This window comes from Triticum aestivum, chromosome 7A, assembly GCF_018294505.1.
Source record: "Triticum aestivum cultivar Chinese Spring chromosome 7A, IWGSC CS RefSeq v2.1, whole genome shotgun sequence".
Classification (NCBI taxonomy): domain Eukaryota; kingdom Viridiplantae; phylum Streptophyta; class Magnoliopsida; order Poales; family Poaceae; genus Triticum; species Triticum aestivum.
Window position 1 is genome coordinate 544,716,240 of NC_057812.1, and position 71,746 is coordinate 544,787,985.

Here is a 71,746-nt window from a genome sequence, read left to right on the forward strand (position 1 = left end):
TTAGCTATGTGAGGACTCTCTCTCTCATTTAAGTGTTTCAGATCTTAATATTTCATTCAAACAACAAGCAAATCCTAATAAAATAAAAAGACGCTCCAAGCAAAACACATATCATGTGGTGAATAAAAATATAGCCTCAAGTAAATTTACCGATGAACGAAGACGAAAGAGGGGATGCCATCCGGGGCATCCCCAAGCTTAGGCTCTTGGCTGTCCTTGAATATTACCTTGGGGTGCCTTGGGCATCCCCAAGCTTAGGCTCTTCCACTCCTTATTCCATAGTCCATCGAATCTTTACCCAAAACTTGAAAACTTCACAACACAAAACTTAACAAAAAACTCGTAAGCTCCGTTAGTATAATAAAGCAAATCACCACTTAGGTACTGTCAAGACAAGATTCATAATTTTTCTCACATGATTCCTACTATACCCTATCATTTCTACAATTTATATTAAGCAATATAAGCCATGGAAACTAGAAAACAAGCAAACTATGCATCGAAAAGAGAATCTATCAAAAACAGAACAGTCTGTCGTAATCTGTAACTCCCGAATACTTCCGTAACTCCAAAAATTCTTAAAAATTAGGAAAACCCGAGCGATTTGTATATTAATCTTCTGCAAAAAAATCAGTATTTTATCGTGCTTCTGATAGAAATGATAATTATTTTCCTGAGCACAAAAGTTTCTATTTTTCAGCAAGATCAAATCAACTATCACCATAGATCATCCCAAAGGTCTTACTTGGCACTTTATTGAAACAAAAGCTATAATACATGATTACTGCTACCTCTTGAGCATGCGTTGGTTTTCCCTTCAAGAGGAAAGGGTGATGCAGCAAAGCAGCGTAAGTATTTCCCTCAGTTTTTGAGAACCAAGGTATCAATCCAGTAGGAGACCACGTGTGAGTCACCTCGTACCTACACAAACAAATAAGAATCTCGCAACCAACACGATAAAGGGGTTGTCAATCCCTTCATGGCCACTTGCAAGAGTGAGATATGATAGAGATAATAATAATAAGATAAATATTTTTGCAATTTTTATGATATAAATTGAAAGTAAAGATTGCAAAATAAAATATATTGGAAACTTGTATGATGGAAAATAGACCCGGGGGCCATAGGTTTCACTAGTGGCTTCTCTCAAGATAGCATAAGTATTACGGTGGGTGAACAAATTACTGTCGAGCAATTGATAGAACTGAGCATAGTTATGAGAATATCTAGGTATGATCATGTTTATAGGCACCACGTCCGTGACAAGTAGACCGACTCCTGCCTACATCTACTACTATTACTCCACACATCGACCGCTATCCAGCATGCATCTAGAGTATTAAGTTCATAATAACGGAGTAACACTTTAAGCAAGATGACATGACGTAGAGGGATAAACTCATGCAATATGATATAAACCCCATATTTTTATCCTCGATGCCAACAATACAATACGTGTCGTTTCCCCTACTGTCACTGGGATCGAGCACCGCAAGATTGAACCCAAAGCTAAGCACTTCTCCCATTGCAAGAAAGATCAATCTAGTAGGCCAAACCAAACTGATAATTCGAAGAGACTTGCAAAGATAACCAATCATACATAAAAGAATTCAGAGAAGATTCAAATATTTTTCATAGATAATCTTGATCATAAACCCACAATTCATCGGGTCTCGACAAACACACCGCAAAAAGAGTTACATCGAATAAATCTCCAAGAAGATCGAGGAGAACTTTGTATTGAGATCCAAAGAAAGAGAAGAAGCCATCTAGCTAATAACTATGGACCCGAAGGTCTGAGATAAACTACTCACACATCATCGGAGAGACTATGGTGTTGATGTAGAAGCCCTCCGTGATCAATGCCCCTTTTGGCGGAGCACCGGAAAAGGCCCCAAGATGGGATCTCACGGGTACAGAAGGTTGCGGCGGTGGAATTAGGTTTTCGTGGTGCTCTCTGATGTTTTCAGGGTACGTAGGTATATATAGGAGGAAGAAGTAGGTCGGTGGAGCCATGAGGGGCCCACGAGGGTGGAGGGCGCGTCCAGGGGGTAGGCGCGCCCCCCCTGCCTCGTGGCTTCCTCGTTGGTTGCTTGACGTCCACTCCAAGTCCTCTGGATCACATTTATTCCAAAAATCACGCTCCCGAAGGTTTCATTCCGTTTGGACTCCGTTTGATATTCTTTTTGTGCGAAACACCGAAATAGGCAAAAAAACTACAATTTGGGCTGGGCCTCCGGTTAATAGGTTAGTTCCAAAAATAATATAAAAGTGTATAAATAAGCCCATTAAACATCCAAAACAGAATATATAATAGCATGGAACAATCAAAAATTATATATACGTTGGAGACGTATCAAGCATCCCCAAGCTTAATTCCTGCTCGTCCTCGAGTAGGTAAATGATAAAAACAGAATTTTTGATGTGGAATGCTTCCTAACATATTTCTCAATGTAATTTTTCTTTATTGTGGCATGAATGTTCAGATCCGAAAGATTCAAGATAAAAGTTTAATATTGACATAAAAATAATAATACGTCAAGCATACTAACTAAGCAATCATGTCGTCTCAAAATAACATGGCCAAAGAAAGTTATCCCTACAAAATCATCTAGTCTGGCTATGCTCTATCTTCATCACACAAAATATTAAATCATGCACAACCCCGATGACAAGCCAAGCAATTGTTTCATACTTTTGATGTTCTCAAACTTTTTCAACTTTCACACAATACATGAGCGTGAGCCATGGACATAGCACTATAGGTGGAATAGAATGGTGGTTGTGGAGAAGACAAAAAAGAGAAGATAGTCTCACATCAACTAGGCATATCAACGGGCTATGGATATGCCCATCAATAGATATCAATGTGAGTGAGTAGGGATTGCCATGCAACGGATGCACTAGAGCTATAAGTGTATGAAAGCTCAACAAAAGAAACTAAGTGGGTGTGCATCCAACTTGCTTGCTCACGAAGACCTAGGGCAATTTGAGGAAGCCCATCATTGGAATATACAAGCCAAGTTCTATAATGTAAAATTCCCACTAGTTTATGAAAGTGACAACATAGGAGACTCTCTATCATGAAGATCTTGGTGCTACTTTGAAGCACAAGTGTGGAAAAAGGATAGTAACATTGTCCCTTCTCTCTTTTTCTCTCATTTTTTATTTGGGCCTTCTTTGTTTTTTTTCTTTTGGCCTCTTTTCTTTTTTTTCGTCCGGAGTCTCATCCCGACTTGTGGGCGAATCATACTCTCCATCATCCTTTCCTCACTGGGACAATGCTCTAATAATGATGATCATCACACGTCTTTTTACTTACAACTCAAGAATTACAACTCAATACTTAGAACAAAATATGGCTCTATGTGAATGCCTCCGGCGGTGTACCGGGACATGCAATGAATCAAGAGTGACATGTATGAAAAAGTTATGAACGGTGGCTTTGCCACAAATACGATGTCAACTACATGATCATGCATGGCAATATGACAATGATGAAGCGTGTCATAACAAACGGAACAGTGGAAAGTTGCACGGCAATATATCTCAGAATGGCTATAGAAATGCCATAATAGGTAGGTATGGTGGCTGTTTTGAGGAAGGTATATGGTGGGTGTATGATACCGGCGAAAAGTGTGCGGTAATAGAGAGGCTAGCAAATGTGGAAGTGTGAGAGTGCGCATAATCCATGGACTCAACATTAGTCATAAAGAACTCACATACTTATTGCAAAAATCTATTAGTTATCGAAACAAAGTTCTACACGCATGCTCCTAGGGGGATAGATTGGTAGGAAAAGACCATCGCTCGTCCCCGACCGCCACTCATAAGGAAGACAATCAATAAATAAATCATGCTCCGACTTCATCACATAACGGTTCACCATACGTGCATGCTACGGGAATCACAAACTTCAACACAAGTATTTCTCAAATTCACAACTACTCAACTAGCATGACTCTAATATCACCATCTCCATATCTCAAAACAATTATCAAGTATCAAACTTCTCATAGTATTCAATGCACTTATATGAAAGTTTTTATTATGCCTAAAAGAAAATTACCATGCTGTTATAAAGGACTCTGAAAATAATATAAGTGAAGCATGAGAGGTCAATAATTTCTATAAAATAAAACCACCACCGTGCTCTAAAAGATATAAGTGAAGCACTAGAGCAAAAACTATATAGCTCAAAAGATATAAGTGAAGCACATAGAGTATTCTAATAAATTCCGATTCATGTGTGTCTCTCTCAAAAGGTGTTTACAGCAAGGATGACTATGGTAAACTAAAAAGCAAATACTCAAATCATACAAGACGCTCCGAGCAAAACACATATCATGTGGTGAATAAAAATATAGCTCCAAGTAAAGTTACCGATGAACGAAGACAAAAGAGGGGATGCCTTCCGGGGCATCCCCAAGCTTAGGCTTTTTGGTGTCCTTGGATTTTAACTTGGGGTTCCTTGTGCATCCCCAAGCTTAGGCTCTTGCCACTCCTTGTTCCATAATCCATCAAATCTTTACCCAAAACTTGAAAACTTCACAACACAAAACTTAACAGAAAATCTCGTGAGCTCCCTTAGCGAAAGAAAACAAAACACCATTTCAAGATACTGTAATGAACTAATTATTTATTTATATTGGTGTTAAACCTACTGTATTCCAACTTTTCTATGGTTTATAAACTCCATTACTAGCCATAGATTCATCAAAATAAGCAAACGACACACGAAAAACAGAATCTGTCAAAAACAGAACAGTCTGTAGTAATCTGTATCAAACCCATACTTATGGAACCCCAAAAATTCTAAAATAAAATTCTAGACGTGAGGAATTTATATAATAATCATCTTCAAAAAGAATTAACTAAATATCACTCTCCAATAAAAAATGGTAGTAATTCTCGCGAGCGCTAAAGTTTCTGTTTTTTACAGCAAGATTGCAAAGACTTTCCCCAAGTCTTCCCAAAGGTTCTACTTGGCACAAACACTAATTAAACACAAAAAACACAACCAAAACAGAGGATACATAAATTATTTATTACTAAACAGGAATAAAAAGCAAGGAATAAAAATAAAATTGGGTTGCCTCCCAACAAGCGCTATTGTTTAACGCCCCTAGCTAGGCATAAAAACGAGGATAGATCTAGGTATTGCCATCTTTGGTAGGCAATTCTTCAATAAGACACCTATAACTCCTAGGAGTTTCTTTATTTTTATTAATTATCAAACTCCTAGGCACGAAATCAAGAAAATCATTTGTAGCAAAAGGTTCCTTAAGGATAGTGAGAAAGTTGGGGTGAACACTTATGGATTTGAGGTCTGCATTTCCCTTACTAGAAGTTTCTCCCTTATTTTTAGGAACATACATCAATTTGGCAATCTTAGCATTAGAAGGAGTGTTTTTCACGGAAGAAAAGGCAGACCCTATGTTGGTAATAATATCCTCAATTTTGTCAATTCTAGTGGAATCTTGATCTATCTTTTCATTAACCATAGGTCCCTTTTCTTTAAAAAAATTAAGAACAACTCCTACCTTAGATCCGTATTGGGTAATTTGGTTATGGATCTTTCTATCCAAATTTTCTATTAACTCTACGATCGCAACTTTATTTTCAATAATTTCAAGCTATTGCATCACATGTCCAAAGTTAAAATAGTTCCATTAACCAAAAGAGGTGATGGGCCAAACAAATCTATCATAGCATTATAAGAATCAAAAGTATGGCTACCCAAGAAATTTCCTCCGGTAATGGTATCAAGAATATATCTATTCCAAGGAGTGATGCCTACATAAAAATTATGAAGAAGAACGGAAGTAGATTTCTTCCTAGTAGATCTATTTTGCGCATTGCAAATTCTGTACCAAGCATCTTTTAGATTTTCTCCCCCCCCCTTTGTTTAAAATTAAGAACTTCATTCTCGAGAGACAAAGGAGCGGATAAAGGACTAGCCATAACGACGAAGCAAGCGAAAAATAGGGCGAATAAAATGGCAAGGGTGAAGTGGGGGAGAGGAAAACGAGAGGCAAATGGTAAATAATGTAATGCGAAGGGTAAGAGTTGTGATGGGTACTTGGTATGTCTTGACTTGGCGTAGATCTCCTCGGCAACGGCGCCAGAAATGGCTTGTTGATGGGAGATCAAATCTTGACTTGACTTGGTGCAACCTCCCCGGCAACGGCGCCAGAAGTCCTTCTTGCTACCTCTTGAGCATGCGTTGGTTTTCCCTTGAAGAGGAAAGGGTGATGCAGCAAAGCAGCGTAAGTATTTCCCTCAGTTTTTGAGAACCAATGTATCGATCCAGTAGGAGACCACACACGAGTCATCTCGTACCTACACAAACAAATAAGAACCTCGCAACCAACGCGATAAAGGGGTTGTCAATCCCTTCACAGCCACTTGCAAGAGTGAGATCTGATAGAGATAATAATAATAATAATAATAATAATAATAATAATAATAATAATAATAATAATAATAATAATAATAATAATAAGATAAATATTTTTGGTATTTTTATGATATAAATTGAAAGTAAAGATTGCAAAATAAAATAGATTGGAAACTTGTATGATGGAAAATAGACCCGGGGCCCAAGATAGCATAAGTATTACGGTGGGTGAACAAATTACTATCGAGCAATTGATAGAATTGAGCATCGTTATGAGAATATCTAGGTATGATCATGTATATAGGCATCACATCCGTGACAAGTAGACCGACTCCTACCTGCATCTACTACTATTACTCCACACATCGACCGCTATCCAGCATGCATCTAGAGTATGAAGTTCATAAGAACGGAGTAACGCTTTAAGCAAGATGACATGATGTGGAGGGATAAACTCATGCAATATGATATAAACCCCATCTTTTTATCCTCGATGCCAACAATACAATACGTGTCATTTCCCCTACTGTCACTGGGATCGAGCACCGCAAGATTGAACCCAAAGCTAAGCACTTCTCCCATTGTAAGAAAGATCAATCTAGTAGGCCAAACCAAACTGATAATTCGAAGAGACTTGCAAAGATAACCAATCATACATAAAAGAATTCAAAGAAGATTCAAATATTGTTCATAGATAATCTTGATCATAAACCCACAATTCATCAGATCTCGACAAACACACCGCAAAAAGAGTTACATCGAATAGATCTCCAAGAAGATAGAGGAGAACTTTGTATTGAGATCCAAAGAGAGAGAATAAGCCATCTAGATAATAACTATGGACCCGAAGGTCTGAGGTAAACTACTCACACATCATCGGAGAGGCTATGGTGTTGATGTAGAAGCCCTCCGTGGTCAATGCCCCCTCCGACGGAGCGCCAGAAAAGGCCCCAAGATGGGATCTCACGGGTACAGAAGGTTGCAGCGGTGGAATTAGGTTTTCGTGGTGCTCTCTGATGTTTTCAGGGTACGTAGGTATATATAGGAGGAAGAAGTAGGTCAGTGCAGCCATGAGGGGCCCACGAGGGTGGAGGGCGCGCCCAGGGGGTAGGCGCGCCCCCCTGCCTCGTGGCTTCCTCGTTGGTTGCTTGACGTCCACTCCAAGTCATCGGGATCACGTTTGTTCCAGAAATCACGCTCCCAAAGGTTTCATTCCGTTTGGACTCCGTTTGATATTCTTTTTGTGCGAAACACTGAAATAGGAAAAAAAACAATTTGGGCTGGGCCTCCAGTTAATAGGTTAGTCCCAAAAATAATATAAAAATGTATAAATAAGCCCATTAAACATCCAAAACAGAATATATAATAGCATGGAACAATCAAAAATTATAGATACGTTGGAGACGTATCAATTACTACAGTAGCATAATCATGTGAACACACAAAAATAGTAGGGGTAAATATTGGGTTGTCTCCCAACAAGCGCTTTTCTTTAATACCTTTTTAGCTAGGCATGATAATTTCAATGATGCTCACATAAAAGATAAGAATTGCATCATGAAGAATATGACTAGCACATTTGAGTCTAACCCTCTTCCTATGCATAGGGATTTTGTGAGCAAACAACTTATGGGAGCAAGAATCAACTAGCATAGGAAGGTAAAACAAGCATAACTTCAATATTTTCAACACATAAAGAGGAAACTTGATATTATTGCAACTCTTACAAGCATATATTTCTCCCTCATAATAATTTTTAGTAGCATCATGAATGAATTCAACAATATAACCATCACACAAAGCATTATTTTCATGATCCACATGCATAGAAAATTTACTACTCTCCACATAAGCAAAATTCTTCTTATTGATAATAGTGGGAGCAAATTCAACAAAATAACTATCATGTGAGGCATAATCCAATTGAAAATTAAAATCATGATGAGAAGCTTCATGGTTATCATTATTCTTTATAGCATACATGTCATCACAATAATCATCATAGATAGCTACTTTGGTCTCATAATCAATTGGAACCTCTTCTGAAATAGTGGATTCATCACTAAATAAAGTCATGACCTCTCCAAATCCACTTCCATAAATATTATAAGATTCAGCACCCTCCAAAATAGTGGGAGCATTACCTAGAGTTGACACTCTTACAAACCCACTTTCATCAATATAATCATCATAAATAGGATTCATGCTATCATCATAATAAATTTTCTCATCAAAACTTGGGGGACTAACAATATCATATTCATCGAGCATAGCATCCCCAAGCTTGTGGCTTCGCATATCATTAGCATCATGGATATTAAAGGAATTCATACTAACAACATTGCAATCATGATCATCATACAAAGATTTAGTGCCAAACATTTTTAATGCATTCTTCTTCTAACACTTTAGCACAATTATCGGAATCCTTATTTTCACGAAAGACAATAAAAAGATGAAGCATATGTGGCAACCTCAATTCCATTTTTTTGTAGTTTTATTTTATAGACTGAACTAGTGATAAAACAAGAAACTAAAAGATTCAATTGCAAGATCTAAAGATATACCTTCAAGCACTAGCCTCCCTGGCAACGGAGCTAGAAAAGAGCTTGATGTCTACTACACAACCTTCTTCTTGTAGACTCGTGTTGGGCCTCCAAGCACAGAGTTTTGTAGGACAGTAGCATATTTCCCTCAAGTGGATGACCTAAGGTTTATCAATCCGTGGGAGGCATAGGATGAAGATGGTCTCTCTTAAGCAACCCTGCAACCAAGTAACAAAGAGTCTCTTGTGTCCCCAACACACCCAATACAATGGTAAATTGTATAGGTGCACTAGTCCGGCGAAGAGATGGTGATACAAGCGTAATATGGATGGTAGATATAGGTTTTTGTAATCTGAAAATATAAAAACAGCAAGGCAAATAGTAACAAAAGCGAGCGAAAACAGTATTGCAATGCTTGGAAACAAGGCCTAGGGTTCATACTTTCACTAGTGCAAGTTCTCTCAACAATGATAACATAATTAGATCATATAATGATCCCTTAATGTGCAACAAAGAGTCACTCCAAAGTCACTAATAGCAGAGAATAAACGAAGAGATTATTGTAGGGTACGAAACCACCTCAAAGTTATTCTTTCTGATCGATCTATTGGGATATTCACAAACAGCCCTAGAGTTCATACTGAAATAACACCTTAAGGCAGACATCAACCAAAACCCTAATGTCACCTAGATACTCCATTGTCACCACAAGTATCCGCGGGTTTGATTATACGATATGCATCACACAATCTCAGATTCATCTATTCGAACCAACACAAAGAACTTCAAAGAGTGCCCCAAAGTTTCTACTGGAGAGTCAAGACGAAAATGTGTGTCAACCCCTATGCATAAGTTCACAAGGTTACAGAACCCGCAAGTTCATCACCAAAACATACATCAAGTAGATCACGTCAATATCCCATTGTCACCACAGATAAGCACATGCAAGACATACATCAACTGTTCTCAAATCCTTAAAGACTCAATCCGATAAGATAACTTTACAGGGAAAACTCAATCCATTACAAGAAGGTAGAGGGGAGAAACATCATAAGATCCAACTATAATAGCAAAGCTCGCGGTACATCAAGGTCGGCCCAAATCAAGAACACGAGAGAGAGAGAGAGAGAGAGAGAGAGAGAGAGAGAGAGAGATCAAACACATAGCTATTGGTACATACCCTCAGCCTTGAGGGTGAACTACTCCCTCCTCGTCGGGGAGAGTGTCGGGATGATGAAGATGACCACTGGTGATGGATTCCCCCTCTGGCAGGGTGCCGGAACAGGCTCCCGATTGGTTTTTCGTGGCTACAGAGGCTTGCGGAGGCGGAACTCCCGATCTAGGTTTATTTCTGGGGGGGTCTATATTTATAGGAATTTTGGCATCGAGAACAAGTCAAGGGGGTCCACGAGGCGACGACAAGGACGAAGGGCATGCCCTAGGGGGGTGGGTGCGCCCTCCACCCTTGTGGAGGCCTCATGGCTCTTCTGACCCAACTCTTTTGCTTTGGGGGCTTCTTCTGTTCCATAAAAAATCATCGTAAATTTTCAGCTCATTTGGACTCTGTTTGTTATTCCTTTTTAGAGAAACTCAAAAATAAGGAAAAACATAAACTGGTATTGGTATTGGGCTCTAGGTTAATAGGTTAGTCCCAAAAATCATATAAAATAGCATATAAATGCATATAAAACATCCAAAACAGATAATATAATAGCATGGAACAATCAAAAATTATAGATATGTTGGAGACGTATCAAGTCCTGGTTCGCAAGCATCAAACGATTCATAATCAAGTGATTTCCAAAAGTCCATCCGCATGGAGTTTCTTCATGCGCTTTACACCAGTATGACCTAAACGGCAGTGCCACAAATATGTTGCACTATCATTATCAACTTTGCATCTTTTGGCATCAATATTATGAATATGTGTATTACTACGATCGAGATTCAATGAACCATTCACCTTGGGTGTATGACCACAGAAGGGTTTATTCATGTAAACAAAACAACAATTATTTTCTGACTTAAATGAATAACCATATTGCAATAAACATGATCTAATCATATTCATGCTCAACGCAAACACCAAATAACATTTATTTTAGGTTCAACACTAATCCCGAAGGTAGCGGGAGTGTGCGATAGTGATCGTATCAACCTTGGAATCAATTCCAACACACATCGTCACTTCGCTCTTAACTAGTCTTTGTTCATTCTGCAACTCCTGTTTCGAGTTACTAAATCAGCAACTGAACCGGTATCAAATACCCAAGGGTTGCTACGAACACTAGTAAAGTACACATCAATAACATGTATATCATATATACCTTTGTTCACTTTGCCATCCTTCTTATCCGCCAAGTATTTCGGGCAGTTCTGCTTCCAGTGACCATTTCCTTTGCAGTAGAAGCACTCAGTTTCAGGCTTGGATCCATCTTTGGGCTTCTTCCCGGGAGAGGCAACTTGCTTGCCATTCTTCTTGAAGTTCCCTTTCTTCCCCTTGCCATTTTTCTTGAAACTAGTGGTCTTGTTAACCATCAACACTTGATGCTCCTTCTTGATTTCTACCTTCGCAGTTTTGAGCATTGCGAAGAGCTCAGGAAATGTCTTATCCATCCCTTGCATATTATAGTTCATCACGAAGCCTTTGTAGCTTGGTGGCAGTGGTTGAAGAACTATGTCAATAACACTATCATCTGGAGGATTAACTCCCAGCTGAGTCAAGTGATTATGATACCCAGACATTTTGAGTATGTGTTCAATGACAGAACAGTTCTTCTCCATCTTGCAGCTACAGAATTTGTTGGAGACTTCATATCTCTCAACTCGGGCATTTGCTTGAAATATTAACTTCAACTCCTGGAACATCTCATATGGTCCATGATGTTCAAAACGTATTTGAAGTCCCGATTCTAAGCTGTAAAGCATGGCACACTGAACTATCGAGTAGTCATCAGATCGAGCTTGCCAGATGTTCATAACATCACCATCTGCTCCTGCAGCAGGCCTTTCACCTAGCGGTGCATCAAGGACATAATTCTTCAGTGCATCAATGAGGATAATCCTCAAGTTACGTACCCAGTCCGTGTAGTTGCTACCATCATATTTCAACTTAGCTTTATCTAGGAACGCATTAAAATTCAAGGGAACGATAGCACGGGCCATTGATCTACAACATAGATATGCAAATACTATCAGGACTAAGTTCATGATAAATTAAGTTCAATTGATCAAATTACTTAAGAACTCCCACTTAGATAGATATCCCTCAAGTCATCTAAATGATACATGATCCAAATCAACTAAACCATGTCCAATCATCACGTGAGATGGAGTAGTCATCAATGGTGAACATCTCTATGTTGATCATATCTACTATATGATTCATGTTTGACCTTTTCGGTCTCCAGTGTTCCGAGGCCATGTATGTACATGCTAGGCTCGTCAAGTTTAACCCGAGTATTAGGCATGTGCAAAACTGTCTTGCACCCGTTGTATGTGAACGTAGAGTCTATCACACCCGATCATCACTTGGTGTCTCAACACGACGAACTATCGCAACGGTGCATACTCGGGGAGAACACTTATACCTTGAAATTTTAGTTCAAGGATCATCTTATAATGCTACCACCGTACTAAGAAAAATAAGATGCATAAAAGATAAACATCACATGCAATCAAAATATGTGACATGATATGGCCATCATCATCCTGTGCTTTTGATCTCCATCTCAAAGCATCGTCATGATCTCCATCGTCACCGGCTCGATACCTTGATCTCCATCATAGTGTCGTGGTCGTCTTGCCAACTATTGCTTCTACAACTATCTCTAACGCATAGTGATAAAGTAAAGCAATTACATGGTGTTCGCATTTCATACAATAAAGAGACAACCCATAAGGCTCCTGCCGGTTGTCGTATATCTTACAAAACATGATCATCTCATACAATAACATTTATCACATCATGTCTAGTCTTGACCATATCACATCACAGCATGCCCTGCAAAAACAAGTTAGACGTCCTCTACTTTGTTGTTGCAAGTTTTGCATGGCTGCTACGGGCTTCCAGCAAGAACCGTTCTTACCTACGCATCAAAACCACAACGGTGTTTCGTCAAGTTTGTTGTTTTAACCTTCTTCAAGGACCGGCCGCAGTCAAATTCGATTCAACTAAAGTAGGAGAAACAGACACCCGCCAACCACCTTTATGCAAAACTAGTTGCATGTCTGTCGGTGAAACCGATCTCATGTGCGTGGACATGTAAGGTTGGTCCGGGCCGCTTCATCCCACAATACCACCGAATCAAAATAAGACGTTTGTGGTAAGCAGTATGACTATCACCGCCCACAACTATTTGTGTTCTACTCGTGCATATAATCTACGCATAGACCTGGCTCATGATGCCACTGTTGGGAAACGTAGCATGCAATTTCAAATATTTTCCTACGCTCACGTAAGATCTATCTAGGAGATGCATAGCAATGAGGGGGAGAGTGTGTCTACGTACCCTCATAGACCGTAAGCGGAAGCGTTTCAAAACGCGGTTGATGTAGCCGAACTTTCTTCGCGCTCCACCGATCGAGTACCGAATGTACGACACCTCCGAGTTCTGCACACATTCAGCTCGGTGACGTCCCTCGCCTTCTTGATCCAACAAGGTGTCGAGGTAGTAGATGAGTTCTGTCAGCATGACGGCATGGTGACGATGATGGTGAAGTGATTCTCGCAGGGCTTCGCCTAAGCACCGCAAAACTATGACCGAAGGTGTGAAATGTGGAGGGGGTGCCGCACACGGCTAATAATTGATGCTCTGTGCTATAGGCGCCCCCCTCCACACACACACACACACACACACACACACACACACACACACACACATATATATATATATATATAGGTGGGAGGGGAGGAGAGGCAGCCAAGGGGGACCCCAAGTAGGCAGAATCCTACTTGGGGTTCCCCCCAATTCGGCCTCCCCCCTTTCCATATTGCCGGAGGGGGAAAAGGAAAGGGGAAGGATAGAAGGAATGGGGGGGAGAACCCCCTCTTTCACTTCTCCCACTCGGCCTCCTTCCATGGGGGGGGGGGCACCCCTTGTGGGCTGGTGTCCTCCCCTCTTATGGCCCATATGACCCATATCTTCCCCCCGTGGATTCCGGTAACCCCCTCCCCCCCGGGGTACTCCGAGAAATACCTGATACACTCCGGAACACTTCCGGTGTCCGAATATTATCATCCTATATATCAATCTTTACCTCTCGACCATTTCGAGACTCCTCATCATGTCCGTGATCTCATCCGGGACTCCTAACAACATTCGGTCACCAAATCACATAACTCATATAATACTAAATTGTCATCGAACGTTAAGCGTGCGGACCCTACGGGTTCGAGAACTATGTAGACATGACCAAGATACCTCTTCGGTCAATAACCAATAGCAGAACCTGGCTGCTCATATTGGCTCCTACATATTCTACAAAGATCTTTATTAGTCAAACCATTATGACAACATACGTAATTCCCTTTGTCATCGGTATGATACTTACCCGAGATTCGATCGTCAGTATCTACATACCTAGTTCAATCTCGTTACCGGCAAGTCTCTTTACTCGTTCCGTAATACATCATCCTGCAACTAACTCATTAGTCACTTTTCTTGCAAGGCTTCTTATGATGTGCATTACCGAGAGGGCCCAGAGATACCTCTTCGATACTCGGAGTGACAAATCCTAATCTCGATCTATGCCAACCCAACAAACACCTTCGGAGATACCTGTAGAGCATCTTTATAATCGCCAAGTTACGTTGTGATGTTTGATAGCACAAAAGGTATTCCTCCAGTATCGGGAGTTGCATAATCTCATAGTCAAAAGAATATGTATTTGGCATGAAGAAAGTAATAGCAATAAAACTGAACGATCAATATACTAAGCTAACAGATGGGTCTTGTCCATCACATCATTCTCCTAATGATGTGATCCCTTTATCAAATGACAACACATGTCTATGGTTAGGAAACCTTAACCATCTTTGAGCAACGAGCTAGTCTAGTAGAGGTTTACTAAGGATATGGTATTTGTTTATGTATTCACACATGTATTTAAGTTTCCGATCAATACTAATTCTAGTATGAATAATAAACCTTTATCATGATTTAGGAAATATAATAATAACCATTTTATTATTGCCTCTAGGGCATATTTACATCACCTCCCCATATCGAACAACGGTTCATTATCGGGGTCCTTATTTTTTTCAACTACTGCAAACACGTCTGTGCGTTACAACGGAAGAAACAAAATTATGATGCAATATGCTACTCCATCTATGACCATCAAAAGGAGGCTTTACTGACCTAAAACATTTAATATTTGTTTACAGAGGGAGTAGAGCTTTGCAAGGACAAAACATCATATTTTGTTTAACAACCTCCAAAGATAAGATAAGTAAGTCATTCATGCTCATAGTAATCATATCTTTTTGCATGTATCCAACATCTGAGGGTCAAAAGTTCTCAAAGATATCCCAAACTCTTCACTAAACATAAATAATGAGAGATGTTAATTTCAACACCATATAATCTCACAGAAAACATGAAAATATGTGTAACTCACAAACATACTTCTCCCCTAATAAGGATAGTGTCATGTATAATTGTTTTCCTGTTATCTCAAAACACAGGAGCTTTAACAACACATACCTAAATAGCACAGCAGTTAGATATAAATCATATTTGATTTACTGGCGTGTGCATGAAGCTTGTTAAGAGCCAAATTGTCCAAGCCCTAGCTTTTTTAGCAACAATCAATGGAAGATGTTAGGATTAGAGCAAAAAAGTACCTTTAATTATTGAAGGCATAACTTTAGTTGTGGGATTCTCCATAGTTCCAAAAGCCGGATCTCAAAGGGCATCACCTAGCCGCCACCCAACCCCCCTCTCCCGATGGGCCACGAGTCCCCTCCTCCTTTGCATGCCACTCCAATGGCAGGAGGTGTGGGGACCCCGGATCTGCGTTGCAGCGTTGTGGTTAGGTCTCTTAGGATTATAGTTTCGTTCCCCGGCAGCGGTGTTGCAGTGCAATGGCGGCGGCGTTCGGATCAAGAATAAGGTTTCCCCTACTCATGGTCCACCTTGGCGGTGCATAGAGGAGGGCGGGGGCTATCTGGTCTCTGCTCTTCTGAAGTGATGACTTTGGTAAGCAAGACAATGGAGAGTTGCCAGTGAAATACATGTGAAAATGGTGTTTTGAAGTTAGAAAAAAATAGAAAAACACGAGATGTTAAAAAGGATGATGTTCTATTTCCATGCAAAATTTCAAGTTCATGTACGTTACGGGATGTGATCTGTGAAAATAAAAAAATCAGCACTGGATAGTGTCAAACGGTAACATCACTCTGTATTGTTGAATTTGTTTCTTTTTCATAGCTCACATCCCATAATGTGTTTCAACTTGGAATTTCGCATCGCAATAGAACATCATCTTCTTAACATCCCATATATTTTTTAGATTCTTTTAGAATTTACAAACATGATTTCCACAATGTTTTCTTTGAATGTTAGTTTTTAGGGCAGCGCTACACATCCGCCGACGGATAATCTGAAAAGATCGGCCCCCACAGCAGCCGTGAGATTGGTCCAACCACCGGTCTAACTTGTCCTCATTATTGCAACAAAGCCAATGTTGCAGAACCCTCCTTGCAACAGAGTTCATGTTGCAGAGACATTCAAGTGTTGCAGTTTTTTGTCTTCACTTTCTTGCAACATAGATGATATTGCGGCAGGACTTTTGCAACATAAATAATGTTGCACAAATTAGAGAAAGAGCAGGAGCCTAGGTGGAACGCGGGAGGCAACTGCGCTCGAGGGATCCAGATCCAGATCCTGCAACATACGAGTTATTGCGGCGGAAAAACTACAACAAGGGTTCAATTGCAAAACCATAAAAGATAATACTAGGTGAGCCCTGTAGGACACGCGTCACACGGACGAAGCGGTGGACGCCCGCGTGTGATCCGCCGGCTGTAGCCAAGCTTTTCCCTGATTTTCCCTTGTGAGAAATGGTCAGATCTGGCTCATTCCTCAAAAGCTGTCTTTACATGATATATATGTCCGCAACAATTTCTACTTCTAGTTCCAGGGAACGAATAAATCATTAAGTCCCCCTCTTTTTTAGTGAATCTTTGAAAGATAGATATTGTGATTAGTTCCCGACATACAAAGATAGACCCAACATACAAAGAGCTCCGAGCGATAACTTCGCAACCGCTGCGTCAGCAACTTTTCAATGGCTCTGATGGTATTTCAGAATTTCAAAGACGGCATCGAACTTTGCTCACGCCGCGCGGTTGACGAGTCCAGGCGGAAGATCGATTTACCCAAAGACTGGCGCGTAATTTTCAGTTTATGTAATGATGACCTTGTAAGAGTTGGTCGATTTAAACATGTAGCCTTTGGCCTTTCAGCGAAAGAAATGAGCATTGGGAGATTGATGCACGAGGGATCCGATGCTAACAATTTGGGGATACATGGTGTGTAGGACCCAATACAATTAAGGGATAATTATATTGCTATATCCGGATGTGATGAACACAAGAAAAATCTCAACTTCTCTAGCATCGCACGGGCCCTATGGGTTTTCAGGAACTCCGTGCATCGGGTCTTTGCGAGCTCCAGACGGAGGATCATCCGATACAGGTTGAGGTGTGTCGCATGAGCCTTCGGGTACCGTGCCCTCCGGATCCTTGGTGGCGCCGGGCGAAATCTTGTCAGCTTCAGGTCCAAGCGTGTGACATGAACCCTCAGTTTCAGGCGAAATCTTGGCATCTGTACCTGCAGCGGCTGGAGGGTCGATGGCCGGACTATCACCGGCTGGAGCTGCTGGAGGCTTCGCGGCCTTGGGCGCGGCGGTGGTGCCGGCGGAGGAGAAGAAAGCGCTCAGCTGGGGCTTCCCATGCGACATGAGCAGCACCAGCGAGCAAAGAGACGACCGGGGAGCAAGCGCCATCCTCTCCCTCTCTAGCCAGGCAAGATGACAAGTTGGCCGTGGAATTTCTTAAACTAGAAGCTGATCCCTGATGACTCTAGGCCAGCCATCTGGATGCTATATATAACCGGCAATGTGATGCCCCCCCTCGCCGAGGCATGTCCATCCATCCATCCATGCCTAACCTTCCCCGACGATTCCGTGTGAAAGGCATGTGTTCATACTTCATACGACGACTCTACTCCACTCACGTCCTACTCTGCCACCGGCGGTCAATACAATGTATGCAGAGGTTTGTTTCTACGTAGTACAAGTCAATACAATGTATGCAGAGGTTTGTTTGTACACAGTACAAGTCAAAACAGAGTTGTCAAATATCTTGGTCCCAGTGAGCATAAATACAACGAACATCACGGTAAGTCCTTTTCCATTCCTTTTCTTTTATTCACTCCTGTTGCCAGGCAGTTTCTTAGCAAAAGGTTGCTTCCCCTGAGAATACGTCTGAGAAACCAGTCTGAGAATACGTAAAAAAATGGGTCGTAGAAATTTAAGTTGCCAGATTTTTTTATTTTTTGCGGGAAAACGCATCAGATTGACACTCATGCATGACCAACGGTTCTATTGGCATTTCAACTTTGATTCCGTTTCAGTTTCATCTCCAAAACCTTCCTCCCCGAGCAACTCGATCGGTAGCAAACGTTGTGTTCATACCATGCTATCATCAGTTTCACACTTCCCAAGTTCCACGCAACTGCAGTCTGCAGCGTAGGAAACTTTACTTGTATAATAATAGCTTTACTGGATTCATACCATCCTTCGGTTCATTGCCAAATTTAAAGGAACTAGATTTGGCATACAACAAGCTAAAAGCGGGCAACGGGGGCTCTATATCTTCGCTCTCAAATTGCTCCAGATTGACTATACTGATGTTGGATGGTAACAATCTCCAAGGGAATTTGCCAAGTTCCATTGGAAACCTTTCCAGTAGTCTCCAGCAGTTTTTTTCTAAGAAACAACAAAATTCCGGGGCCTATACCGCCGGAGATTGGCAATCTTGAGGGCCTCAGTTGGTTGTACATGGATTACAATCTTTTCACTAGCAAAATACCGCCAACAATTAGGAATTTGTATAGCATGGTCTATCTATCCTTTGCTCAAATTTTGCTCTCGGGCGAGATACCAGATACTATTGGCAACCTTGTTCAGTTGAGTTCTCTAAAACTGGATGGGAACAACTTGACTGGAAAGATAACTGGAAGCATAGGACGTTGTACCCAGCTCCAAAATCTCAACCTTGCTCACAATTCACTAGATGGCAGTATACCGAGGAACGTCTTCAAAATTTATTCGCTCAGTGGAGAGTTGGACTTGTCACACAACCGCTTATCTGGGGGCATGCCAGTGGAAGTTGGCAATCTCATTAATCTGAACAAACTTAGCATCTCAAATAACAGGTTGTCTGGCAATATCCCATCCACTCTCGGACAGTGTGTGGTTTTGGAGAATCTTGAAATGCAAAGCAACTTCTTTGTAGGAAGCATTCCGCAGTCCTTTGTGAAGTTAGTTAGCATCAAATCCATGGATATTTCCCGTAACAGTTTGCACGGAAAAATCTCAGAATCCCCGCAACTTTGAGTTCTCTGGAAAAACTTAATATATCATTCAACAACTTTTATGGAGAGGTTCCAAAAGGTGGTGTATTTGACAACATGGGTGCAGTATCAATCCAAGGAAATGATCATTTGTGTAAGTGTTCCAACAGGGGGTGTGTCTCTTTGTTCTCCACAGGTGGACAGGAAACAGAAGCACAACTCATTAGTTCTAGTCCTCAAGATAGTAATGCCACTTGTTGTCACTATAATAATTTTGTCCTGTATTGCGACAATTTATTGGAGGAAGAGAGTGCAAGGAAATACACATTTGCAAATAGTCAACGAGCATATAAAGAACATATCATATGAAGGCATTGTTAGGGCAACCAATAAGAACTCCTCTGCAAACTTAATTGGCTCGGGATCATTTGGAATGGTTTATAAGGGCAGTCTTCAGTTTAAGAAAGATCAAGTTGCTATCAAGATTTTCAATCTTGACATTTATGGAGCACAAAGGAGTTTCATTGCAGAGTGTGAAGCCCTGCGAAATGTGCGCTATCGGAATCTTGTAAAGATCATCACATCATACTCTTCTGTGGATTCTACCGGGGGAGATTTCAAGGCCCTAGTATTCCAATACATGCCGAATGGGGATCTAGAAATTTGGCTAAAATATAAAGCCCTTGAACATGGTGAAAGAAATATTCTGACTTTAAGCCAAAGGATTAATATTAGTTTGGATGTGGCATTTGCTTTGGACTATCTCCACAACCACTGTGCACCTCCACTGGTACATTGTGACTTGAAGCCAAGCAATATTCTGTTGGATAATGATATGGTTGCATATGTCACTGACTTTGGCCTAGCAAGATTTCTGTTCACTACATCAAATGCATATCAAGATAGTTCAGCAAGTTTGGCCTGCCTAAAAGGATCCATTGGATACATCCCACCAGGTGAGACTAAGCGTATTCACAACATTTAGGTTCACTTTGTTCTTTATAGAGTCGTACAAATATTGCAGGTTCTCTAATTTTATTGTGCTTGTAAATGTAAATGCAGAGTATGGCATGAGCGAAGAGATATCAACCAAGGGTAAACTCAATGATGGTATAAGCCTTCACGAATTTGTTGATGAGGCATTTACAAAGAATCTTCATGAGGTTGTCGATCCCACAATGCTCCAACATGACAGCAATGCCGCTGACATAATGAAGAACTGTGTCATACCACTGGTTAGAATAGGCCTCTCTTGCTCCAAGACATCACCCAAAGAGCGGCCGGATATGGGACAAGTTTCTACTGAGATCCTTAGAATCAAGCATATGGCCTCGCAAATGGGTGTATGAAGCAAATAATAGACATGACGGTAGCTGGTGACAGAAATTCATGTAAAGAAGAATAGTGATGACTTCTCCATTTTGAAATTCAGTTAGACAGTTGGTGACACTTGTAGAAAGTAACATTCTCTTTTGCCATCTCATTTTCTTTTTACAAGTGAGTAGTAATTCTATACGCTCAATCCGAGTAATCTGAGTTAGATTATTTGTGCGAGCAGTGCCCAATCAAATCAAGTTAGATCTTTTATTAGAAGCTGACTTGGAACCTCGAATCTGAAGTCTGAACATGACAACATGAAACTTGCCTGAAAAATTAAACTAGAACAGGGTGAAGGCCCAAGCCCATGAACAATCCAACACTTTAGATTCGAGTACTTCGTTGTATATGCTTATTACTATGGACAATTAAAATTAATGTGAATGTGTATGTGTATGAAATGCAATGCAATGCTTTTTTTTTATGAATGTGTGTGTGTATTTGTATTTGCTGAGAGGCCATGCAGCTGGGGCTCAACCATGCAGTAACTAGTCAGTAACCACCGGGATTCTTTTCCTTGACAGCATGTATTGGGAATTTGGGATTACAAAATCGCAGCAGTAACTAGTCAGTAACCACCGGGATTTTTCTCCCCGCTCACAACACAAGGATTCATCACAACAAAATTATGAGTCACAGTACATACAGCCCAGCACGGGCAGAAGCCAGGGAAAGCTGCCCTGTTTTTTCTCCTATCCTATGTGACACAATATTAGTAGAGTTGATGCTAGTGTGCATCAGCTTGGATGCTCGCTATCTTCGGTGATCCAGCGTTTGCAGGCTGTAATTTAAACCCCGGTTCGTGAGCCGTCAGGAGGTTGCTGAACTTCAGTCTGAAAGATATTTTTTCTTCTTGGCGAATTAAGTCTGAAAGATCTCGTCTTGGACTGTCCAGAGCTGGGTACCTGGGATGCTCCTGGGTGCACTGCATCGATTACGGCCTACCTGGTGGATCACGCACCGGATGTAGAGGGTCTTCCAACAAGTCCACAGACGGGCTAGATGAACCATGATCAGGAGTTGGGTATGTAGGATCTTCGGGGGCGTTTAGACAAGCCTTGTCGGTTACATCTTTAACGGCTCCACGTGGACGTGGACGCGGACGTGGACGCGGACGTGGACCCCCAGGAAGTGGGTGTATAACGAGCTCTTCGTGAGCAGGGAGCTTGTGGCTTGAACTGCCGGGAGTTGGGTATTTGGGGTTGTCCAGGGTGCACCGGGCAGGCTCTTCGATTACAGGGCTAAGCCTGTTACCTGATGGATCAGGAAGTGGGTGAACAACTAACTCTTCGTGATCGGGGAGCTTGTGGCCTGAACGATCTGGCAGAGCTGCAACGGAAAGGAGTAGCTGTTAGCTGGGATCAAAGGAGAGACGCGTGCGTTGCAGGAAGCATTAATTTGTTCAGGTTGGCGAGCTACCTGGGGTGACTGGAGGCTGAACGTCGGGGGCAGCCGGGGTGCAAGTTCCTGGAGCCGGCGGCGGAACGGCGGAGGAGCAGTAGGAGAAGACCTTGTCACTTGAACAGTCGGGAACTGGGTACTTGGGATGCTCCTGGGCGCAACGCGCAGGCTCGTCGGTCACAGCGCAACGCCCCCTGCGAGGTGGACGTGGAGGTGGTGGATCAAGAACCGGGTGTCCAGGATCTTCAGAGATATCCCAGGGAGGCTTGTCAGATACAGGTTCAGGTGTGCTAGATGAACCCTGATCAGGAGTTGGGTGTGCACTGCTAGGATCTTCAGGGGCGTTCAGACAAGCCTTGTCGGTTACATCTTCAACGGCTCCAGGTGGGTGCGGACACGGACGTGGACGTAGAACCCCAGGAATTGGGTGAAGAACAAACTCTTCCTCGACAGGGAGCTTGGGGCCTGAAGGAGCTGCAAAGCACAATGGAGTAACTGCCACTCTGTTAGCAATGGCATCAAAAGGAGACGGCGTGCGTGCAGGAAGCATTAATCTGTGCGGGTTAGTATACTACCTGGGGGCTGGACGGCCGGAGCATCGGCTCCTGGGGTGGCCGGCGGAACGCCTGTGCCGGCCGCGGAGGACGAGGAGAAGAAAGAGCTCAGCCGTGGCTTCCCGTGCGACATGAGCAGCACCAGGGAGCGCAGAGACGACCGGGGAGCAAGTGCCATCCTCTCTAGCCCGCTACTAGCAGAGCTTGATGGGTGAGGATTGAGGGATGCCTCCTGGCCCCGGGATTCATGTGTTTATATATGTGTTGCAGAGAGGACTTCCATGTCTCACGCGCGCACCCAGCTGCCTTGACCTTCACCCAAGAGCCCATAATTTGTGTTCATCAAGTGGAAAGGCATGCGCTCATACCATGTGGTGGAATGGATGGTATAGTCCAGTCAAACACTCTACGTCTCTATCTACCCTGCCACTAGCCGGATAGATGCAATGGATTCAGAGGTTTGGAGGTATCTTGAGCTCTTGGCACATGTTGATATCTCAGTCCCGAGACTGCGTGCCAATCTGACATGGCCGCAAGTCAACCTTTCCGCTATTTTCATGTAGACAATTTGCATAAGCTTGATTTACCCGTCATATTTGAATGGATGGACCGCATGATGAGGGGTTAATTTGTTCATACCATGCCCAGCATGCCGTACGCCCATACCGTTGACATTCTGCAGGCAAGTTGCCCTGCCGCTGGTCTGGTGGTCAAGGCAGCGCGTGCAGACTTTGGAGCCGCCGTTCTTCGGGCAAGTTGCTGTGCCGCTGGCTGGGTCAATGAGGCATAGAGTCGTCTCATCTGAAAAAAGGTGTATATGAAAATACATGAGTTTGACAGACGGAGGTTGAGGTTCACACTAATGAAATCAACAGCCAGGGCCTCTTTGGATCGCAAGAGGATAACACATATATATGAAACGAAAATATAGGAATTTTACAGGCACACGCGCAACACAGACCATTCAAAATGCGTAAAACTTGCAGGAATAGTTGTTCGACAGAAGAAAGAAAGCGCACTAGAAAAGTGCATCTGTCATATGTGAATGAGTGTAAAACAAAGAAATTGCAGGAGAGTCGTCTCGTCTGAAAAAAGGTGTATATGAAAATACATGAGTTTGACAGACGGAGGTTGAGGTTCACACTAATGAAATCAACAGCCATGGCCTCTTTGGATTGCAAGGAGGAAAACACACACACACACACACACACATCTGTGTGAAAAGAAAATAGAGGAATTTGACAGGTACGCAACACAGATAATTGTAAAACGCGTAAAACTTGCAGAAATAGTTGTTCGACAGGTACACGCGCAGCACAGAATAAAGAATGAGCACTAGAAAAGTGCATCTGTCACATGTGAACGAGTGTAAAAAAAAAGAAATTGCAGGAGATGTTCGAATTTCTACGAAGTTAGGTCATAGGAAATCAACCCAAAGAACTACAATGGCCTCTTATCTTTGTATGAAATGGCAGAGCTCCTGCCCTTGCCCTCGGCAAGTTGCTCGGAAAAAGCATTTGTGGAGCAAATCCGTAATACTGAGATCGTCCAAAATCCTATGAAATTCCTATGATTCAAAGAGGGCTTCAACCATTTATTTCCTGTAAAATTGAAGATAAGAAAAATCTATTCATCTCTTGTTATTCTTGTACACATGAGACAAATACCCATGGCATTTTTCACACAATTTGAAATGCGTAAATTCCGCATTCCATACATCTATTTTTTCACGTTTTTAAATATTGAATTGTGTGTCCATTACTTTTCAGGAAGAAGCGTGCATTCACTCTGACTCTGTACCTCAGGTAACTACACACACACCAGCAAGAGAGTCTAGGCATCATCCTGTCCCAGTCTGAGACGTGAAGGGTCAGATCTCTTAGCGTCCAAATGCGTGCTCACAATATAAATATTCCTCAAAGTGTTGACTTGAACAACTACTTCCAAGTTACAACTAATTCAGTGAGCAAATAGTTTGGATGAACACCAAATCCGATACAAAAGCATGCCGTCGTGCATCATCCCCGTTCCCACCATATCTATGGCTGAGCCACGAATATGTGTGCTATGTTGAGCGGTTAGCTACCGTCGCACTCCAAAGCTGAGTATTTAAACACCCTCCTTCACATGAGAGTTTTCATCTCCATACTCCATAGTTGTAACCTGTAAACAACAACAATGGCATTTTCTGCTGTCTTGTGTCCAGGATTTGTTTGGTTTCTATACCTCTTTACCTTCCTTTGCAGCCTACCACTAGCCATCTGTAATGAAACTGAAAATGATAGACAAGCTCTGCTTTGCTTCAAGTCCCGGCTCTCGGGTCCAGCAGGAGTTTTAGCTTCATGGAGCAACACGTCCCTGGACGTTTGCGAGTGGCATGGGATCACCTGCAGCACGGTGTCCCCTCGTCGTGTGATTGCGCTGGACCTTGAGTCAGAAGGCATCTCAGGCTCCATATCACCTTGCCTTGCCAACCTGACCTCTCTTGCAAGGCTGCAGCTGTCAAACAATAGCTTCAATGGTGGCATACCATCGGAGCTTGGCCTCTTGAACCGGCTCCGCGACCTCAACCTCAGCTTGAATACTTTGGAAGGTAACATACCGCCATCTTTGGGTAGCAGCCATTCTCTTACATATGTCGATCTTGGGGTGAATGCTCTAATAGGGGTCATCCCGGAGTCCCTAGCAAATAGTTCGTCCCTCCAAGTACTTTGGCTCATGAGCAATAGCCTTACTGGAAGCCTACCAAAGGCTCTCTTCAACACATCATCTCTTATTGGCATTTCCCTCCAAAAGAACAAACTTGTTGGTTCCATACCTGTTGTTACGGCCACCGCTCCCCCTATTCAATACCTCGATTTAAGGAATAATCATATTTCAGGAAAAATACCTTCTTCGCTAGGGAACCTTCCTTTCCTTATTGATCTTCGTCTTACAGAGAATAATTTAGTCGGGAGTATACCAGACAGCTTAGGTCATATTTCAACACTGCAGGTACTGGCCTTGACAGCCAACAACTTGTCTGGGACAGTCCCACCATCTCTCTTCAATATGTCATCTCTGACATTTCTTGGCCTAGCAAACAACTCGCTTGTTGGAAGATTACCCTCCAATATTGGCTACACACTCCCAAATATTCAGGGTTTAATCCTCTCGTCAAACAAGTTTGATGGCCCAATCCCAGCTTCTCTTCCCAAAGCTTACAACCTTCGTCAGCTTTACCTATATAATAACAGCCTAACTGGGTCCATACCCTTCTTTGGGTCATTGCCAAATTTGGAGGAACTTGGTTTGTCATACAACCAGCTAGAAGCGGGAAACTGGGGATTTGTCTCTTCACTTGCAAACTGTACCAGGTTGACTAAGCTGATGTTGGCTGGGAACAGTCTTCAAGGCAAGATGCCAAGTTCGATAGGCAATCTTTCTGATAGTCTCGAGTGGCTGTGGCTAAGGGAAAACCATATTTCTGGGCCTATACCACCTGAGATTGGCAATCTTAAGAGCCTCAGCAGGTTGTATATGGATTACAATCTTATCACTGGAAATATACCACGAACAATCGGTAATTTGCAGAGCTTGGTCCATCTATCCTTTGCACATAACAAACTGTCAGGGCAAATCCTGGATACTATTGGTAATCTGGTTAAGCTAAATTCTCTGAAATTGGATGGCAACAACATTAGCGGAAGGATACCTGCAAGTATAGGACGTTGTACTCAACTCCAAATACTAAACCTTGCTCACAACTCGCTAGAAGGGAATATACCAAGTGAAATCTTCAAAATTTCTCCGCTTTCTGAAGAGTTGGACTTGTCACACAATTACCTATCTGGGGGAGTACCAGTGGAAGTTGGCAATCTTATTAATGTGAACAAAATTAGCATATCAAATAACAGGTTGTCCGGCAACATCCCATCCACTCTTGGCCAGTGTGTGGTTCTGGAGTACTTAGATATTTCTCAGAACAATTTGTCCGGAAAGATTCCACAGTTCCTCACATCCTTAAGTTCCCTGCAAAATCTCAACTTATCCTTCAACAATTTTGGTGGGGAGGTTCCCAGAGGTGGTATTTTTTACAATGCTAGTGCAGTGTCAATTGAAGGAAATGATTATTTGTGTACCAGCATTCCAACAGTAGGTATACCTCTTTGTTCCACACTAGTTGACAGAAAAGGAAAACAAAATTCCTCGGCTCTAGTCCTACGGATAGTAACTCCAACCATTGCTGTTGTTATATTAATTTTGTCATGTATTGCGACAATTTACTGGAGGAAGAGGATGCAAGCAAATCCACATTTGCAGGAATTTGATGAGCATGTGAAGAAGATATCATATGAAGACATTGCAAGGTCAACAAATAGGTTTTCTCCAGCAAACCAAATTGGATCAGGATCATTTGGAGTGGTTTATAAGGGCAGTTTGAAGCTTCAGAAAGATCAAGTTGCCATCAAGATTTTCAACCTTAACAATTATGGAGCAAATAGGAGTTTTATTGCAGAGTGTGAAGCCCTGCGAAATGTCCGTCATCGGAATCTTGTAAAGATCATCACTTCATGTTCTTCTGTGGACTCTACTGGGGCAGATTTCAAGGCGCTAGTATTCCAATACATGCCGAATGGGAACCTAGAAATGTGGCTACATCCTGAAGACCTTGAACATGGTGAGAGACATACCCTGACTTTATGCCAAAGGATCAATATTGGCTTGGATGTAGCATTTGCTTTGGATTATCTTCATAACCAATGTGCATCTCCACTGATACATTGTGACCTAAAGCCAAGCAATATCCTTTTGGATCTTGACATGGTTGCGTATGTCTCTGACTTTGGGCTGGCAAGGTTTGCATTCACTGCATCAAATGCATACAAAGATAGTTCAACAAGTCAGGCCTGCCTAAAAGGATCCATCGGATACATCCCACCAGGTGAGATTAAGCATCTCCTCAGTGTGTTGGGTTGTTGGTTGAGTTTGTTCTTTACAGAGTTGTACATATACTTTAGATTCCCTAATTGTGTTTGTAAATGTAAATGCAGAGTATGGCATGAGCGAAGAGATATCAACCAAGGGTGATGTCTACAGTTTTGGAGTGCTTCTGTTGCAAATGATAACAGCGCGAAGTCCAACCGACCGAAAATTCAGTGATGGTGCAAGCCTTCATGAATTTGTTCGTAGAGCATTTCCAGATAATATATATGAGGTTGTTGATCCAACAATGCTACAAGATGACAGCAACGCACAGGAAGTGATGAAGAAGTGTGTCGTTCCAATGGTTAAAATAGGCCTCTCTTGCTCCATGACATCACCCAAAGACCGGCCGGACATGGGACAAGTTTGTGGCGAGATCCTTAGAATCAAGCATCTGGCCACACACATGGATGTCAGATGAAGCAAAGGATCGGCAGGATGGTAGCTAGCGACAGAAATTCGTGTAAAAGGGAACAATGGTGTACTATCTTTTATGGCTTTTCCATTCTTTAGTTCAGTTAGTGACACTTCCAGACAGTACCCTTCTCTTTTGCCATAGCATTTCATTTCATGTACGGATTTTTCCTTATTTGTACAAATGAGTAGTATTTATACAAGCACAGCCTGAACGATCAGAGCTAGACCAATTTGCGCAGTCAGAGTAAATATTTGGGAGGCTGACTTGGAACCAAGATAGAGGATTAACCCTTGATTTTGAACATGGCTTGAACACAAAATTCACGTCAACAAGCCAGAGTTAACGGGGTTGAGAACCAATCTACGCCCAATCCACGGAGAAGAACGCCCCATATCAAGAAAATAGGCATGTCACAAGCGTGTAGCTGGTTGCCGTGGAAACCTAGTTTGCCCCGCCACTCCATACTGATTGCCGCTGCTTGTGACGTGCCACCCGCTGATTGTAGCGCAAACTGTTGCTGTGGCTGAAGAGAATACCATGTAGAGGCAAGTGCTTAAAGTGGTCTGAAGCTGCCTTACAAGATGAACAATCTTGCTAGCAGTCTGTTCTGTTGCCAGACCTTTACCCTACCCGCATTACTGTCTCTGAATAAGCTTTATTAAGGTTTCATTTCCCACACAAACGAAGGAGCTCATAAACTGCATCTAAATCATAACTAATAACGGCAAACGAACAACGACCAGTCTTTTGCAATCAGCAAGAAGAGATAATGAAGTATCGGAAACCTCAGAAAAATTAGAAGATGTCAACTGCACAATAACAGCTGTCAATAAAACCTCTACGAAACGCGAAATGCAAAACAGGACCAAAATTTCAGTAGTGATCGGCTGCAGACAAATGTATAAGCTACAGTACATTATTGTTCAGCAGATTCATTTGACCCTGCATCACGCCACTTGCCTGGAATCCAATCAGGAAAATGTTTATATGAAACCTAAACTCCAATTGGCTTCAATTGATCATGAGATGAGCGAACCGGGCGATTAATTAGTTGTTAACTAAGAGCGCAGGCGGGGAGGGAGGCAGGGGAAGGAGTGGGGGTCACCTCTGCCGGCGATGGGATCTTGGTGCGGGCGAGGCACTAGCGACGGAGGCGGCGACGTTTGGCCCGTGCCTCAGTGACTGAGGCACCGCAGAACGGCATGTCGACGCGCGGCGGCGCCACCAGGACCTTAAGACTACCGGACGAGGGCATGGCGCGGAGGCGCGGGATCACCATCTGCGGCGGAGACGCCGGACTGGAAAGCGGGGGAACCTGACGGGTGAGCCAGGAGGACGGGGCCGTGCCGCCCGCAGCCTGTCAGGACCCTGACGCTCTGAACCTGACGAAACTACAACTGTCTGGAGAAATCCACGCTACGGCGCGGACTGAAGAAACAGAGGAGGAAGAAAACAGTTCGATGGACGGCTATTATACACCATTGCCACATCAACGGCTCACCTTCACGCTTGGCTCCCCTATTTACCGTCCCGCAAATGTATTCCTTCCGGTAATTTCTACTCCGCACATAAAATTTGTCTGAAGTCACATTTTGTGAAATTTGATCATACTTATATGAGAAAATATCAACATACTAAAGTTACACAGTATGAAAAATAAATTCATGTTGTGAAATGTTAATGTTTTTTCTATGAAGTTGGTCAAACTTGGCGAAGTTTGACCACAAACAAATCATATATGCGAAGTACGGGGAGGGGAGGGGGGGTAACAGTTAACTAAAGGTTATTCACCGCGCTTCGGTAAATTGCCCGTTATTTCGTTATTTTGCTGCCACTAATTTCCTGCGCGGCAGCAAAATTTGACTTTAGTGATTGGGATTTAGCACGGACAGTGATTGGGATCCCCGGGTAAAATCCCACTGATTCATCCTAAATCAAATCCATTCACCGGCAGTATGTTGGCAGCAGAAGGACAAGATCATCGGCAAGCGTTGAGGATCGATTCCTTTGTAAAAAAAAATTGGAGCTGTTGCTGATCTTGCCATGTCCACTCAATCCAAGCACGTTCAGCTGGTGTTGATCAAGGGCAAACTCGCTGAAGTTAATGGTCGACTAGGAAAGGTGGATTTGCTCGAGAATAAGGTGAACGCGGTTAGTAGTGTCAAAGGTGTATAGATGTGATAACATGAAGAGCTTCATTTATTATTTTATAGATTCATTTACATTAGAAATCGCTATATGATGATAACATATTACTCCCTTTGTATTCTTGTCTGCATATTAAATTTGGTCAAAGTCAAACTTTATCAATTTTGACTAAGTTTATAGAAAAAATACCAAGATTCACAATATGAAATTAATATTATTAGATTCATCATGAAATTAATTTTCATATCATATAGCTTTAGTATTGTAGATGTTATATTTTTTCCTACAAAGTTACTCAAACTTTACAAAGTTTCACTTTGACCAAATTTTATATGCGGACTAAAAAGAAACGAAGGGAGTATGTTACTCCATTTACACTCTCCTCATTAATTACTTGTCACATCATATTTTTTCCGTATATGGCATGCATGTTACTACTTATGTTACTGAGCAGCCTAGAACAAGAGGAACCTGATACACAAGCACAATTATCTAAAAATTTCGAGGAAAATTAATGCACATGTATAAAACTTAGTCTAGTTGAGCTTGCAACCGACACAATTAATGTCAGGATATAGCACTTGCACTCCTACGATACAATAAAAACGGAAAGGGCGGCTTAATTCATGAAGTGTAGCCAAAGTACGCGCCGTATCTGGGCTCAGGACCGGTGTGTGCAGGGCCACACAAGCAACGAGCTCTTCCCAAAGGTCCCGCTCTACGGAACCTAAGGTGCACCGAAAGGCGATGCTACCTATGTTAGCTAGTGCCAAAGTGACGGTCAAACTTACGTCCGCGCAAATGTTAAACAACAGGTGGAACCGAATGGCAAAGGGTTGGGCGCCCGACCACCGGTCTAGCCAAAATAGGGTGGTGGTGCCGGCTCCGACCGAAATAGAAGAACCGAGGCGAAAGGCTGACATGAGTTGGATGATCATCTGTTAGAACTGGGAGTCACTCGATCTCTGTGCAAACGCCAAGCCCTGACTACAAAAATATTTAGGGCTTCTTTGATTTAAAAGAATTTTATAGGATTTTTAGAGGATTGAAATCCTTAGGATTTTCTCCTATGTTGGTCCTTTGATTCATAGGATTGAATTACATAGGAATTTTTTCTATGGAATCTTTTGTACTGCATTTCATAGGAAATCTAACATCCATTCCAATCTCTTTTTACAATTTCTTTGTTTCCTGTGCCATCAAACACTCATTGTTAATCCTATAGGATTCAAATGGGCATGCCACTCCAATCCTATACTTTTTCTATTCCTACTTTTTTAAAATCCTCGAATCAAAGAGGCCCTTAGCACGGATAATATCCAGCCAAAGCCCACCCATCCGCCATAGCCATTTGGATAAAAGAGCCATGTTCATCCTTTTGGATGAGATAATGCCATGGCCACCTTGGTCCTTGGGTTTCCAAATATCCGACCATTTCACCATATGATACTTCTGCTTATCGCCCTTCCCCGTCCAGAAGAACCGGGACTGGTACTTGGCGATATTGTGATGGAGGGATTCATTTAGACTATAGAATCCCATGAGATACATCAGTAAACTGGTCATGAGGAGTTAATGAGGATAACCCAAACCGTCTTGGAGAGCCACCTCCCTTGCCAAGGCTCGACCTGATACTTGACCTTGCACACAGATGGCCAAAGGTCCTTTTCCAGTATGCGGGTGTCACTAATGGGCATGCCCAAGTAAGACGTCGGAAATGATCCTATCGGCAGTTAAGCCGGTTTGCGATCCGGCACTTTCTCCTCGTCGGAGTATCCCAACAACATCACCTCGCTCTTGGTGAAGTTAATTGTAAGGCCGGGCATCTCTTGGAAGCATAGTAAAAGGAACTTGAGGTGTCTGATGTCCTCGTCGGACACCTCAACCATCAAAATTGTGTCATCAGCATATTATAGGTGGGTAATCCCATCGCCATGCATCAAGGAGGTGCGAGCAAAATACCCCTGATATGTCCAGCCCTCTTGGTCGTCAATCCCGGTGACGAATAGGTCTCTCATACACCAACCTCTTCATCTACGTCGCTTGCTTGCGATATTGATAGCTTGAGGAGCTTCTCAATGAAGATCTCAAAAATTCCTAGAGACCGCAAGGAAGCCAGTTGGGTGATCTCGTCGGCCCATTGATTTTCCAGCCAAGGTATGTGTTGGTAATCAAAGCCGACGTGCGCCCTTTCCAGCTTTGAAACCTCCATAAGGTACACTCCCATGGTTGAACACGAGGTTTGATACTCCTTGCAGCTTGTCTTAAAACAAGCTGGGAATCTCCTTTCCACTGGCGGAGCTATGCCTATAGCTGCAGGGGCCATGGCCCCCCCAGCCCATGAACTTTTTCTGAAGAAACTCCATTTTGGGTAGCACAAATTCAGAAAAATACAGTTTTTGGCCCTCCAGAAAATTATATTTCATCATTTGCCCCCTCAACTTTTCCTCGCTAGCTCCGCCACTGCTCCTTTCACCAGCAAGTGGACAAATCTCAGATGCAAAAGTTACTCCTAAGGTGTGGCTAGGTCTCAGTCAAGTGGCATAACCTGTAAAAAAACTGAAAAGAAAAATTGCACGGATCTTGATGTAAGATCTCACGAGTATAACATTAACCGAGACATAACCGAGTGAGATTTAACAAGACTGTTACTCGTAACCCTACCAACAACCCTTCATATTCTACCTCATTGTTCGTGACGTTGAAGAGGGACTAGATTGTGTACCGTATCTCCTCTACGCATAGGGTGATTCCAGCCCCTGCTCCGTATAGGGTGACCGACCCATCGAACATTCGTGTTGTATCTCCTCATGTGGCTCTGGCAGTTGAGTCCACTTGAGGATGGAATTAGCGAATGCTTGCGACCTGATCACAATTTTTTTTGAGGGGGTCCTGATCACAGTATGGGAGGTGAAATGCATGGAAAATTGGTTGAGTTCCGTCGCCCACTCAATGGCCTTGCACATGATAGGTGCCCGCAGCTGCCCCCTCACTCCGTGAGCATTAGGTATTGTGCAGAGCTGCTCCTCTCCCTCACGGTCCGTTGAAACACCACCAGTTCGCGCCCATGAGGCGTACTGAGGACAACGATTTGCATCGAGCTAGCTAAAGGCGGCAACCGTGACCAACCTGCTCTATTGCCGGTGTTCCCGTCCACGGAGCGCTGATTTTTTGTCGAAAAAGACCACCTGTGCAGCTGAATTGCCAGAAAAGACCCCCTTTGAGACAATTTGACAAAAAGAACCCCCTTGACCGTGGCGCAGGCGCGCCAGGCGACACGTGTCACCTGCCGCCACTGTGCGAGGCGGCAGTCCCTTCCGCCACGGCGTCAGGCGGCAGGCTGCCTGGAACGGGAATCAGCTGCTGCGATGAAACGGGCTGGTGCTGTGGGCCCCAACCGCCTGAGGGGCTGGCGGCAGGACTGTAGCAGCCGGGCCCGGCCGCCTCATGGACTGGCGGCAGGTCCCCATGCGGTACTCGCCAGCGCCAATGATGTAGCTACAAGTTTTTTTTTTTGCATGGTATGTAGCTACAAGGTTTAGGCAGGCAGTGGTACCTTGCTACTTCATTATACGCGTGCGTGCTTCCATATGTACTTGCATGCCAATAAGTGACCGGTTGTACATGTAGTACTTGCATGTTCGCACGTACGCACTTAGGCAGTAGTAGTACTGGAATAGCTATAGCCGATTATACATCGCAGTAATAGACAGACGTGTGCACGCATACGTAGTGGGCAGCAGCAAATAAACAGACCTGCCGCCAGCCCCTGAGGCGGCTGTCCCAGCTGCTACAGTCCTGCCGCCAGCCTCTCAGGCGGCAGGGTCCCACAGCGCCAGCCTGTTCCCGCTATGGCGGCAGGGGCTGCCGCCTCGCACCGTGGCGGCAGGTGCCACGTGTTGCCTGGCGCGCCTGCCGCCATGGCTGAGGGGGTCTTTTTTGTCAAATCATCTCAGAGGAGGTCTTTTCTAGCAATTCAATTGCGCAGGTGGTCTTTTTCGACAAAAAATCCGGAGCGCTAGCTGTGGGAACTCGGCATGGACCAAAACAAAGCTCTAATGCCATATGTTCTTGCTGAAGCCAGACCATGAGCATGAGTGGACACAAGATGCAATTTCTTTAGTTTTTTCCTTCTTATATTTATTCTTCAATTACAATTAAAAGCATATATGGTGAACGGGCGAGTGCGCGAGCTATACGACGTCGCCATCCCAACGCCACTCGGTCCTCTGCCCAAACTATGTCGTCATGACCACGTTTGATCGTGCCATCCCACGACGCTGTCACCACGGCCTTCAACCATGCATGTGATATAGCTACGTACTTCCTCCGTTCTGAATTACTTGTCTTAGATTTGTCTAGATACGGAGGTATCTAGCACTAAAATGAGTCTAGATACATCAGTATCTAGACAAATCCAAGACAAGTAATTTGGAACGGAGGGAGTACATGACATAACGGGAAAAAAAACTGGCCAAGACATGAACAACCTCACCCTACGTGGACAGCTTATTCTTGTGAAAATTAAGCCAAGTAAAAGTTGACGTGTGCAACGAGATTAAGTCTACAAGGTAGACCCCCCAGGAAGTGGATGAAGAACAAACTATTGCTGAACAAAGACCTTCTGGCTCGGATGATCTGGCAAAGCTGCAACGCAACGGAGTAACTGTTAGCTGCAATCAAAGAAGATGCGTGCGTACGTGCAGGAAGCATTAGCTTGTGCGGGTTAGCGGGCTACCTGGGTGAACGGAGGCTAAACGGCAGGAGCAGCCGGAGAGCACTGTGCAGGCTGCTCGGTTACAGCTTTAGGCCTACGTGGTGGATCACCAACTTTGTGTTTAACATCTTCGGAGATCCCCCTGGGAGGCTTGACAGGTACATGTACAGGTGCAGGTTCAGGTGTGCCACAGGAACCATTGGTTACAGCGCCGCGATGCGTCCTAGGTGGTGGATCATGAATAGGGTGTCTAGGAATTTCGTGTCCAGGACCTTCAGAGATGTCCCGGGGAGGCTTGACAGGTACAGTTTCAGGTGTGCCACGTGAACCATTGGTTACAGCGCCGCGACGCGTCCTAGGTGGTGGATCACGAACTTTGTGTATAGGAACTTCGGGATGCATAGGAGATTCGGGGATGGCACTGGGAGGCTCGACGGGTACAGGTTCAGGTGTGCGACATGACCCATGATCAGGAGTTGGGTATGCGCTAGGATCTTGAGGGGCGTTCAGACAAGCCTTGTCAGTTACTCCATGAAGTGGCTGAAGAACGGTCTCTTCCTCATATGTACGTGGACCCCCAGGGAGCTTCGGGCATGAACGATCTGACCGAGCTGCAACGCACTAGAGAACTAACTGTTAGCTTGTTCTAGAAGAGGAAAAACTGATAGCTGGAACCAAAGGAGACGCGTGCGTGCAGGAAGAAGCGTTAACCTGTGGTGACTGGGGGCTGGACGGCCGGAGCAGCCGGAGGGGTATCAGCTCCCGGGGCGACCGGCGGAACGCCCGTGCGGGCGACGGAGGAGGAGAAAGAGCTCAGCTGTGGCTTCCCGTGGGACATGAGCAGCAACAGGGAGCGCAGAGACGACCGGGGAGCAAGCGCCATCCTTGATTGGTGCTAGCTACTAGGCAGAGGACAAGTTGATCGGTGAGGAATGCCTCCTGGCCCCGGTATTGTATGTTTATATATACAGTCTTGCGTTTCGGAGTGGACTTTCTAACCCGTCATATCTCACGGTCACGGGGAACCAACCTGTAATTGAGTTGAATGGTTCGAGGGACTATGGTATCCCTAAACTATCTAGATTCAAATCTTAATGCTCGCATTTATTTTTGAATTTATTTCAGGATTTTTGTCTATGCGCATTCAGTGGAAGAAAACATTTCTGTCGACGACGAGGTGCCTACGATGACTTCGTAAATTTCAAGATGATATACCGGCTCAGTCTTTCGAAGGTGCTCATAAAGTTAGGGTGTGCGTGTGTGCGTTCATAAGAGTGAGTGTATACGTGTGTATATGAGTGTGTTAAAAAAATATCTCACTGTCACAGAGACGAAGGTGCATGCGCACCCAGCTAGCTTACAGCCATGACTTTGACCTTCCCCGGCGGCTCCACACACTTTGTGTTGATCACAAATGGGTGGCATGCTTTCATACAAAACACTCTACTCGTACCATTGAGATTCTCCAGGCAACTTGCTCGGCCGCTGGTCTGCCATGGTAGCACGTCTACATCATGGAACCGACGGCCGCTCTCCAAGTTGATGTGCCGGTCAATGCAGTGGGCGTATATATACTTCCTTCAGTCCTTTTTACTCTGCATATTAGATTTGTTCAAAATTAATCTCATTTAATTTTGACCAAGTTTATATAAAAAGTTATAGACATTCATATAACAACACCAATATCATTAGATTCATGTTGAAATATATTTCCATATTATATTTATTAGATATTATAGATGCTAATAATTTCTAATATAAATTTGGTCAAACTTAGTAATGTTTGACTTTCGGCAAATCTAATGTGGAGAGTAAAAAGGACCGGAGGGAGTAATAGGGCCATGGAGTCGTCTCGCTGGTCTGAGAAAACAAGTGTGAGCCACCTTACCATCAAACGGAGGTTCAGACTGTGAAATGAAGAGCCAAGGCCTCTCCTCTCTGAAATGCATAAGAAAATGTAGGAATTTGACATGTACTACCTCCGTTTCTGAATATAAGTCTTTAAAGATTTTAATATGGACTACACACGAATGTATATAGACATAGTTTAAAGTGTAGATTCATCCATTTTACTTCGTATGTAGTTTATATTTGAATCTCTAAAAAACTTATATTTAAAAACGAAGGAAGTACAACACAGATTACAACACATATAACTTGCGGAAATAGTTGTGCGATAGAACAAATAAAGAACTCAAGACGGTGACCGTCAATGAATGAGTGAGTGTAAAAAGGAAAAATTTGTATTCTGATTAGGCAGTATCATATTCTGATTAGGCAGTGATGTGGAGTTTCTACAGACGAAGTGTCACCCCTTCCCCCAGGCGGTTACCGGCTTCCCCTACCCAGATCTGGCTGGCAGCTCCGGTACCTGCACCAATGTTATCATAGCAACTGATTGCCAAGGGACAGTGAAGAATCTGCAGTGGGGTTATCTTGGAACATCGGCAGCAATCATTCATGAAATAAAGGAGAAGATGAAGAGTGTGGGTTCAGTAGATTTTGTGTATGAAATTAGAAGTTCGAATGTACAAGCTCATAGTCTGGCAAAAGCAGCTACTAGCTTAGATTTTGGGCGCCATTTGTGGCTGCTGGATAGATCATATATCATTTGTATCCTTGAAAACATTCTGAGTTATTAAAATGTTTCAGCACTAAAAAAAGGGTACATGCAACAAGGTTGGCGATTTTGGCTGGAGCTGGTTCCAATTCATCTCTCCTTCCTGCAATTGTGGTTCCAACCAAGCGATTTGGTATCCTCGTCATCGAATCCTGATCCGACGACATTTGGGATTGTTCGGTCAAAGGCTCAGGCGAAATCCATGCTTGGCTTGCTGATGTTGGCAGCGGCAACACCTGTGGGTGTCGTCTCCTTCTTGAAGGTGCTGTCATGGCCTTCTGTCTGTGTCCCTCTTCGAGCATCGGAAAAACCCTAGGTTTGGTTCACCAAATCAGACGGCGGCGGCGTTCCGACATCGTATCCTTCATGAAGGCGTAGTCTTAGTTGCTCGTGGTGTCTCCGGTGTTGGAACCGAAGGTGCTCAACGCCATGCTTGGTTTTAGGCTGTTCTCAAGGCGTGGGCATCTAGGGTGTAATGTATGACATTGTCGGTGCCCCAACCATGGCTTCTTCCTCTTGCTCAATCGGATCCTGCAACCCACTTGTCAACTCCTCTAGGCGCTTAAGGTGGGCAGTACGTTGATTTGGTCTGTCCTGGAGCGGCAGCCGTGCGACGGTGGTGCTTTGCGTTGGTCTAACATGGTCTAGGTGCTCTGGGTGTCGTCTCCGGTTCAAGCTAGCTAGGCGAGTGTATATTGTGTTGTATATTTCCCCCCTTCTTTCTTCTTCATCTTTGTTACTATTGTTCTCTCCTATCTATCAATGAAATGATACACAACCTTTGCGTATTCGCGAAAAAGCATCATATTCTCACGGTCAATAGTGGAATTTTCTAGAAACAAAAGTACTTGATAATTAAGTTGACGTGTCACGTGTGCGAGCTCTAGTCACCGGTCCTTGCCACTCTAGTGTAAAAAGGAAAATTTCATATAAGCTGCCGATCTCATCGGTTCTTGCCACTCTAGGAAAGCTCCTATCATGGCCATCAAATTAGACTTCTCTAAGGCCTTTAACTCTCTGTCCTGGGAATCCCTTCTTGCAATCTTGCATCATCATGGAATCATAGAACACTTCTATCTATGGATTCACGATGCACTATCAACCCTTAAAACGATCGTAATGCTCAACGTAATTCTAGGAAACTAGATTTACCTACAGAAACATGATGCAACATGGGGACCCCTCTCCCCTACCTTTTTATTATCATTGCAGATCCACTGCGACAACTCATCCAACAAAACTCAAACCTTGACGAACCACACCACCCGATCTTCACCAACCTACCACCCACAACTCTCCACGACAAGTTAATTATGATTGGTGCCTCGCCCACGGCCACTCTACCTCTCAAAAACATCCTCCAATCATTTTCCCTTGCCATGGGCCTATCAACCAAATTCTCCAAAACCATGTTTGTCCCTATGCATGCCTCACCGGAATGCGCAAATGAGACCGTGTCCACCCTACAATCCCCATTTCTGCTTTCCCTCAAATCTACACAAGAAAAACATTGCATGATCTTGCTGTGGGCATGACACTGAAGATATTGTCCATATTTTCATGCTTTGCCCCGCGGCTATTCGGATATGGCAGCGCTTGGGCTTCGACATTCCGACTTGCTTTGATCATCAGCTATGGCATTGGACTGCTCCCTTCCCCCCCCCCCCCCCCCCCCACCACACACACACACACTCACTCTGAGCTTCATCCTATGTACTCCCTCCGTTCCTAAATATAAGTCCTTTTAGAGGTTTCAATATGGACTACATACGGAGCAAAATGAGTGAATCTACGCTCTAGAATATGTCTATATACATCCATATGTAGTTCGTAGTGGAATCTTCTAAAAAGACTTATATTTATGAATTGAGGGAGTATGATTGATGACTAAGATTTTGGGTTCCATAGATTGGGCAACGCTACCACAAGACTGGTCGACAAACAATTTTACGTTGGGCAGCTCAGGGCTCCAAACCAAACAGCCTGTAAGAACCCTTTTCACCAAAACAATTGCCTTCTAATGAAATTTGTTGTCAAACCTTTACTACCAGAGCAGACACCATGCCTTGATTGGCTTATAACCCGATTAGAGTCGTATGTGCCTTGATTGGCTTATAATCTGATTAGAGTCGTATGTGCCTTGATTGGCTTATAACCTGATTAGAGTCGTATGTGCCTTGATTGGCTTATAACCCGATTATAAGGATTTTTTTGGACTCTTTTTTAGAAAAAATCTGAAATACAAAGCCACACTCTAAACCTTAATTAACCTGATTATAGAGTCGTATGTGCCTTAAAATTTGAAGAAATATTGAAAAATGTGTGAACAGTGGGGATGTTACGAGTCTGGGAACCTGCAAACATTCAACAATATGACAATTTCTTTACTGTAAAACAGAATAGAAAAGGAATATATTTATCTCTTGTTATTTTTGCACAGTTTCTTTTTTCTTCTGTGAAATTTTGAATGTCATAAATTCCTAGCATTCCCTACATCCATTTATCTATTTATTCACTTTGTTAATATTCATTATTCTTCAAGATGAAGCGTGCGTCGACACTGTACCTCAAGCAACCACATGCACTCATGTTGTTGGAGGGTAGTTGGGTCAATGCAATGTAAGCGGAGGTTGGAGGAGGCATCGTCCCAGTCTAAGGCATGAAGGGTCAAATCTCTTAGCGTCCAAATGCATGCTCACAATATAAATATTGCACTAGTGTGGGCTTGAACAACTACTTCCAGGTCACAACTAATCCAGTAAGCAAAATCTAATCCAAAAGCATACGTGATGCATCATCCCCGTTCCCACCATATTGATCTCTGATCCGCGAATAGCGTGTGCTGTTTTGAGCGGTTAGCTACTATCACATTCGACCGCTGACTACTTAAACATCCTCCTTCAGCTTTCATCTCCATACTCCATAGCTGTAACCTGCAACAAACAACAATGGCGTCCTCTGTTGTCTTGTTTCCAGGCATTGTTTGGTTCCTATGCCTCTTCTGCTTCCTTTGCAGCCTACCACTAGCCATCTGCAACGAAACTGAAAATGATAGGCAAGCTCTCCTCTGCTTCAAGTCCCGGCTCTCGGGTCCAGCAGGAGTTTTAGCTTCATGGAGCAACACGTCCCTGGACGTTTGCGACTGGCATGGGATCACCTGCAGCACGGTGTCCCCTCGTCGTGTGATTGAGCTGGACCTTAATTCAGAAGGCATCTCAGGCCCCATATCGCCTTGCATTGCCAACCTGACCTCTCTTGAAAGGCTGCAGCTGTCAAACAATAACTTCAATGGTGGCATACCATCAAAGCTTGGCCTCCTGAGCCGGCTCCGTGAGCTCAACCTCAGCAAGAACACTTTGGAAGGTAACATACCGCCATCTCTGGGTAGCAGCCGTTCTCTTACATATGTCAATCTTGGGATGAATGCTCTAACAGGGGTCATCCCGGAGTCCCTAGCAAATAGTCCATCCCTCCAAGTACTTCTGCTCATGAGCAATAGGCTTAGTGGAAAACTACCAAAGGCTCTCTTCAACACATCATCTCTTCTTGACATTTTCCTCCAAAAGAACAACCTTGTTGGTTCTATACCTGTTGTTACTGCCACCTCCCCGCCTATTCAATACCTCGATTTAAGCTATAATCATATTTCAGGAAAAATACCTTCCTCGCTAGGGAACCTTTCCTCCCTCATTGATCTTCGTCTTACAGAAAATAATTTAGTAGGGCATATACCAGACAGCTTAGGTCATATCTCAACACTGGAGATACTGACTTTGACAGCCAACAACTTGTCTGGGGCAGTTCCACCATCTCTCTTCAATATGTCATCAGTGACATTTCTTGGCGTAGCAAACAACTCGCTTGTTGGAAGGTTACCCTCCAATATTGGCTACACACTCCCGAATATTCAGGATTTAATCCTCTCATCAAACAAGTTTGATGGCCCTATCCCAGCTTCTCTTCCCAAAGCTTACAACCTTCGTCAGCTTTACCTGTATAATAACAGCCTAACTGGGTTTATACCCTTCTTTGGGTCATTGCCAAATTTGGAGGAACTTGATTTGTCATACAACAAGCTAGAAGCAGGAGACTGGGAATTTGTCTCTTCACTCGCAAATTGTACCAGGTTGACTATGCTGATGTTGGTTGGGAACAATCTTCAAGGCGAAATGCCAAGTTCAATAGGCAATCTTTCTGATAGTCTGGAGTGGCTGTGGTTAAGGGAAAACCAAATTTCAGGGCCTATACCACCAGAGATTGGCAATCTTAAGAGCCTCCGCAGGTTGTACATGGATTACAATCTTATCACTGGAAATATACCAGCAACAATTGGTAATTTGCACAGCTTGGTCCGTCTACCCTTTGGACAAAACAGACTGTCAGGGCAAATCCCGGATACTATTGGTAATCTGGTTCAGCTAAATTCTTTGAAATTGGATGGGAACAACATTAGCGGAAGGATACCTGCGGATATAGGACATTGTAATCAACTCCAAATACTCAACCTTGCTCACAACTCACTAGATGGGAATATACCAAGTGAAATCTTCAAAATTTCTTCGCTTTCTGAAGAATTGGACTTGTCACACAATTACCTATCTGGGGGAGTGCCAGTGGAAGTTGGCAATCTCATTAATGTGAACAAAATTAGCATATCAGATAACAGGCTGTCTGGCAACATCCCATCCACTCTTGGCCAGTGTGTGGTTCTGGAGTACTTGGATATTTCTCATAACAATTTGTCCGGAAAGATTCCACAGTTCCTCACATCCTTAAGTTCCCTTAAAAATCTCAACTTATCCTTCAACAATTTTGATGGAGCAGTTCCAGGAGGCGGTATTTTTAACAATACTGCTGCAGTGTCAGTTGAAGGAAATCATGATTTGTGTACCAGCATTCCAACAGGAGGTATACCTCTTTGTTCAACACAAGTTGACAGAAAAGGGCAACAAAATGCATCGGCTCTTTTAACAATACTGCTGCAGTGTCAGTTGAAGGAAATCATGATTTGTGTACCAGCATTCCAACAGGAGGTATACCTCTTTGTTCAACACAAGTTGACAGAAAAGGGCAACAAAATGCAACAAAGGGTGGATTTTATTGACTCAAAATGAAGCATCAAGAAGATACAAAACACGATGAGCCTGCACCCGGCCTCTGCATAGCTAAGATGCACACAGCCAACACCAACACACACAAACACGCCGGCAACTAGCAAAGTCATAAGACCAAAGCATGCATAGGCGAGGAAAAAAAAGTCCCAAAGCGACCAGATCCATGATCGTCAAAACTACAACAATGACCATATCTGCACCGACCATACCATGACACAACATGGAAGACGAGGTCTTCAACAGCAACGCCTTCAAGAAGGGAGCAACGCTCAAGCATCGCCGTCGCCGAATGCAGCCACTAAGGCCAGAATCTGGGTTTTCACCCTGAAGAATCGGTCCAAAGCATGTCCGAGCAATGCCTTCAACAAGGTAACGACGTAAAAAAACATCGCCATTGTCAGGTATAACCAACTCCGGTCGAACCTAGGCTTTCACCCCGGAGCTCTAGACCAGGTGCTCGTAGCACCACCATCGAAGTAGCTCATGTATTATCGCCACCACTTTTCCGCGATCCCAGCAGCTACATGCGATGCGTCGCCGCTGCACAACCATCCCTCTGCATCAAGACGTCGTCCATAGTTTTACATCTCACCGCAGAAGTCAGCCATCAGATCTCGAGAGATGAACCCTCCGTAAGACCTTCGGATGACCACCACCGTCGTGGAGCCGTAGTAAGTCACTGCATAGTCACCACCAAACGGCCGAAAGGATCTGGATCACCGCCACCAAGCCTTTCAGATCTGAGTCAAGGCAACCATGTCGGGTCGTACCAAGCTGCGGCTACCTGACCATAGATCCGACCGTCTACGAGGCCGCAGGCAGTCGCCGGTTCGAAGACTCCGGCCGCTCGCACACCGACACCCGGCCACCGCCGAGCAGCCACGTTGGGGCCAGCGTCCGCGCGTGCGCTGCAGATCCGCTGGGAGACACCATGTGCGCCCGCAGCCTCAGATCAGCACGCAGCCATCCAGCCGCCAGCCCATGAAGCTGGGATCTAATCAAACCCAGCACACCGGCATGCTTCGCGTGATGTACGTACCGCAGCAGCCAACGCACTCCATTGACCCGCATGGCCATGTGCCTCTGCCAGGATGAGCAGCCCCCCGCGGCCCCCACACAAGCAGAGAGGAGAAGCTCCTGCCGCCACCGATGCCGAGTGGGCTTTGCCCGGCGGCGCTGGCCGGCGGCGGCAGGGAGAGAGACGGTGGGTGGCGGCTGTTCGCGGCGGGTAGGGGTCACGCCCGGATCGCCCGCGGGGGAGCGACCGGGGCGTTCGGGGTGCTTCTTGGCTCCAACATGGTTGCCTATGTCACCGACTTTGGCCTGGCAAGGTTTGTATTCACAACATCAAATGTAGAAGAAGGTGATTCAACAAGTCTGGCCTGCCTAAAAGGATCCATCGGATACACCCCTCCAGGTGAGACTAAGCATATCCTCAGTAATGTTGGACTATTGGGTTCGTTTTTACTTTAGAGTGGCACATATACTGCAGATTTCTCTAATTGTGTTTGTAAATGTAAATGCAGAGTATGTCTAATTGTGTTTGTAAATGTAAATGCAGAGTATGGCATGAGCGCAGAGATATCAACCAAGGGTGATGTCTACAGTTTTGGAGTGCTTCTGTTACAGATGATAACAGGGCGAAGTCCAACTGACAAAAATTTCAGTGATGGTGCAAGCCTTCATGAATTTGTTCATAGAGCATTTCCAAATAATATTTGTGACGTTGTTGATCAAACAATGCTAGAAGATGACAGCAATGCACAAGAAATAATAAAGAACTGTGTCATTCCACTTGTTAGAATAGGCCTCTCTTGCTCCATGACATCTCCCAAAGAGCGGCCGGACATGGGCCAAGTTTCTACCGAGATCCTTAGAATCAAGCATGTGGCCTCACGCATGTATGTCAGATGAAGCAAAGCATAGGCAGGATGGTTGCTAGCAACAGAAATTCGTGTAAACAAGAATAATGATGTACTATCTTATGTCTTTTCCTTCTTTTGAATTCAGTTAGACAGATAGTGACCCTTGCAGACAATGTAATCTTCTCTTTTGCTCTATTTCAGTTTTAATAATTTTCTTCTCTAATCTCAGAATTGCAATAACTCATGGTTGGGCTAGTTATTTTTTTCAACTGTAACTTCAAATTTCCTCAAATTTGAACAGTAGACTCACATGAATATAGTATCTGATTTTAGGAAATTTGAACAGTACAAATCATATATTAACATCTTTAAATAAAAAAATCAATATTTTTTATAATACTTAATCTTGAATATGAACAAAAATAAACTGAATAATAACATATTTTAATCTTGAATATTGTGCATTGTTGGTATCTGAGCTAGTGTTTAATCGTTGAAAGGTTGAAGTATCTAAACTCAGAAGTTAGCACAGGTAAAGTAATAAATGCTAAAGAAAATATTGATATAAGGTGCAGAATAAATCCCTCTGAAGAATTTGGCATACTACTCATAGCCAACTAAATACAATTGTTGATTTGATATATAGCTTTTTTATATCTTGGGGGAAAAGAAAAGACAACTTAGACCAAAATTTGAAAGTTTATTGAGAAAATACCAAAGACTTGTAGAAAAGTACTCTGGGTTGAATAATAAAATTGATCTAGTTCTACATAAACAGCAAAGGCAAAGCAGAATATACTCCCTCCATTCCATAACGTAGTGCCTATAGATTTTTCCAAAAGTCAAACATTACAAACATTGACCATATTTATAGAGAAAAATAGGTACATCTAGAATACCAAATGCACATAATTGGATACATTATGAGTTATACTTTCATAATTTACATGTTTGGTATTGTAGATGTATACAGTTTTCTCTATACACTGTGTCAAAATTAGCAAAGTTTGACTTTTAGAAAAATCTATAGACACTACATTGTGGAATGGAGGGAGTAGTAGTTTGTAAGAATAACGACTACATTAAAGAAGAAGTGCTATCCATCGGGAAAAAAATAGGCCACTATCCAAGTAAAAGTAAAGACCCAGGTGAGATTATTAGATACATTGGATATCGAAAAGATAGTACAAGAAGTAAAAGCTTTTATCATTTCATAAAGGGTCGATCGGATACATCTCACCAGGTGAGATTAAGCATATCCTCAGCAATGTTAGATTGTTGGGTGTGTTTGTTCTTTACGGAGTTGCAACTTGCAAATGCTGCAGATTCTCTAACTGTGTTTGTAAATGCAAATGCAGAATATGGCATGAGTGAAGAGATATCAACCAAGGGTGATGTCTACAGTTTTGGAGTGCTTATGTTACAAATGATAACAGGGCGAAGTCCAGCGACGGAAAATTCAGTGAAGGTGCAAGCCTTCATGAATTTGTTCGTAGAGCATTTCCATATAATATTTGTAAGGTTGTTGATCCAACAATGCTACAAGATGACAGCAACGCACCGAAAGTGATGAAGAACTGTGTCGTTCTAATGGTTAGAATAGGCCTCTCTTGCTCCATGACATCGCCCAAAGACCGGCCGGGCATGGGACAAGTTTCTGCCGGGATCCTTAGAATCAAGCATCTGGCCTCACGCATGGATGTCAGATGAAGCAAAGATTAGCAGGATGGTACCTAGTGACAGAAATTCATGTAAAAAGGAACAATGCTGTACTATCTTACATGGCTTTTCCGAAACGAAAAGTTCAGTTAGTGACACTTGCAGACAGTACCCTTCTCTTTTCAGTTCAGCATTTCATTCATGTACGGATTTTCCCTTATTTGTACAAGGCGAGTAGTATTTATATAAGCACAGCCCAAACGAACAGAGCTAGACCGATTTGGGCAGTCAGAGTAAATATTTGGGAAGCTGGCTTGGAACCACATCAAAGGTAAACCCTCGAACACGGCTTGATCACAAAATTCACATGAACAAGCCAGAGTAAATGGTGTTGAGAACCAAACCTACGCCCAATCCGCGGAGAAGAATGCCCCATATCAAGCAGATAGGCATGGCACAAGCGTGTACCTGGTTGTCGCAGAACCCTAGTTTGGCCCGCCCCTCGATCCTGACTGCCGCTGCTTGTACCGCAAGCTGTTGCTGTTGCTGTGGCTGAAGAGAAGACCAGGTAGAATAAGTTCTTAAGGAGGTAATGTGGTCTGAAGCTGTCTTGCAAGGTGTCAGGACACCGACTCAATGCCACATCGATCTAGCATATAACACCTCATATCACTTTGCGGCCTCACGCACGGTATTCCCACGGGTGTCGCTTTACCTTCGTCCGGGACCGTTTGCGCCTTTTGGCACACGTATATGATAGTGTCGCTAGCATCCATATGATAAGGAGCCCGGGCTGACATGGCTAGTCGTAAATCCAAAGTGGCACAAACCTACAGGGACAGGCATCCATGACCCAGCATCGAACGTGTCGGTCATCAGCGGGTGAATCCAGGCTGTAGCACTGGGCTAGCAGGACTCCGGTGAACCGGGCTGTAGCGGGCTAACAGGACTCCGGTATTCATTGCGTGACATTTCCCCGAAGGGACAGACACAGGAACGAAGAAGGACACATGCCGGCCAGCCTAAGTGTTCCGGAGTAGTAGCAAGCTACCATGGCTCGGTGGAAACACTAGGAGACATTTCCCGATAAGAGAGGCTACTAAAGATAAACAACTAGATAGTCAGATCCCACACATACCAAGCATTTCAATAACATACACACAATATGCTCAATATGTGCAAATACAACATGGCATCACAACATGACTCTACAACTCAAGTATTTATTCAATAGGCTCCGAGGAGCGAGATATTACAAACATGAGTCTCATGACCCAACATTCAGAGCATACAAATCAAAACACAAGCGGAAGCTTAACATGTCTGAGTACAGACATCTACAAATGAAAAGGGCTGAGAAGCCGGACTATCTACCAGCTCCTGCCAAGGGCACATGATCGTAGCTGAGGTATCAAGCTAAACGTCGAAGACCACGCGAACTACTAGCGAGACTGACGTCTCTCTGCAAAAACATAAAATAGGCAAACGTGAGTACAAATGTACCCAGCAAGACTTACATCAGAACTAGCTACATATGCATCATTTTCAACAAGGGGATGGTGGGGTTTAACTGCAGCAAGCCAGCTTTGACTCGGTGGCTATCCTGAACTACGACTGCAAGTAACTCTTTTGAGGTGGCGCACACGAGTCCACATATTCACCATATCAATACACCACTATGGAATCCGCTCCCGTCTCCCTACGAGAACGCCATCCATAGCACTCACGCTTATCTTGCGTATTTTAGAGTATCCACTTTCACTTGTCTATGAACTGATATAAGCAACCCAGAAGTCCTTTTCCGTGGACACGGCTATTCGAATAGATGATGTTAACCCTGCAGGGGTGTACTTCTTCATACATGTTTCCACCACTTAGCGTCTGCACACGACATGTGCTCGGCAGACTTCAAGCGAAAGCCGACGTGGGTGTAGACCACGACCTACCTAAACACTCAAGTCTCTAGTCCAGGTTTATCGCCTATTCGGGTTCCATCCATGAGGAGATCCGGCCGGAGTTTCGCTCACAGCCCCAAACGATGTGTGCAGGGTTCCCGAGATACCTAACGGGTATCCGGTACACCGTGCCACGTACCTACCGCATCACAGCCCACCCCTACGGTCAGCGCTGTCCACGGCCTCCAGCATACTACAAACACCAGAAACTACTTGCAACTCCTGGACAGAGGACTAGGGTGAATAAGAAGTCAAGCGGGGTCATATTTCAGGGCCCAATGTATGGTAGTAGCTGAATCATGGATCACAAACACAGAACTCAGTCCCTGAGGACGGCTGCAATGAGACAACCCACCATGTACTCCTACATGGCCTCTCACCGCTACCTTTACCAAATCGTGTTCACACACTTAGCTCACACACAGTAGGACGTGTTCACACACCTCTGATTCATTCCCGATGAATCAGACCTGACACAACTCTAAGCAGTAGCAGGCATGACAAACAAGCATGAATGAGTAGGCACAACAGGGCTCAAACAACTCCTACTCATGCTAGTGGGTTTCATCTATTTACTGTGGCAATGACAGGTCATGCAGAGGATAAAGGGGTTCAACTACCGCAGCAAGTAACAAATATGTCGTTGTTGTCCTAATGCAGTAAAAGAGAGCAGGAGCAAGAGAGTAGGATTGTATCGGAATGAACAAGGGGGTTTTGCTTGCCTGGCACTTCTGAAGATAGCATTGAGTCTTCATCAGTGTCAACGATCACATCATCGGTACAACGTCTATCGAGGGGGAACAACACCGGCAAACACAGAAAAAACACGATCAATGCAATGCACAATATGATGCATGCTATGACATGGCAATATGAATGTGTTTTGGGCTAATGCACCTAGCTATGATTTAAATGAAGTTGGTTTGAATACATGATTCAAATTCCAACTCCATATATGGTTATTTAAATGTCCTTTATTTGTTTTGTCCAAAACAGAGGACAAACATTGTTCAAACATGCATGAAAATGGTACAGATGGGTTCCTTGAATTTTTCTGATAATTTTTCATGTATAATTTATCTCATTTGGAGTTACGGTTGATTTTATATGATTTTTAGAAGTTTTGGACATTTTCTGAAAATATTAAATCATTTAAGATTTATTTAAATTCCAGAAAGGAATTATTGCGTCAGCATGACGTTGGCATGACGTCACAGGTCAACAGGGGCTGGTCCGGGTCAAACCTGACCAGCGGGGTCCACACGTCAGTGACACAAGTGACTAACAGAGTTAATTAATTCTAACTAATCAAATTAATAGCCACGGGGCCCACTGTCAGTGTCAGCAGGGGTAATTAGTTTAACTAATTCAATTAGTACTAATCCTAATTAACTAACAGAGCTGGGCCCCACCTGTCATTGAGTCAGGGGGAGTCAAACTGGGGTCAAACCCGGGTCAAACTCGCCGGAGTTGACCCGAGGCTCGTCGCCGGCGAGGCCAGGGACGGCGGAGAGCGTCGGGATTCGCCCTCCGATGACCAAAAGAGCGGCGGAGGGGCTCTACGGGATGCCCAGGCTCGCGCGCATCGAATCGTGGCATCCGTTCGTGCTGGGGAGGTCGGACTTGGCGACGGCGGCGAACAAGGCGGCGGCCGGAGCACGGGCGAGGTCGGGGTTGGCGCTAGGGGGCACGGCAGGTCGCACGGGTGGGCGCGCCCGGCTCCTGGAAGAGTGCTGAGCACGTTGCCGTGCTCGGGAGTTAGCTACGGTGGCTCTAGCCTCGTCTGCGTCATCGCCGGCGGCGAGGAACTGTCGGCTCCGACAGCCACGGTGGTTAGAAGGCGCGGACGGGCACGGGGAGAGAGGGGAAATGGACAGGGGCTCACGGTGAGTTCGAAGAGAAGGTCGGCGTGCTCGGGGAGGCGGTGGAGACGGCGAATCGGACGGCGGCATCCGGCGGCCGTGGTCGGAGAAGAAGGCCGCAAGCGTCGTCTTGGGGCCGTCCTGGCTCGTGTAGCTCGGAGAGGAGGGAGAGTAGGTGGCGGCGGCGCCTCTGAGAGCATCGGCGGGGCGAGGCAGTGGCTGTGGCCACAGCGGCAACGAACGGCGGCGGCGGGTGGGTTCGGTGGCTGCGTGCGAGAGAGAGAACAGAGGAGGGGGATGAGCTCGAGGGAGTGAGCGAGAGGGACCAGGGGGCTGCGTGGCGCCTCCAGGCGTCGCTAGAAGGGGCCGGGGAAGCAGGAGGTGGCCGGGGAAGCAGGAGGTAGCTGAGGCAGCGTCGGCGCCTGTCGGCCACGCGCGCTGCCTACTGGCGCGGGGAAGACGACAGGGGAAAGTGGAGATGGGCTGGGCCGGCTTCTGCAGCAGGCCGCACAGGTAGGCGCCAGGTAGGTTTCTCTCTCTCCTTTTTCTAATTATTTCAGTTTTCTATTTTCTGCAATTGGTTTTGATTTGATTTAAAATATCAAATCATTTTTCTAAAACTTTCTGTAAATTGTATGTGAGCTCAGGAACTAGTCCAAGGTCACAGGCAACTTACAAAAATATTTGAACTTTATTTCTTATATAATAGAAATAAATTCAACTCAAATATGTCATTGGTTTAAGTCAAAGGCCCAAAAATAAATAATTCTGGGATTCCAAAAATATTGGTTTGAATTTTACCTCTTACCAATATTTTCACAGAGTAACAGGAACATTTCTTTGGACTCATTTGATGAGATTTAAATGTTGGTTATTTTTAGAGGTCTTCTGAGGCTTTTGAAATTCCTCAATTCAAATTTCATTTGAATTAAAACATGATGCTCACATGAGGGTCTAGCCTAGTGCATAACAGGACCAGGGATGTGACAACTCACCCCCACTAAACAAAAATCTCGTCCCGAGATTCAAGCGTAGGGTAAGGTGAAGGGGGAACGCAAACTAGCACAATCTTCACGATCCAGGTTGCACTTCAACTGAACGTTGATTCGTTCACCATCATTGTCTCGAAGTCTTGCTCTGAGAACTCCAACTATCATGACAACAAGAGGAAGGAAAGACCCTAAAAGAATCGTTCTTCTCGAAGGTCGAACAACTCAGGATTAACTCACGGAATGAGACATAGCAACATCTCTTGAGCTGAGAGACGAAGCACACCTCTAGCGGAAAGGGGTGGAACAAATGACGGAGGTTTACCAGGTAGACTACAATTCCACACTTAACAGGGTGGTAAACGGTTGTCAGCGCAGCGAGGAGTTGAGTTGCCATGATACCACAACGAGGCACCTTAGGGATGGTGACTCGTAGATATATCCCCTTAAATGGCAAAAAGAATTACGTTTGATTCAGGATCATTGAAACTCTTTATACCAGCTTAAGGCAAACACAATCGATCATTTGGAGGAGGTCGGTAGAATGGCATACTCGGACTTGGATGATGTGGATTACCTTGTTGAAGACAACGTAATGGATGAATTTGCTTACCACCGGAAATGGAAGAGACCCATGGTAGAATGGCACATTGGCGGTGCAAGCTGGGAACAAAATGCAATGCTGGGAATGATTCTGGTAACTGGGGAAGAACCCAACAATAGAGAGTGAATTCACTGTTTGAAAAGGTCATAGCATTGCCGAGGAAACTGAGAGCATCCCAATTAGTGTCGATGATAACACCTAGCGCTTGTGCGTGCTCTCAAGAACTTGAGCATTTTCATAATCATCAAGGTTTTACCAACATCCATGTCAAGGGTGCTGACAACACAACATACTACCATGATGACTAGCGATGGACGATGCAGATGCAAAGGAGGATAACACTTTCTCATATTTCACCTTAGCGAGGCCAAGGGGATGAAATCTGGATGATCGACTGAGAGATATTTAGCACTCCGCTTCTAATGTTCTCCTTGATGTACTAGCGTATCCCATTCCTTGAAATGGTCTGGTATCTAGAACATCAGGTAAAGGTCGTACTTCGGAAACACTAAAATCATAAGGCATAGCTAGGGGGTAAATCCTACGAAGTCCTTATGGGGAGGTGGCCAACTTCCTCAAACAAGATACTATAATAATAGGTCTACCGGATGGGTGTGTTGGCCACGACATCCACCTTACCGGTTATCGAGAGACCAATATTATAGTTCTTGGGAAATGTTCCAACCATCACATCTTCCTGAGATTCAGATCTGGTTGGTGTCAGGATATTCCAGACTCATCGAGTCTAGGAAGAAAAACGATAGTTTGCAACACAAATCGACGAGATGACGTTGCGAGATTCTCGGGAAATGAACTACGATAGTAAGCTCCAAAACATGAGCTGGTTCTGCTACAAACATGTGAACACGTTGTCCCAGACAAGCATGACCACAAAGTAGTCTTATAATAAAACACTACCGAGTTCAGGAGGGGAACCATCATCGAGGATATCGAAGTTTTGTACAAATCCGTCTGGTACCTTCGGGACTAGCACTTAGAACTTATTAACCTTGAACAAATCAATCAGTGGCTTGGTGTGCTAGGGACACATATAGAATGGAGGTTGCAAGTCTCCGAACCACAGAATACTTCGCACGTATGCATGACTGATTTGGGATGATTCCAAAGGAAACAACATTGACTTTCTCGAATCCACGGCGGCAACTTGCATCAAATGCATATGAACTGGAGGAAGTCACTTCTTACATCCGAACATATGCTTCATGAACTAGCATGAAGAAATGCTTTCAAAAGTTTCCAACACTAGCTTAATGTTCAACAAAATCATGGAGGAGATAAGGATGTTGTCAATGGGCTCAACAACAATTCATCCGAGTTTCCTTTTAAAAAGAATTCCATAGTTAAGTGAACACGGTGATAGCATTGGTCAGACCAAAGAATATAATGGTGTATGCCCGAGGAAAAACCACGAGTAAGACAACATTACGAACATCGTTGGTTCTGACTTGATTTGAGGATAGCCCACACCCAAATCAAAGGTTGGACAAGATGATAGGTCCATTAACTGATCACGAGGGTCAGTCGATGAAATATCAACTTTCTTCAACACACACATACAAAGGATATCCCTTTGAAATGAACTAAGTCAGGTAAGCTTTTATCTTCCAACTCTCCAAGTTGTTGTTTGGCTTAACAAACTAGCTCAGGGGTATCTAACACAGATTCTTGGAGAAAAAGTGGTTTATTGGAAAACCAACTTGATCACGAGCTCAACATAACAGTCAGGTGACAACCTGGTAATACTTCCGAGAAGATATTCGGAAAATCACGAACCACCAATATGTTAGTAAGCTCGAGAACAATCTTGCTTTTGAGGGCAAGACGATATGATCAAATGAGTGAGGACTTGACAAGATCCTAACTCATCAATCGAAGGGTGCACCGAAATAAGGACTAGGTAGCACAATCAACCTTAGGGTGACGATTCAATAATCAACACGCTAAGAATGAGGTTATCGTCCATTTAACTACCAAGCAACGGAGTTGCTAGGAGTATTGATTTCACACACCATGATTCACTTGTCGGCATTCCGGTTACAATAACACAGGAATCGAGGAATGAACAATGATGGCAAGAAGTATCACTGTACCAAGAATTCATAGGATGGTGTACAATTCCCATGACATTCTTGATATAAAGATGGTAATACTCCAAGGTGGAACAGAGCAAAAGCAAGATTAGCAATTTGATCTGCGGAGTACGACTGCTTTGACCCAATCCTGGAAATGGACAAGGTACTGGAGTTTGTTTCTCCTAGTCATTCCGGAATAGAATGGCTTGACGGACCACAAGAGTAATAGGCATCGATGAATGAACGCACGCATACTCTTGACTATCAATTGATAGACGACGGTCAGAAGACAACTAAAGGGGGACAACTCAAAAGAACATATGTTTTTCTGAGTTGTGGATGCATGGACTAGTATGTCGAACCAAGTTCAACATAATTCTTCCGGATAACCCATGCAGAAGGTTAGGACTGGCAGAGTCGCAACATAGAATAGAGAACCCATCGAGAGCACTCCTATTATGATCTTTTGATCCAACAAACTACTGCCATAAGTGGTTCATAGTATTTGGAAGAAGGAAAATACCATGGACCATCGAGGACTAATGCAAAAGTTACTAATTTCCTAAAGGAACTAGCAACACTATCAACATGAAGTAAGTAGAGTGAATCTCGGGTTCAAGAACCCAGAAATAGAATGCCTACTAACTAAATGGCATCACGGGATGCTTTCGATAATGACGACCAGAATCATCACACTGGAAACACAGATCATGGCTAGACCACTAGATGATCCTCTAAGCACTTAGGGTCATAATAGGAACTCCAACATATATGTCAAGGCAATAAATTAGCTCAACGCACCGGTTAGTGTGCTTATTGTGACCATAAGGGACATCGGGAACGGAAAGAAAGGATTTGCAAATGCATCAGACTATTTAGAAACCTGGAATGACTCGACAGCATAACGGCTATAAATGCTCAAAAAGATTTGAGACATGCTACAAAAATGGTGGCATAACCACTCAGAAGCACAATACCAAGGTTTCGAGATCAACAGTTAACATACAGAAGTAGTAGAAACTGAACAGAGGCTTAAGTCCAACAATCTTATAAGTCTACGGATTAGTAACACGTGATCCTGATAGAAAGAAGAGAAAGCCTAGTTCCTTAACCCCATAGGAAAGATAAGATGACTCAGATCAGAAGGGCATAAGGTATAAGGAGTAAAAAGAGCCTTACGTTCCATCCCACAATCAATTCCCTTACATAACTAAAGAATTTCTAGACTCAACTTCGACCAGTTTGGCTTGGTAATCCTACAGGCAGTCAAGCTCTGATACCAACGCTGTCAGGACCCCGACTCAATGCCACATCGATCTAGCATGTAACACCTCATATCACTTTGCGGCCTCACGCACGGTATTCCCACGGGTGTCGCCTTACCTTTGCCCGGGACCGTTTGCGCCTTTTGGCACACGTATATGATAGTGTCGCTAGCATCCATATGATAAGGAGCCCGGGCTGACATGGCTAGTCGTAAACCCAAAGTGGCACAAACTTACAGGGACAGGCATCCATGACCCAGCATCGAACGTGTCGGTCATCAGCGAGTGAATCCAGGCTGTAGCACTGGGCTAGCAGGACTCCGGTGAACCGGGCTGTAGCGGGCTAACAGGACTCCGGTATTCATCGCGTGACATTTCCCCGAAGGGACAGACACAGGAACGAAGAAGGACACATGCCGGCCAGCCTAAGTGTTCCGGAGCAGTAGCAAGCTACCATGGCTCGGTGGAAACACTAGGAGACATTTCCCGGTAAGAGAGGCTACTAAAGATAAACAACTAGATAGTCAGATCCCACACATACCAAGCATTTCAATAACATACACACAATATGCTCGATATGTGCAAATACAACATGGCATCACAACATGACTCTACAACTCAAGTATTTATTCAATAGGCTCCGAGGAGCGAGATATTACAAACATGGGTCTCATGACCCAACATTCAGAGCATACAAATCAAAACACAAGCGGAAGCTAACATGTCTGAGTACAGACATCTACAAATGAAAAAGGGCTGAGAAGCCTGACTATCTACCAGATCCTGCCGAGGGCACAAGATCGTAGCTGAGGTAACAAGCTAAACGTCGAAGACCACGCGGAACTACTAGCGAGACTGACGTCTCTCTGCAAAAACATAAAATAGGCAAACGTGAGTACAAATGTACCCAGCAAGACTTACATCAGAACTAACTACATATGCATCATTATCAACAAGGGGATGGTGGGGTTTAACTGCAGCAAGCCAGCTTTGACTCGGTGGCTATCCTGAACTACGACTGCAAGTAACTCTTTTGAGGTGGCGCACACGAGTCCACATATTCACCATATCAATACACCACTATGGATCCACTCCCGTCTCCCTACGAGAACGCCATCCATAGCACTCACGCTTATCTTGCGTATTTTAGAGTATCCACTTTCACTTGTCTATGAACTGATATAAGCAACCCAGAAGTCCTTTTCCGTGGACACGGCTATTCGAATAGATGATGTTAACCCTGCAGGGGTGTACTTCTTCATACATGTTTCCACCACTTAGCGTCTGCACACGACATGTGCTCGGCAGACTTCAAGCGAAAGCCGACGTGGGTGTAGACCACGACCTACCTAAACACTCAAGTCTCTAGTCCAGGTTTATCGCCTATTCGGGTTCCATCCATGAGGAGATCCGGCCGGAGTTTCGCTCACAGCCCCAAATAATGTGTGCAGGGTTCCCAAGATACCTAACGGGTATCCGGTACACCGTGCCACGTACCTACCGCATCACAGCCCACCCCTACGGTCAGCGCTGTCCACGGCCTCCAGCATACTACAAACACCAGAAACTACTTGCAACTCCTGGACAGAGGACTAGGGTGAATAAGAAGTCGAGCGGGGTCATATTTCAGGGCCCAATGTATGGTAGTAGCTGAATCATGGATCACAAACACAGAACTCAGTTCCTGAGGACGGCTGCAATGAGACAACCCACCATGTACTCCTACATGGCCTCTCACCGCTACCTTTACCAAATCGTGTTCACACACTTAGCTCACACACAGTAGGACGTGTTCATACACCTCTGATTCATTCCCGATGAATCAGACCTGACACAACTCTAAGCAATAGCAGGCATGACAAACAAGCATGAATGAGTAGGCACAACAGGGCTCAAACAACTCCTACTCATGCTAGTGGGTTTCATCTATTTACTGTGGCAATGACAGGTCATGCAGAGGATAAAGGGGTTCAACTACCGCAGCAAGTAACAAATATGTCGTTGTTGTCCTAATGCAGTAAAAGAGAGCAGGAGCGAGAGAGTAGGATTGTATCGGAATGAACAAGGGGGTTTTGCTTGCCTGGCACTTCTGAAGATAGCATTGAGTCTTCATCAGTGTCAACGATCACATCATCGGTACAACGTCTATCGAGGGGGAACAACACCGGCAAACACAGAAGAAACACGATCAATGCAATGCACAATATGATGCATGCTATGACATGGCAATATGAATGTGTTTTGGGCTAATGCACCTAGCTATGATTTAAATGAAGTTGGTTTGAATACATGATTCAAATTCCAACTCCATATATGGTTATTTAAATGCCCTTTATTTGTTTTGTCCAAAACAGAGGACAAACATTGTTCAAACATGCATGAAAATGGTACAGATGGGTTCCTTGAATTTTTCTGATAATTTTTCATATATAATTTATCTCATTTGGAGTTACGGTTGATTTTATATGATTTTTAGAAGTTTTGGACATTTTCTGAAAATATTAAATCATTTAAGATTTATTTAAATTCCAGAAAGGAATTATTGCGTCAGCATGACGTTGGTATGACGTCACAGGTCAACAGGGGCTGGTTCGGGTCAAACCTGACCAGCGGGGTCCACACGTCAGTGACACAAGTGACTAACAGAGTTAATTAATTCTAACTAATCAAATTAATAGCCACGGGGCCCACTGTCAGTGTCAGCAGGGGTAATTAGTTTAACTAATTCAATTAGTACTAATCCTAATTAACTAACAGAGCTGGGCCCCACCTGTCATTGAGTCAAGGGGAGTCAAACTGGGGTCAAACCCGGGTCAAACTCGCCGGAGTTGACCCGAGGCTCGTCGCCGGCGAGGCCAGGGACGGCGGAGAGCGTCGGGATTCGCCCTCCGATGACCAAAAGAGCGGCGGAGGGGCTCTACGGGATGCCCAGGCTCGCGCGCATCGAATCGTGGCATCCGTTCGTGCTGGGGAGGTCGGACTTGGCGACGGCGGTGAACAAGGCGGCGGCCGGAGCACGGGCGAGGTCAGGGGTGGCGCTAGAGGGCACGGCAGGTCGCACGGGTGGGCGCACCCGGCTCCTGGAAGAGTGCTGAGCACGTTGTCGTGCTCGGGAGTTAGCTACGGTGGCTCTAGCCTCGTCTGCGTCATCGCCGGCGGCGAGGAACTGTCGGCTTCGACAGCCACGGTGGTTAGAAGGCGCGGACGGGCACGGGGAGAGAGGGGAAATGGACAGGGGCTCACGGTGAGTTCGAAGAGAAGGTCGGCGTGCTCGGGGAGGCGGTGGAGACGGCGAATCGGACGGCGGCATCCGGCGGCCGTGGTCGGAGAAGAAGGCCGCAAGCGTCGTCTTGGGGCCGTCCTGGCTCGTGTAGCTCGGAGAGGAGGGAGAGTAGGTGGCGGCGGCGCCTCTGAGAGCATCGGCGGGGCGAGGCAGTGGCTGTGGCCACAGCGGCAACGAACGGCGGCGGCGGATGGGTTCAGTGGCTGCGTGCGAGAGAGAGAACAGAGGAGGGGGATGAGCTCGAGGGAGTGAGCGAGAGGGACCAGGGGGCTGCGTGGCGCCTCCAGGCGTCGCTAGAAGGGGCCGGGGAAGCAGGAGGTGGCCGGGGAAGCAGGAGGTGGCCGAGGCAGCGTCGGCGCCCGTCGGCCACGCGCGCTGCCTACTGGCGCGGGGAAGACGACAGGGGAAAGTGGAGATGGGCTGGGCCGGCTTCTGCAGCAGGCCGCACAGGTAGGCGCCAGGTAGGTTTCTCTCTCTCCTTTTTCTAATTATTTCAGTTTTCTATTTTCTGCAATTGGTTTTGATTTGATTTAAAATATCAAATCATTTTTCTAAAACTTTCTGTAAATTGTATGTGAGCTCAGGAACTAGTCCAAGGTCACAGGCAACTTACAAAAATATTTGAACTTTATTTCTTATATAATAGAAATAAATTCAACTCAAATATGTCATTGGTTTAAGTCAAAGGCCCAAAAATAAATAATTCTGGGATTCCAAAAATATTGGTTTGAATTTTACCTCTTACCAATATTTTCACAGAGTAACAGGAACATTTCTTTGGACTCATTTGATGAGATTTAAATGTTGGTTATTTTTAGAGGTCTTCTGAGGCTTTTGAAATTCCTCAATTCAAATTTCATTTGAATTAAAACATGATGCTCACATGAGGGTCTAGCCTAGTGCATAACAGGACCAGGGATGTGACACAAGGTTAACTATCTTGCTACTCCCTTCGTCACGGTTTAGAAGGCGCGTTTGGAAATTCTCTGGAACCTAGGTGGTTATCTATTGGTTGTGAGATAGGCTAACAAATAGCATTCATACTACGCATGCATATAGAAATAGTATATCAGAATACTAATTAGCTACTAGAAATAAATGCAATGCACCCTAAACTTTGTCTATTATGAAAACGCATGCAAATTTAACTGTGCCTTCTAAACTGTGACAGAGGGAGTAACAGTCTGTTCTGTTGCCAGATCCTTACCCGCACTATTGTCTCTGAATAAGCTTCATTAATGCTTCATTTCCTAACAACACAGCAGACTCTAGCAAGTCAATAAGGAGCTCATAAACTGCATAAAAATCATACGTGCTAGCTAATAATGGCACCCGTTTTCTGCAATCAGCGGGAGGAGATAATGAAGCATGGTCAACCTCTACAAGATGTCAACTACTCCTTTCTGGTAACTACGCCCTCCTTTCCGGTTTATAGGACTTATCTTAATCTTTTTTTTCCAATTTATAGAATTCATCTCCATCTCATTTTTAGTTTCCAAGATGCATTAAATCTTTACATGTAAGAATTAAAAAGGAACACACCAATGCACGTAATGTTTCTACTTATCTAGGCCAAGCATGCATGCACTGCAATTAATCTAATTTAATGCATGCGTTTAATTGGGGTAGTTTTGTAAAGTATCGAGATGCATTCCTTCACTCACAAAATGCCTTGATTGATGAGATTTCAGATTTGAGCCTTATAAACCGGAAAAGAGAAAGTAAGCAATAACCGATTGACTCTCAAAATCTCTACAACTACCCACAGTGGGAGTAACATAGATGGTAACATCACACTCATCTAGATAAAATAGATGATGTGGCATGTAATTAATAAAGAAAGAGAGGCATGTGATAACATAGCTAGTTACAATAACATCACATATATCAAGAAAAGATGAGTATACGACCTAATAAATAAAGTGATGCATGACACAACACATATGTTACTACCCACTGTGAAGATAGTAACATATGCGTGTTACTATTCTAAGTTACTCCCCACCACTAGTAGAAAAAGGGTCAAACGTGAAGCACATTAGTGCCGGTTTGTATTTGAGCCGGCACTAATGTATAATGTATACATTAGTGCCGGTTCCAACGGCTAGCCGGGCCGCTTTCATTAGTACCGGTTCGTGGCGAACCTTTAGCACCGGTTCGTGCCACGAACTGGTACTAATGAGAGTGATGGCAGGATGTTGTCAGACTAGGGCCCCTCCAGCCCCTTTAGTACCGGTTCGTGGCACGAACCGGTACTAAAGGTTGTCCTACATAAACCCTTCACACCTGAGCTCGCTCTGTTCTTCCTTTTTCCCCTCTCCTCTCTGTTCTTCCCCTCTTCCTCTCGAGCTAATCACACATTTTGCCCAAAATTTGTCAAGATTTGAAGGCCCCCATCCATTCAAATGATCACAAAGGTTAGCAACTTTGTCCTTTCATCTCTCATTGCTAGATTAGCTCTTGCAATGCTTTATATAGTGATTAATTTATGAGTTTAGTAATTTGGGAGGATATATATATATATATATATGTGCTAGTATTTGATTTATATGCAATTTGAGGTCAAAAATAACACTTAGTTTGCATATGTAGGTGTGGTTTACTTAGTGCCTTCTAAATCTCCGTCGTAACCACCGTCGATCGCCCGCACCGTCCCATCGCCGGCACCACCTTGTGGTGAGCCTCTTGTTCATGAAATTTTATATAAAAATTGATATTTGTGTGATTTGGATATATAGTTACTCGTATAATTATCTTACCCGTACGTTGTTTGTTATACATATAGTGCCATGGTTTTGATATCCGTCCCCGTCGGTCCTCGTCCTTGTTATGATTCGGATGTGCTATATATATTCTCTTTTAAAACTAGTTGCATTTCGTGTTTATGACAAATTATGCCCATCAAGTTGACATAGAAATTTTTTCTAGGAGGTATGTGAACCGAAAATTCCAACCGACCCTATTGTCGAGAGGTTAAATTTAGTTGAAAGAGAAAACGAGTACTTGAAAGAAAAATTGAAAAGAATTGAGGGGGAGAAGATGGAATTGGAGTTGCATGTTGCCGATGTCGTCGATGATCACAAGATCAAGATGGAGAAAATGCGCTTGAAGATTAGAAAGATTAGAAAATATGCCATCGATAGTGAGGCTTGATATCATTATGCTGTTGGATCCATTGTTACCTTAGTTGCGATCTTGATCGTATTTGTTGTTGCATTTAAATGCTTTAGCTAGAGAGTTATTTGTTTGTTGCATTTAAGTGTTGTATGAACTTGTATTAATTTGGTCTATTCGGTGTTGTGTAATGAAGATGAGCCGGCAATGGATGTACGATGACCGATGCTCTCCCCAGTTCGTTGAGGGCGTGCATACTTTTCTGCTTGCGGCTGAGGCAAACAAGCGGACGGATGGTTTTATGCCTTGTCCATGTGCTCGCTGTAAGAATGGTCACAATTACTCTATGTCAAGAACCATTCACGTCCACCTGTTTAAGTTCGGTTTCATGCCTCACTATAATGTTTGAACCAAGCATGGAGAAAGAGGGGTTATGATGGAAGACAATGAAGAAGAAGAGGACGACGACAGCTATCCTGGCCATGGGTTTCCTGAATACGATGATACAACAATGGGGGAAGAAGCTGAGCCAACAATGAAAAAGAAAAGATAAGGAAGCGAATGCATCGTACGATGAGCCAAAGCGGCACATAGTTCTTTCTGGGAAGAGAAACATCGTGGGAGTGGATGACAAGACAGACAAGTCAGAAGATTATGAAAAGTTTGATGAAATTGCTCCATTCACAGTGAATATTGACCCGAGCATCCCGTTAATGATAAAGATTTTCCATGGTTACGGCGCAAAGGGACACACGTGGAGAAAAAGTTTCACACCCAAAGATCTGGGATGTGATCGGCTTCACTATCATCACTTTCTTCTGTGTTTCACACCCAGAAGGGAATCTATGTAATAGTTAGGGTAGTTAATTATGTGTTTTGGCATTTGAAACGCGAAGGAATTTTATGTGCAAACAAATTCTTTCATGCCTTTACTGATTTTCAAAGTTAAGTTATTCACAAACTAGTGATTCACACTAATTTCAAATAATTCAAAATTTAAACTATTCAAATTTGAAATCTACGGGCACTAACAGAAAGTTTCTAATTTTTTGTACATAAAGCAAAAATATTCACAAAGAAACTCTAAATACACACAAAAAAACAACTAAAAAATAGATAAAGCAAAAAAAATTAAAAAAAGCCCGCCTACTAGGCCAAAGCGGCCGGCATACGACTAGAAACCCAACCTGTTGTTGGGCCAGGATGCAGGCCCGCAAAGGCCCAGTAGGCCTACAGGGCAGCACAGAACATGTAAGCCCAGTAGGCCTGCTTTGGAGAGGAGCTCGAGAGAGCTACCGCACGGGGGTTTATAAACCAGTGCGGTCGCCCCTCGGCTAGCGAGGTGGGACTAAACTTGCCGCACCGCACCTGCACCAGCGCACCCCCTTTAGTACCGGGTCGTGGCACCAACCGGTACTAAAGGGGGGGCCTTTAGTACCGGTTGGAGCCACCACCCGGTACTAAAGGGGGTCGCTTCCCGCCGCTTGGCCTGGCCAAAACAGGCCTTTAGTACTGGTTGGTGGCTCCAACCGGTACTAAAGGCCCCTCCTATATAAACAACACTTACGAAAATTTTAGTTTCTCATCTGCTTCTTCTCCTCTGCACCGTCGCCCGCCGCGCCCCCCGTACGTCTCCATCCCTCGTCGCCGCCCCCGTCGCCGCCCCGTCCCCGTCGTCGCCGCCCCGTCGTCCCCGTCCCCGTCGTCCCCGTCGTCATCGTCGCCCCGTCCCGCGTCGTCCCCGTCCCCGTCGTCGCCGCCCCGTACGTCCCCGTCGTCGTCGCCGCCCCGGCCCGTACGTCCCCGTCCCCGTCAACGCCGCCCCGTCCCTGTCCCCGTCGTCGTCATCCCCGTCGTCGCCGCGCCCGTCGCCGTCCCCGTCGCCGCCCCCCGTCGCCTCTCGCCTCGCCGGTGAGCGCGCGCACACACACACATACATTTTTTGTTTTTTAGTTATACAAATAGTTAGAAATTTTTCTGGTTTTTAGAAATTGTTAGAAATTTTTCTGTTTTTTAGAAATAGTTAGAAATGTTAGAATTGTTAGAATAGTTAGAATTGTTAGAATTGTTAGAATAGTTAGAAATGTTAGAATTGTTAGAATTGTTAGAAATGTTAGAATTGTTAGAAATTTATCTGTTTTTTAGTTATAGAAATAGTTATAAAAAAGTTAGAATTGTTAGAAATTTTTCTGTTTTTTAGAAATTGTTAGAAATTTTTTCTGTTTTTTAGTTATAGAATTAGTTATAAAAAGTTCGAATTGTTAGAAATTTTTCTGTTTTTTAGAAATTGTTAGAAATTTTTCTGTTTTTTAGAAATAATTAGAAATGTTAGAATAGTTAGAAATGTTAGAATTGTTAGAAATTTTTCTGTTTTTAGTTATAGAAATAGTTATAAAAAAGTTAGAATTGTTAGAAGTTTTTCTGTTTTTTAGTTATAGAAATAGTTATAAAAAAGTTAAAATTTTTTCTTTATTTTAGTTCTAGAAATATTAGAAATGTTATAGAAATGTTAGTTATATAGAAATGTTAGAAATTTTAGTTATCAAAATCCAATCATTAAAAAAATGTTACTTTTTGCGGGCATATAGCTAGTATTTGTTCTCGACGATGCCCGGCCCGCATCCTCGCCGTCGACCCGTCCGCAACGACATCCGACTGACCCATGTCCGGGACTGGGCTTTGCCGGGCTGGCACCGGGAGGTGCTGCCTGGAGGGCGCGCCGCTTGATGAGGAACCCGGTCCCGGGTCCTGTCGTCGACCCTGATCTCATTTGGTGGCGTTCGCGTGGGCCAGTTTCGATGCGGAGGAGCCGGCCCCGCCGGAGGTGGTACGTCGCCGTGTCAGGGAGGAGGACGAGCACGTCCATCGCTACATGGTTGCGTTAGAGGGCGGCAGGTTCTCCAATACCTGGCAGTTTCTTCAGGGATCTCACTTCAGCTATGATCCTGTAAGGGTTCCTTCTCTTTGGGTGTCCACCGCCCGCGCCGCAGGAACCGCGAGTGTCCTAGATTCTTCTATAGTATTCGATCTTTATTAGCTACCTAGCCAGTGATGTACTCGATATATAATATTAAAGACGATGTATTCGAGATTATATATTATCGATATCTAGTCACACAACTAATACACATGCATATTAATCTCCTTTTTAACAGTTCAAAGAGGTGCGGGACAAGCTCCTAGAAACGGAGCGCGTAGAAGCACTTCAAGAGGAAATAGCGGGATTTTTGCTCGACCAGGTCATAAATCCGAAGGGAGAATACTGTTACCCGCTACCGCCCCCATCGACCAGGTCATGAACCACTTCCAATTGTCATCATGCTCCGAAGGCACCAATTAGGCTAATGCCACTAGCTCCGAAGGCAACATGCATATGTAGGAGAAATTGTATATAGCTATGCATGTGTGTATGTGTGAATTAATATGGTGGTTTGTGAGACATTGATGATATATATATGATTGGTTCTACTAGAAATTCTATATATATATATATATATATATATATATGCATAACGTGTACAATGTGTAGTATCGTAAAATACCAGCAAAAAAAGAATTAAAATGGAAAACACAAAATTAAATGAAAAAGAAATCATAAAACCAAAAACCCCCAAACATTTTAGTATCGATTGGTGTTATCAATCGGTACTAAAGGGCTCCCGGCCCCCGGAGCTGGCTCGTGCCATGTGGTTGCCCTTTAGCACCGGTTCGTGGTGAACCGGTACTAAGGGGGGGCCTTTAGTGACCACACTTTAGTGCCGGTTATGGAACCGGCACTAAAGGGCCTTACGAACCGGTGCTATTGCCCGGTTCTGCACTAGTGCACTGTGACTAGTCTACAAGACTAAGGATGGCAATGGGCCGGGTTTGGATCGGGTTGAAGAATATCAAATCCATATACATATCCATGAAGGCAGTCCCAGCCCATCCATAAAAAAATCCATGGGCGAAAAATTGTGACCATGTCCAAATCCGATGGATATCCATACCCATTGGATATCCATCGGGTCCTCTCAAGACCTATACATAAGACATAACTCATTGCACAATGTGCACTCTGCATTGGCGTGCTCACTCTCTGTCGTGCAGTCATAGCCCTTGCATTGTTCCATTACTGCGGCCATGCATCAGTGCGTGTGTGGGAAAGCGAAGACGGAGGGGTCAAGGAGACATGGAGCTGGGTTGTCGCAGGCCAGTAGTAGCTGCTGCAGCGATCCACCTTACGTGGGGGTAGCGGCTGGCAGCGGTGGCCACCTCTAGGGCTATGAGAGGAGTAACCCAAGGAGATGGAACCATTCTCAACGACAAGTCATTTAATTAGTGTAGATAATAGGATGAGAAGGTGCGTTGGTGTATGTTACGGTGGGGATTGTGTAATTTCTTTTGGGTGTTTTAGATAAAGGATAAAATTATAGTGGGACATGTGACTATGGGGTAGGGGTAGCAGAATATTGCACGTTAAGTCAGACGATCGGGTCGGGTTTGGAAATATCCATGGGTACAAGATTATGTTCATGCCCTATCCACGAGTAATCGGATCGGATTTGGGCGTTGTCCATGAACGCAAAAACATATCCAAACCATATCCATTCGGGTTGAATATCCATGAGTATCCATGTCCATGGATAAAATTTTCATCCTTATACAAGACGCAAACCAGGACCAAATTTCAGCAGTGAGCCGGCTGCTGGCTCATTGGAGTCAAATCAGGAAAATGTTTATTCGAAACCTACACTCCAATTCGCTTCGACTGATCATGAGATCAGCGAACCAGGCAATAGGTTAGTTATGATGGCAGCAGGCTGGTAGGAGCGAGGGAGGGATCTCACCTCCGTCGGCGAGGGGATCTCGGTGCGGGCGGCGGCGGGGGCGGCGCAGAACTCCATTGCATCCTGGGCCTGGAGATGCGGGCCGATGTGACCGGCAGCAACGGGGCCCGTGACGCTCGGCCCGCAAAAAGGGGCGGTAGCGGGCATCCATCCGGGGCGGAGGACGCGCCCGCCGTGCTGGAAACGGAAACCCTCCTGGATAACGCCGCATTGATTGCGACGGATCGAAACCGGATTCACCAAATCCAAATCCCACCCCCGCCGTGCCCGGAACGGTTTGCTCTGCCGCGCCGCGTTTTAATCACCTGCCTTTTTCCGGCTAATCACGGTCCGAGGCACGGTTTAATCCACAGCCAGCAGCCAGCGGCGTCATTTGTCCGGAGATAATCAGCCGGGCTAATGCCAGATTACGGAGCGTAATAGGCCTACTGCCGCCTAGCTACTATAGGTAGGCCATCATGACAGGCAGCCGCCGCGTCCGGGAGAATCCGCGTCGCGCACCTATATATATATATACCAGCCGCCTCGCCGGAGAGCGGCAAGGAGCTAGCCAAGCCGAGCCAAGCCAAGGGCGTCTGATCTAATCTCATCGGAGGAAAGCGGAGCGCCGCAGCCGACGATGGCGCGCGGCAAGGTCGCTATGAGGCTCGTCGAGAACGCGGGGGAGCGCGCCAGGAAGCACGCCAAGAGGGTCCCGGGGCTCAAGAAGAAGGCGTCGGAGCTCGCCACGCTCTGCGGGGTCCCGGTCGGGCTCGTCTGCGCCGGCGCTCGCGCCGGGGCTCCGCCGCTCGTCTGGGAGTCGGAGGAGGGCGTGCTCGAGAGGTACCGCCGCGCCGTCCCGCCGGAGGCCCGCGCGGGGCACACGCACCGGGCCTACCTCGAGGCGGAGCTGGCCAAGCGGAGGGCCAAGCTCGCCAGGGCGCGCCACGGCTGCCCCGCCGCGCTCCCGGACTGGGACGAGGCGCTCAACGACATGACGCTGGACGACGCGCGGGCGCTGCTCCAGGCCATCGACGCGGCGCTGCTGGCCACGGGAGACAGGATAGTGGCGCTGGGCTTGCCTGCCGACGGCGGCCACAGCGCGCTTGATCAGCAGGTCACGCCGGACTCTTCGGACGACGCCGTCATGCCGCAGCAGATCGGGCACGGTGGCGGCGTGCCATGGACCGGAGGCGACCCCGTGGACATGGCCGACGCCGCCGGCTTCCAGCAGCTGCAGATGGTGCCGTACGACGGCGGGAACAACGACGACCTACTCGAGCAATTCCCACGGGAACATGGCTTCCAGATGCAACCAGGAGGATGCGGCGGCTTCCAATTCGCCAGCGGCAACTACTCGGGCGGCTGCGACGGGATGATCGCGGCGGGCCCTCGCCAATGCTGACTACAACTACTCGGGGTGCGGCGACCGGATGCTCGCTCCGGACTTCGCCGATGCTGGCTACAAGTACAACTACTCGGGCGGCGGCGACGGGATGCTCACGCTGGGCCCCGCCAATGCTGGCTGCAACTACTCAGGCGGCGGCGACGGGATGCTCGCACCAGGCTTCGCCAATGCTGTCTGCAACTACTCGAGCGGCGGCGGCCAGATGCTCGCGCCGGGCTTCGGCAACGCGGACTACAAGTGGCCTGATCTTACCATGTGGCAAACCAACGAGATGTGCGACGCGGCCATGCCACCTGGGTACTACCCTGGCATCGCCGACGGCACTCTGGCGCCTCAGCACTACTCCGCCGAGGTCGCCACCGGCGGCGACTATGTGTACACACTGCCATCTGGGTACGGCTACCCCATGGGCATGGGCATGGGCATGGGCGTGGGCGACGACAACTTCACCAATCTGGAGAGCAACTACACGGCGGCGCATTGGCAGGCCGAGGCGTTCCAGGGCTCCGACGCCAGCGCCAGCACCAGCACCAGCACCGGCGAGCTGCTGTCAGCTGCATCATCGCCTCATTATCGCAACTAGACGGCACGGAAGATTGTTAGGTCCAGGAGGAAGAACTAGGGGGTAAAATGCAGTCGAAGTTTCGTAGCTAGCTAGGATATCTGTATTAGGTCCATGATTTCTCAAACATTTGAAGTGAGAGTTTTGCCCATTTTTATAGTTTTTCTATCTTAGATCCATGATATTGTACGGAGTTCAAAACCTCATATACTACTAGCAAACATGTTCATGCGTTGCATCGGGAGAGAGAAAATGTCACATGCTTCTACTAAAAGAACAGAGTGCTCGAGATGAGATAATTTGGTTGTGTATTGTGGTAAAGATGAAAGAACTTTCGAGAATTCTCACGCGTGGAAAAATTCGTCTTCATGCCGTCCAAAAAAATACATGTTTCCATCTCCACCTCCGCAATCTATGCTCGCTTCCTCACATAATTGTAAACTTGTCTTATAATCCGTTCTTTGTCAATAACAACATTCATGGTCCATTCATGTGAAGCTTAGCGCTAGTCTGTTATAAGGACGTACTCGGTAGATTTAATCACAATGCTTTTTCATGCCAAAATAAATATCAGGGTGTGGTGAGAACCTTGTTTGCAAACAATCCTTTGTTGCCGCAATTATCAACTAAATACCGATAAGGAGATCACGAGGAATGGGGACAGCGAACAACTTTAGAAGAGAGCCTCTAGTTCATAAAGAGGGAACTCAGCTAAGTCATACATCAAACAACCATATTTCTATAGGGCAGTAAATTAGTCACAGTGCTAAATACATGGATGAAGATATAGCATAATAACCGGGTGATGCGAGGCTTGGCACAGAGGAGGTCCTAGACGTCGAGGCCACCAAGCCCAACCTTTCCTTTCTTCATGTACTTGCTACCTCTTGAGCACTGCGTTGGTTTTCCCCAAAGAGGAAGGGATGATGCAGCAAAGTAGCATAAGTATTTCCCTCAGTTTTTGAGAACCAAGGTATCAATCCAGTAGGAGGCTACGCGCGAGTCCCTCGTACCTGCACAAAACAAATAAATCCTCGCAACCAACGCAAATAGGGGTTGTCAATCCCTATAAGGCCACTTACGAGAGTGAGATCTGATAGATATGCTAAGATAATATTTTTGGTATTTTTATGATAAAAGATGCAAAGTAAAATAAAGGCAAAATAAATAGAAAAGGAAATAACTAAGTAGTAGCAGACCAATATGATAAAGATAGACCCGGGGGCCATAGGTTTCACTAGTAGCTTCTCTCGAGAGCATAAGTATTCTATGGTGGGTGAACAAATTACTGTTGAGCAATTGACAGAATTGAGCATAGTTATGAGAATATTTAGGTATGATCATGTATATAGGCATCACGTCCGAGACAAGTAGACCGACTCATGCCTGCATCTACTACTATTACTCCACTCATCGACCGCTATCCAGCATGCATCTAGAGTATTAAGTTAAAAACAGAGTAACGCCTTAAGCAAGATGACATGATGTAGAGGGATAGACTCATGCAATATGAAGAAACCCCATCTTATTATCCTCGATGGCAACAATACAATACGTGCCTTGCTGCCCCTACTGTCATTGGAAAAGGACACCGCAAGATTGAACCCAAAGCTAAGCACTTCTCTGTGACGCCCCCGATTTCAATCGTACACTAATCATACATGCAAACGTGTATGATCAAGATCAGTGACTCACGGGAAGATATCACAACACAACTCTACAAATAAAATAAGTCATACAAGCATCATAATACAAGCCAGGGGCCTCGAGGGCTCGAATACAAGAGCTCGATCATAGAATAGTCAGCGGAAGCAACAATATCTGAGTACAGACATAAGTTAAACAAGTTTGCCTTAAGAAGGCTAGCACAAACAGGGATACAGATCGAAAGAGGCGCAGGCCTCCTGCCTAGGATCCTCCTAAACTACTCCTGGTCGTCATCAGCGGGCTGCACGTAGTAGTAGGCACCTCCAGTGTAGTAGGAGTCATCGTCGACGGTGGCGTCTGGCTCCTGGGCTCCATCGTCTGGTTGCAGTAATCGGGTATAGAAAGGGGAAAAAGGGGGAGAAAAGCAACCGTGAGTACTCATCCAAAGTACTCGCAAGCAAGGAGCTACACTACATATGTATGCATTGGTATCAAATGGAAAAGGGGTATCATATGTGGACTGAACTGCAGAATGCCGGAATAAGAGGGGGATAGCTAGTCCTATCGAAGACTACGCTTCTGGCCACCTCCATCTTGCAGCATGTAGAAGAGAGCAGAAGGTAAGTCCACCAAGTAGCATCATGTAGCATAAACCTACCCGGCGATCCTCTCCTCGCCACCCTATTAGAGAGCGATCACCGGGTTGTATCTGGCACTTGGAAGGGTGTGTTTTATTAAGTAACCGGTTCTACTTGTCATAAGGTCAAGGTACAACTCCAAGTCGTCATGTTACCGAAGATCACGGCTATTCGAATAGTTTAACTTCCCTGGAGGGGTGCACCACATTTCCCAACACGCTCGATTCCCTCTGTCCGGACACACTTTTCTGGGTCATGCCCGGCCTCGGAAGATAAACACGTCGTAGCCCTACCCAGGCACAACAGAGAGGTCAGCACGTCGGTCTAAATCCGATGGCGCAGGGGTCTGGGCCCATCGCTATTTGCACACCTACACGTTGCGAACTCGACCGGAGAGCAGACCTAGCAACCTCCATTACAAAGGAAGTTGTGTTACGCGGTCCAACCCGACGCGCGCCGCTCAGTCGCTGACGTCACAAAGGCTTCGGCTGATACCACGACGTCGAGTGCCCATAACTGTTCCCGTGTAGTTGGTTAGTGCGTATAAGCCAATGGCCAGACTCAGATCAAATACTAAGATCTCGTTAAGCGTGTTAATTGAAGTATCTGCGAACGCCGACCAGGGCCAGGCCCACCTTTCTCCTAGGTGGTCTCAACCTACCCTATCGCTCCGTCACAAAGTAACAGTCGGGGGCCGTCGGGAACCCAGGCCCACCTCTACCGGGATGGAGCCACCTGCCCCTTCAGCCCCCATCTCCGAACAGTATCATAAGTAATGTAACAGTATAAAGTATATAACATATGCCCGTGATCACCTCCCGAGTGATCACGGCCAGATAGTATAGCATGGCAGACAGACAAGAATGTAGGGCCACTGATGATAAACTAGCATCCTATACTAAGCATTTAGGATTGCAGGTAAGGTATCAACAGCTGTAGCAACAATGACAGGCTATGCATCAGGATAGGATTAACGGAAGGCAGTAACATGCTACACTACTCTAATGCAAGCAGTATAGAGAAGAGTAGGCGATATCTGGTGATCAAAGGGGGGCTTGCCTGGTTGCTCTGCAGATAGAAACAGACCCTCGAAGGTGAAGTAGTCGATCACATGTTCAACCGCGGTCTCGAGGTTTACCGAAAAGAAGTAA

General features: G+C 44.7%; 5 protein-coding genes and 2 pseudogenes across 6 annotated transcripts; 4 read left to right on the plus strand and 3 right to left on the minus strand.

The window, feature by feature from the left end:
• Nucleotides 1-17,497: 17,497 nt before the first annotated feature.
• Nucleotides 17,498-18,052, minus strand: LOC123151877 (uncharacterized). Its single transcript, XM_044571515.1, has one exon. It carries the CDS (start codon nucleotides 17,956-17,958, stop codon nucleotides 17,581-17,583), a length of 378 nt encoding a protein of 125 aa, XP_044427450.1. The 5' UTR covers nucleotides 17,959-18,052; the 3' UTR covers nucleotides 17,498-17,580.
• A 490-nt stretch (nucleotides 18,053-18,542) lies between these two features.
• LOC123153466 (receptor kinase-like protein Xa21) lies at nucleotides 18,543-20,878 on the plus strand (annotated as a pseudogene).
• A 517-nt stretch (nucleotides 20,879-21,395) lies between these two features.
• On the minus strand, nucleotides 21,396-29,648 carry LOC123148090 (vegetative cell wall protein gp1). 2 transcript variants are annotated; one of them, XM_044567446.1, is made up of 4 exons: nucleotides 29,350-29,648; nucleotides 22,883-23,662; nucleotides 22,326-22,781; nucleotides 21,396-22,235 (listed from the first exon to the last, which is right to left on the minus strand). In XM_044567446.1, exons 2-4 carry the CDS (start codon nucleotides 23,037-23,039, stop codon nucleotides 21,841-21,843), a joined length of 1,008 nt encoding a protein of 335 aa, XP_044423381.1. In that variant the 5' UTR covers nucleotides 23,040-23,662; nucleotides 29,350-29,648; the 3' UTR covers nucleotides 21,396-21,840. The 2 variants fall into 2 exon arrangements, with proteins under 2 accessions (XP_044423381.1, XP_044423380.1); XM_044567445.1 differs by having other exon boundaries at nucleotides 22,326-22,802.
• Nucleotides 25,019-28,346, plus strand: LOC123148089 (probable LRR receptor-like serine/threonine-protein kinase At3g47570). Its single transcript, XM_044567444.1, has 2 exons — nucleotides 25,019-27,785; nucleotides 27,895-28,346. The coding sequence occupies exons 1-2, from the start codon at nucleotides 25,040-25,042 to the stop codon at nucleotides 28,245-28,247; spliced, it is 3,099 nt and encodes a 1,032-aa protein (XP_044423379.1). The 5' UTR covers nucleotides 25,019-25,039; the 3' UTR covers nucleotides 28,248-28,346.
• A 4,844-nt stretch (nucleotides 29,649-34,492) lies between the features above and the next one.
• On the minus strand, nucleotides 34,493-36,037 carry LOC123152311 (proline-rich receptor-like protein kinase PERK9). The gene is made up of 3 exons (XM_044571886.1): nucleotides 35,821-36,037; nucleotides 35,131-35,720; nucleotides 34,493-35,039 (listed from the first exon to the last, which is right to left on the minus strand). Exons 1-2 carry the CDS (start codon nucleotides 35,990-35,992, stop codon nucleotides 35,146-35,148), a joined length of 747 nt encoding a protein of 248 aa, XP_044427821.1. The 5' UTR covers nucleotides 35,993-36,037; the 3' UTR covers nucleotides 34,493-35,039; nucleotides 35,131-35,145.
• Nucleotides 36,038-40,576: 4,539 nt separating this feature from the next.
• Nucleotides 40,577-44,925, plus strand: LOC123153467 (receptor kinase-like protein Xa21). The gene is made up of 3 exons (XM_044572578.1): nucleotides 40,577-42,835; nucleotides 43,943-44,260; nucleotides 44,405-44,925. Exons 1-3 carry the CDS (start codon nucleotides 40,678-40,680, stop codon nucleotides 44,755-44,757), a joined length of 2,829 nt encoding a protein of 942 aa, XP_044428513.1. The 5' UTR covers nucleotides 40,577-40,677; the 3' UTR covers nucleotides 44,758-44,925.
• A 21,777-nt stretch (nucleotides 44,926-66,702) lies between these two features.
• Nucleotides 66,703-68,557, plus strand: LOC123151878 (uncharacterized; annotated as a pseudogene).
• Nucleotides 68,558-71,746: the final 3,189 nt, after the last annotated feature.

Coding starts and splice junctions, on each gene's coding strand:
- LOC123148090 (XM_044567445.1), bottom strand. CDS start 23,039: ATGGCACTTGCTCCCCGGTCGTCTCTGCGCTCCCTGGTGCTGCTCATG. Junction 22,803..22,882: donor TCCGGCCGTCCAGCCCCCAG/GTAGTATACTAA, acceptor ACAGAGTGGCAG/TTACTCCATTGTGCTTTGCA. Junction 22,236..22,325: donor TCAGCCTCCAGTCACCCCAG/GTAGCTCGCCAA, acceptor TTTCCGTTGCAG/CTCTGCCAGATCGTTCAGGC.
- LOC123148089 (XM_044567444.1), top strand. CDS start 25,040: ATGGCATTTTCTGCTGTCTTGTGTCCAGGATTTGTTTGGTTTCTATAC. Junction 27,786..27,894: donor CATCGGATACATCCCACCAG/GTGAGATTAAGC, acceptor ATGTAAATGCAG/AGTATGGCATGAGCGAAGAG.
- LOC123152311 (XM_044571886.1), bottom strand. CDS start 35,992: ATGGCGCTTGCTCCCCGGTCGTCTCTGCGCTCCCTGTTGCTGCTCATG. Junction 35,721..35,820: donor CCAGCCCCCAGTCACCACAG/GTTAACGCTTCT, acceptor AGTGCGTTGCAG/CTCGGTCAGATCGTTCATGC.
- LOC123153467 (XM_044572578.1), top strand. CDS start 40,678: ATGGCGTCCTCTGTTGTCTTGTTTCCAGGCATTGTTTGGTTCCTATGC. Junction 42,836..43,942: donor AAGGGTGGATTTTATTGACT/CAAAATGAAGCA, acceptor CAGGATGAGCAG/CCCCCCGCGGCCCCCACACA. Junction 44,261..44,404: donor CATCGGATACACCCCTCCAG/GTGAGACTAAGC, acceptor ATGTAAATGCAG/AGTATGGCATGAGCGCAGAG.
- LOC123151877 (XM_044571515.1), bottom strand. CDS start 17,958: ATGGCGCTTGCTCCCCGGTCGTCTCTTTGCTCGCTGGTGCTGCTCATG.